This window comes from Protomyctophum bolini (genome assembly GCF_963924005.1).
Source record: "Protomyctophum bolini genome assembly, chromosome: 14".
In the NCBI taxonomy this organism is placed as follows: domain Eukaryota; kingdom Metazoa; phylum Chordata; class Actinopteri; order Myctophiformes; family Myctophidae; genus Protomyctophum; species Protomyctophum bolini.
In genome coordinates this window covers 33,648,731-33,720,819 of record NC_137875.1, presented here as the reverse complement: position 1 = coordinate 33,720,819, position 72,089 = coordinate 33,648,731, and the positions used below count along the sequence as shown (strand labels likewise).

At 40.9% G+C, this 72,089-nt stretch overlaps 1 protein-coding gene across 1 annotated transcript; it reads right to left on the bottom strand.

Moving 5' to 3' along the window:
* Positions 1–29,711: 29,711 nt before the first annotated feature.
* Positions 29,712–53,362, bottom strand: LOC308328719 (receptor-type tyrosine-protein phosphatase epsilon-like). Its single transcript, XM_080782816.1, has 20 exons — positions 53,223–53,362; positions 43,814–43,885; positions 43,556–43,652; positions 42,870–42,943; positions 42,321–42,457; positions 41,634–41,724; positions 41,447–41,523; positions 40,795–40,831; positions 40,603–40,700; positions 39,465–39,584; positions 38,742–38,905; positions 37,427–37,562; positions 36,525–36,674; positions 35,728–35,821; positions 35,187–35,263; positions 34,949–35,083; positions 34,725–34,853; positions 33,953–34,104; positions 32,157–32,292; positions 29,712–32,056 (listed from the first exon to the last, which is right to left on the bottom strand). Exons 2-20 carry the CDS (start codon positions 43,878–43,880, stop codon positions 31,982–31,984), a joined length of 2,046 nt encoding a protein of 681 aa, XP_080638942.1. The 5' UTR covers positions 43,881–43,885; positions 53,223–53,362; the 3' UTR covers positions 29,712–31,981.
* Positions 53,363–72,089: the final 18,727 nt, after the last annotated feature.

Sequence of the window (72,089 nt, the reverse complement as noted above, 5' to 3'; positions counted from 1 at the left end):
GAAAAACCAAACCAAAACAAGATCATTAGTGTGTGTTTTCTCTTTCAGAATACGTCTCTATACCTGGCTCAACCTGAGCTACCCTGTTGAGCCCAGGAGCTTGTAGATGAGAGGAGAGAGACCCGCGAAGGGGCCGATCGGGAGGGTATGGTGTAGTGGGGGGGTGTGTGTGTGGGTGTCACTGGCTGGGGGCGGGCTATAGCGGGGTGGGCATAACGCGACGACGGGAGGATATGATTCATGGCAGGGCGGGTTCATCACGAGAGACGGCCGCTGACCTACAGTCTGAGGGCCGTTGGACCGGAACCAAGGCCTTGTTCCGACAGAGCGAGCGTAGCGTGAGGTGTGACGGATGGCGCCGGTCTGTTTGAGAGCCCCTGAGCAGGTGTGTGTCTCTCGCTCACATCTGCAGGCGAGCACAGTGAACCGAGACCAAATGGCAGACGCACGGGGCCCATCGGGTACCTGTGCACCGAGACACTCTAATGATTATGGATGCGGGCCTATTAACGGTCACATCTGTAAGAGAGAACAACAACCAGTGCGCTGGGAGTGAGTCAGCACTTTTAACTTCCCCTCTGGAACGCGACAGACACGGCGGTGTCAGTGTTGGGAGAGAAAGAACTTGTGTCAAAAAATGCTTGCTCGCCGTCTCTCCCCCCCCAGTTCAGGCGAGCAGGTGGACCTCGCCGTCACCCAGAATCGGCTCTGATGGGGTGCATCGTTCCGTCTCGTGAAAAAGGCTTCAGAACTTTTACTTGGTGGGACCGGGGGAAACAACCATGTATTTGAGGTGGATTGAGGAAGGGCTATAGAAACAGGCAGACGTTTTCTTTTGCTGGTATATACAGCTCAGCGCAAAATTATCTAATGAATTCATCAACTTAAAAACATCATTAAATATTAATTCTAAGAGTATAGGTAATAAATTAAATATTGCTCATTGACTCGTTGACTATTTAAATATGCATAATGTGATTTGCATAGTTTTATCCTGATAGGAAATAATAATGGCTAGTTGTCTTGTAGCGTCATGACGGATGAAGCTTGCATCTTTGTGTTCCCTCATCATCATCCTCTCCTGCTTGCGTCTCATTAAAGTTTTAGTGGAGGCTGTTTTAATTGTCAATCCTCTGACAGGTTGATAAAAGCAAACTTGACAATTAAGTCCATTGGCTCAGCTATGCATATTAATTAGGTCTTATTTGGGTTTCTATTGTTATTGGAAGGGGCACTCATACTGTAGCAAAATGTCAGCCATTAGCTCCTCTCTTCTCAGAACTTAATGTAATTAAGCCTGCTATTGTATGACTACCAGACGAGGCTCTAGAGAGAGGAACTTTCAGTATTCACGGCGTAAATGAGTAATGTCATCCCTGTGACAATGCAACAACGCTATTCCTCCAAAATCAGCAATTCAAATCCATATTATCTACAACAACTGCTGCCTAAACTTGTTTGGTTAATGGACAAATGAGCCTTGCCTTTGTGTGTCAACTTGTGTATGAATAGGCTACATGCATGTGTGCTGTAAATGTTCATGTGGGGCGATGGATGGATACTTGGATCCATCCATCTTACTTAGATAGAGAGATTACAACTATAGGCATGCGCGATATAATCGGTAGCATAATCGGAATGGGCCATGTCGGCCATATTAAATGCCATATCGGTATCGGAATAGTCTCAAAATAATACAGATTATTTTATCGGTTTTCACCAGCAAAATTAAAATTAAATTTAAAATGTAGAAATGCATCAATGAGTTCAATATGAATCTAAAGTTTCTAGTACCTCTAGTCTAGAACAAAAGCCAATTAAAATATGATATTTTTTGATTGATTTCATACTTTATTATCAGGCTTTGGGCTGTACTTTAACTTTTAACCTGAACTGACAGAATGTAGCTATACATAGTAGTACTTATCTAATCTCAAACTGTGTGTTTAGCATGCTAACCTATAGCCTCTATAGCCGGGGATCATGCATTAATGTGAACATCTATTTTTGGCAAAGAGTTTTGGTGTAGAAGGTAAAACCCTATTAAAAGGTTTAATCTGCAACACAATTTTCTACAATACGTAGTGAGGGTCCCTCTGTTTCATCCCCTAGGGGGTTCTCAGAGTAACTACAGCTGGTCCACCAGATCTTTGTGTGATGGAGAACATTAGCTGAAAACAACAGATCTACAAGCTTACAATGCTTCGCGTTGCGCCATTGTACCATGGAAACCAGACAAGTCTGCCATATAGGAAATAAAAATGCCCCTGGGGAGATTGGGTGACCAATCAGAGCCCACTATTAAAAGTGAGACTTGTTTTTGCTGTGTCATTGGATCAGCATTAGGCATGTAACGATTCACTCAACTCACGTTTCGTATCACGATATGAGGTTCACAATACGATTTTTCACGATATTAAAAAATATATATATTTATAGAAAGCTTACTGTTTTTTTAATTTTATATAATTTATCTTCCCCCCTGAGATTTTTTATTTAACTACATTGCATTGCATTGCAGAAACATAATTGCCTTCCTGAGGCTGGTCGTTGATGAGCATCAACGACCATCATCACCTGGGCACAGTCACAGACACACACAGCTCCCCTCTACAGTGCTCTACTACTGAAAGTGACTATCATTTCTCTCCAAAAGCACTTGAATATGATGGAATATGACTAAAGCTTTTATTTCAATGAATCGATTCATATCGTCGGGATTATTATCGATATATATCGATATACGATATATCGTTACATCCCTGATTGACCGAAGGTTCCCACCAAAAATACACAATATGTATACGTGGATGAGGTAACCAATTTGAGTTTCAAACTTACATATAGGACACTTAAAACATTTAGAACCCGTTGTAGTGGATATCTGGAGCGGGATTTATATAGACATATTACAATTTAGGCATTTAGCAGACGCTCTTAATCCAGAGCGATTTACATTAGGCAAGAACAAAAAGGCATGGGAATACATCACATATATAAAATACATTTATCATGAAACATGCGTAAACTAAGAACGTGACTAGAACATATCTACATAATGACACTATACATACAAACTATACATATTTACTACTATGCTATACATATGTACTATGAAGTGCTATGACTATATACAATGCAATTATTGTGCTGTCTACATGACATGCTATAAGTAGGCCATTCATGGCCAACTTGTGTGCGAAGTGCAAGTTGGCAGCTCGTCAGAGTGCATTACTGTGTCTGTGTCCCTTTTATGCCCATACATGGAGTTCTTTGTCAGGCATGCCCAAATATGGGGTCAATGCAGATGTCAGAACAATCATTGTGATGTCAGAACAGGCCAGCTCCATATATGGAGATATACGGCCGGGCAGAGACTACGGTTGGGATTCGTTAGGATTTTAACGGTTCCGGATCCTTGCCGGATCCCTCTTCACGGTTCCGGTTCCTAACGGTACCCTTAACGGATCCAAATATATTTTTTTCCCCTTTCTTCTGACCTAGATTATGCTTATATTATAACTAACATAACCAAGTAGGCTCGGATATAGAGCACCAAAGTAACATTGCTCAGATGATAAGAGCGCCCCTCACTTCAAATGGGTGTGATTTATTTTTGGACCACAATTCTTTATATATATATAAGGCGATTTTAAGATGATCCAATGTTATTCTCCATAGAGAAATTACTTCCGCAAACCAGGGGATGAGCGAGTGACTTCAGGACTTCGGCACTCTATAACAGCATTAGGCATGTAACGATTAACTCAACTCACAATTCGTATCACGATATGAGGTTCACAATACGATTTTTCACGATATTAAAAAATATATAATATTGCAATTTGTACTCTATATAATTAAATATACAGTACACATTGCAATATATTGTTGTGGTGACAAATGTTGTCTTTAATGTTCAGATTAATTCAATATGAAGGATCCCTTACCCTAATGGAAACAAGCCATAGTGCTTTCTTGGATTATAAAATCCTCTTAGCAGACCTTGCATTGAACTGTAGGCTACGTTCCTGTGCTTTTATCTGCAAACTGTTTATAAAGTAATCAATCTATGGAGGTATATGCACCTAAACGCTGGGCTCTCGTCTCAACAGTCACACGACTACAACTTTTAAGTTGTAAATAAAGTGCAGACAAATTGATTTGGCTCTATAGTTAACGTGATTCATAAAATACAGTTGTACAATACGCCTAATGAAAAGCTCTGTAGACGTTAGTAGTTTTTATTTTCTATTACGTTACTAGCCTGGGGAAAGTGAACCAGCCTTGCATCAGATCGTCCCCCGCCCGCTGTGGTGGAGCTGCGGGGAGAGCTGGCACGGCTTTCCGCATGGCTCACAAACGCGATGTGCCTAGATTATTCTCGTGAGTTGTGGACTCGTGTAGGCATATTGATTTTGAGATGTTTCCTCAATGTGGACGTGGTGCAACTGGTACAAGTTGCAACAACCTTTGCAGGGAACTATAGCATCGCATTTATTGCACTTTGCATGCTCAGCCTCAGAGTCATTTCCCTCTCTGTTAACCACACTTCGACATACTGTCCCCCTCGCTCTGCGGCGGTGACCGGTCGCTGAATGCACAGAACAGTGGGCGTATCCTCCCCGACGTCACCCCAGGCTCTGCTTGCATGCATTGATGCATGCACTGACACAGCGGAGCTAAATGACGACTGATGAGAACCGTTTGGGAAACCGTTAATAAAAAAACGATGGAACCGGCTCCGGATCCGCAATGTCGGAACCGGGTCTGAAATGGACCCGGTTCCGAATCCCAACCCTAGCAGAGACTTTTGTGCTGGTTCTGGACAACCGGCTATGCGACAGACTCGACACCGGGCACTGCACACCCTGTGGTGGTGTGAATTTAAAGTCGGTGGGGCGAACGGTTCCCGTTCCCGAGTTACCTGGATTACACACGTACGTACTGTACAAACAGACTAGATAGATATGAACACACCCCCAAAATTGCTGACACTCACAGTGTCACACTAACAGTATGTTCATAAGTTCCTATTTGAAGTGTCCCCTGCTTTAGTCCGTTGTTCCCTCCATTCCATAAATATGTGGTGGCTTGTGATTCAACGCTGAAGAACTATCCATATCAATGTGACTGAATATAGGGATGGAGCTCGTTAATTTTTATTGATAACGAGCATATCGATTAGGCTTCTCGAGCCGGGTTCTTATCAAGCCCACTATCGAGCATTTTCTATTATTTTGTGGAAAGACGGGAGACGACAACTTCTGAACAGAACCAGTATATTTTACTAGGGCCTTCAAATGCACTACTTTTCTAACAGACTGGTTAATATGTGTATACTGTCACTTTAAAAGCGTATTTTTGTTTACCTGGTTGGCAGGTATCGATACACTTTTAGACTGACATGTTTGCGCTGACACAAACAACATGTCATTTATTTCCTGATCGCAACTTGTCTTGATTGTTTAAACGTGACGTAATGGGCATGCAGCTATGCTCGATAACAGGCTTGATAAGCCCAAAGCTTATTGATACAGGGTACTCAATAAGCTTATCGGATTTTATCGGGTATCTGTTATCGAGCTCCATCCCTACTGAGGAGTTTCCAGCAGGCTGGTGAATAGTAGACCAACACCTGAGTTAAAGGGAAGAATATTTCAACGTTTTCAGAAGTAACTGTAGTCTTTGATGTACAGTATTGTAGAATAGTTGTTTGTGTAATCAGCATGTCACTTATCTGTTATTTTTTAACATGTTTGAAAAATATTGTCAGTGTTGAATGTTTTCAACACTTAACATTTGAATCCCATCATTTTTTCAGTGACGTCTATATGTAATTAAGCCTGCTATTGTATGACCACCAGACGAGCCTCCAGAGAGCATAGATGAGTAATGTCATCCCTGTGACACTGCAACAACGCTATTCCTCCAAAATCAGCAATTCAAATCTATATTATCTACAACAACAACTGCTGCCTAAACTTGTTTGGTTAATGGACAAATGAGCCTTGCATTTGTGTCAACTTGTGTATGTGCATTTTCATGTGGGGCGATGGATGGATGGATAGATTGATAGATAGATGGATAGATAGATTCATTTTTGAGGGGCGCCTCCTATGTCTAGGTCAGCGTCGCGTCTCCATCACCGTCAGGGAATGTTCCCTTTTTAATCAATGAAGGGTGGCTCCACTGCCCGTGTTGCGTTGCATTGCGTGACTGCATTACAATCGCCCCGGTTAATTTTTTGACGCACGCGACGGAGACACAACGCGCCCAGTAGAGCCCCGGCGTAAGCCTTTGTTTACTAAGAGTTAGTACCCAAAAACCCAATGCATGTCTATGGAGTCTTGATACTGCATGCATGCTGACATTAAGCTGTTAAAGCAACGGCTTGTGTGGAATTACCCTGGAAATGTACTGAGTGACTCTCATTAGGCCTGGTACAGCTTTGTTGTCTGTAGCCGTTATACTGCCATGTTGAGCATTAGACCGCCGGCCTGTCTGTCTGGATGAAGACGTGTGGGCCTACTGCGGCGATCATTACATTTGGCAAATGTTCACTGTGGAGTTTTCTTTGCATACTGTAGCTGTGGCATTCCTTCAGGGCAGGTTACTGTGAGTGGTGTGAGATATTTATAAGTGTGACACTGATCTGAAACTTCAGACAATTATTGGACAGAAGACACTTTTGCCGTGTTTGTTGCACATAGAAAGAAGGGTTGAGAGATGAGAAAGTAAGAGAGGCGGTCTACGGTGGTGTTTCTCAAAGTGGGGTCTGGGAACCCATTGGGGGTGGGGGGGATTCCAGGGGGTCCCCAGCTAAAAATTGTTAATATACAGTAGCATAAAAATCTGAATCTTGCATTCCATATACTGTACATCAGCTGTCTAAAAAAAACAACTGAATAACTAGAACTAACTAGAACTGCACTCTGTCGAGTGCCTACTTGCTTGTTGCACACTAGTAGGCCTACTAGTGCGCAAGCAGAGCGTGCAAGTACTGTCGGCCGCTACAAACTGTCAAATCTCAGCTTCTCTGCGAAGGACCGTTGAATTAAATGTTGAATTATTAGGTTTAGCTATTTGCTATACCTACCTACTTTATGCATGTAAAAAAGTTGTATTATGAAGTATGGTACCAGATTCTATCTATAAAAGAAATACAGTTTTATCAAAGAAAAATAAATCATCGATATCTGATGAAAAAAAGGTATATAAACTAAAAGAAAATATGTTATCACGTATACAATATAATTATTTTATAAAAAAAAATTACTTCATCTTGGACTATAGTGATATTAATACTAAATGCGCCACTTTTGATGCGTATGCACCGTCCCAGCATATTCGATACGTATGCACCGTCCCAGCAAATTACGTAATGACTACTTGTGCCTGATACGGCAGTGGTGCCAGATTACAGACTAACATCTTTGTATTGTTGGTGTTTGGTACAAAGCAGGTAAAAGAGTAACGTTTGAGGCTATAGACTAACATCTTTGTATTGTTGGTGTTTGGTACAAAGCAGGTAAAAGAGTAACGTTTGAGGCTATAGACTAACATCTTTGTATTGTTGGTGTTTGGTACAAAGCAGGTAAAAGAGTAACGTTTGAGGCTATAGACTAACATCTTTGTATTGTTGGTGTTTGGTACAAAGCAGGTAAAAGAGTAACGTTTGAGGCTATAGACTAACATCTTTGTATTGTTGGTGTTTGGTACAAAGCAGGTAAAAGAGTAACGTTTGAGGCTATAGACTAACATCTTTGTATTGTTGGTGTTTGGTACAAAGCAGGTAAAAGAGTAACGTTTGAGGCTATAGACTAACATCTTTGTATTGTTGGTGTTTGGTACAAAGCAGGTAAAAGAGTAACGTTTGAGGCTATAGACTAACATCTTTGTATTGTTGGTGTTTGGTACAAAGCAGGTAAAAGAGTAACGTTTGAGGCTATAGACTAACATCTTTGTATTGTTGGTGTTTGGTACAAAGCAGGTAAAAGAGTAACGTTTGAGGCTATAGACTAACATCTTTGTATTGTTGGTGTTTGGTACAAAGCAGGTAAAAGAGTAACGTTTGAGGCTATAGACTAACATCTTTGTATTGTTGGTGTTTGGTACAAAGCAGGTAAAAGAGTAACGTTTGAGGCTATAGACTAACATCTTTGTATTGTTGGTGTTTGGTACAAAGCAGGTAAAAGAGTAACGTTTGAGGCTATAGACTAACATCTTTGTATTGTTGGTGTTTGGTACAAAGCAGGTAAAAGAGTAACGTTTGAGGCTATAGACTAACATCTTTGTATTGTTGGTGTTTGGTACAAAGCAGGTAAAAGAGTAACGTTTGAGGATATAGACTAACATCTTTGTATTGTTGGTGTTTGGTACAAAGCAGGTAAAAGAGTAACGTTTGAGGCTATAGACTAACATCTTTGTATTGTTGGTGTTTGGTACAAAGCAGGTAAAAGAGTAACGTTTGAGGCTATAGACTAACATCTTTGTATTGTTGGTGTTTGGTACAAAGCAGGTAAAAGAGTAACGTTTGAGGCTATAGACTAACATCTTTGTATTGTTGGTGTTTGGTGCAAAGCAGGTAAAAGAGTAACGTTTGAGGCTATAGACTAACATCTTTGTATTGTTGGTGTTTGGTGCAAAGCAGGTAAAAGAGTAACGTTTGAGGCTATAGACTAACATCTTTGTATTGTTGGTGTTTGGTGCAAAGCAGGTAAAAGAGTAGCGTTTGAGGCTATAGACTAACATCTTTGTATTGTTGGTGTTTGGTGCAAAGCAGGTAAAAGAGTAACGTTTGAGGCTATAGACTAACATCTTTGTATTGTTGGTGTTTGGTACAAAGCAGGTAAAAGAGTAACGTTTGAGGCTATAGACTAACATCTTTGTATTGTTGGTGTTTGGTACAAAGCAGGTAAAAGAGTAACGTTTGAGGCTATAGACTAACATCTTTGTATTGTTGGTGTTTGGTACAAAGCAGGTAAAAGAGTAACGTTTGAGGCTATAGACTAACATCTTTGTATTGTTGGTGTTTGGTACAAAGCAGGTAAAAGAGTAACGTTTGAGGATATAGACTAACATCTTTGTATTGTTGGTGTTTGGTACAAAGCAGGTAAAAGAGTAACGTTTGAGGCTATAGACTAACATCTTTGTATTGTTGGTGTTTGGTACAAAGCAGGTAAAAGAGTAACGTTTGAGGCTATAGACTAACATCTTTGTATTGTTGGTGTTTGGTACAAAGCAGGTAAAAGAGTAACGTTTGAGGCTATAGACTAACATCTTTGTATTGTTGGTGTTTGGTACAAAGCAGGTAAAAGAGTAACGTTTGAGGCTATAGACTAACATCTTTGTATTGTTGGTGTTTGGTACAAAGCAGGTAAAAGAGTAACGTTTGAGGCTATAGACTAACATCTTTGTATTGTTGGTGTTTGGTACAAAGCAGGTAAAAGAGTAACGTTTGAGGCTATAGACTAACATCTTTGTATTGTTGGTGTTTGGTACAAAGCAGGTAAAAGAGTAACGTTTGAGGCTATAGACTAACATCTTTGTATTGTTGGTGTTTGGTACAAAGCAGGTAAAAGAGTAACGTTTGAGGCTATAGACTAACATCTTTGTATTGTTGGTGTTTGGTACAAAGCAGGTAAAAGAGTAACGTTTGAGGCTATAGACTAACATCTTTGTATTGTTGGTGTTTGGTACAAAGCAGATAAAAGAGTAACGTTTGAGGCTATAGACTAACATCTTTGTATTGTTGGTGTTTGGTACAAAGCAGGTAAAAGAGTAACGTTTGAGGCTATAGACTAACATCTTTGTATTGTTGGTGTTTGGTACAAAGCAGGTAAAAGAGTAGCGTTTGAGGCTATAGACTAACATCTTTGTATTGTTGGTGTTTGGTGCAAAGCAGGTAAAAGAGTAGCGTTTGAGGCTATAGACTAACATCTTTGTATTGTTGGTGTTTGGTGCAAAGCAGGTAAAAGAGTAGCGTTTGAGGCTATAGACTAACCATCTTTGTATTGTTGGTGTTTGTGCAAAGCAGTTAAAAGAGTAACGTTTGAGGCTATAGACTAACATCTTTGTATTGTTGGTGTTTGGTACAAAGCAGGTAAAAGAGTAACGTTTGAGGCTATAGACTAACATCTTTGTATTGTTGGTGTTTGGTACAAAGCAGGTAAAAGAGTAACGTTTGAGGCTATAGACTAACATCTTTGTATTGTTGGTGTTTGGTACAAAGCAGGTAAAAGAGTAACGTTTGAGGCTATAGACTAACATCTTTGTATTGTTGGTGTTTGGTACAAAGCAGGTAAAAGAGTAACGTTTGAGGCTATAGACTAACATCTTTGTATTGTTGGTGTTTGGTACAAAGCAGGTAAAAGAGTTAACGTTTGAGGCTATAGACTAACATCTTTGTATTGTTGGTGTTTGGTACAAAGCAGGTAAAAGAGTAACGTTTGGAGGCTATAGACTAACATCTTTGTATTGTTGGTGTTTGGTACAAAGCAGGTAAAAGAGTATCGTTTGAGGCTATAGACTAACATCTTTGTATTGTTGGTGTTTGGTACAAAGCAGGTAAAAGAGTAACGTTTGAGGCTATAGACTAACATCTTTGTATTGTTGGTGTTTGGTACAAAGCAGGTAAAAGAGTAACGTTTGAGGCTATAGACTAACATCTTTGTATTGTTGGTGTTTGGTACAAAGCAGGTAAAAGAGTAACGTTTGAGGCTATAGGACTAACATCTTTGTAATTGTTGGTGTTTGGTACAAAGCAGGTAAAAGAGTAACGTTTGAGGCTATAGACTAACATCTTTGTATTGTTGGTGTTTGGTACAAAGCAGGTAAAAGAGTAACGTTTGAGGATATAGACTAACATCTTTGTATTGTTGGTGTTTGGTACAAAGCAGGTAAAAGAGTAACGTTTGAGGCTATAGACTAACATCTTTGTATTGTTGGTGTTTGGTACAAAGCAGGTAAAAGAGTAACGTTTGAGGCTATAGACTAACATCTTTGTATTGTTGGTGTTTGGTACAAAGCAGGTAAAAGAGTAACGTTTGAGGCTATAGACTAACATCTTTGTATTGTTGGTGTTTGGTACAAAGCAGGTAAAAGAGTAACGTTTGAGGCTATAGACTAACATCTTTGTATTGTTGGTGTTTGGTACAAAGCAGGTAAAGAGTAACGTTTGAGGCTATAGACTAACATCTTTGTATTGTTGGTGTTTGGTACAAAGCAGGTAAAAGAGTAACGTTTGAGGCTATAGACTAACATCTTTGTATTGTTGGTGTTTGGTACAAAGCAGGTAAAAGAGTAACGTTTGAGGCTATAGACTAACATCTTTGTATTGTTGGTGTTTGGTACAAAGCAGGTAAAAGAGTAACGTTTGAGGCTATAGACTAACATCTTTGTATTGTTGGTGTTTGGTACAAAGCAGGTAAAAGAGTAACGTTTGAGGCTATAGACTAACATCTTTGTATTGTTGGTGTTTGGTACAAAGCAGATAAAAGAGTAACGTTTTGAGGCTATAGACTAACATCTTTGTATTGTTGGTGTTTGTACAAAGCAGGTAAAAAGAGTAACGTTTGAGGCTATAGACTAACATCTTTGTATTGTTGGTGTTTGGTACAAAGCAGGTAAAAGAGTAGCGTTTGAGGCTATAGACTAACATCTTTGTATTGTTGGTGTTTGGTGCAAAGCAGGTAAAAGAGTAGCGTTTGAGGCTATAGACTAACATCTTTGTATTGTTGGTGTTTGGTGCAAAGCAGGTAAAAGAGTAGCGTTTGAGGCTATAGACTAACATCTTTGTATTGTTGGTGTTTGGTGCAAAGCAGGTAAAAGAGTAACGTTTGAGGCTATAGACTAACATCTTTGTATTGTTGGTGTTTGGTACAAAGCAGGTAAAAGAGTAACGTTTGAGGCTATAGACTAACATCTTTGTATTGTTGGTGTTTGGTACAAAGCAGGTAAAAGAGTAACGTTTGAGGCTATAGACTAACATCTTTGTATTGTTGGTGTTTGGTACAAAGCAGGTAAAAGAGTAACGTTTGAGGCTATAGACTAACATCTTTGTATTGTTGGTGTTTGGTACAAAGCAGGTAAAAGAGTAACGTTGAGGCTATAGACTAACATCTTTGTATTGTTGTGTTTGGTACAAAGCAGGTAAAAGAGTAACGTTTGAGGCTATAGACTAACATCTTTGTATTGTTGGTGTTTGTGTACAAAGCAGGTAAAGAGTAACGTTTGAGGCTATAGACTAACATCTTTGTATTGTTGGTGTTTGGTACAAAGCAGGTAAAAGGAGTAACGTTTGAGGCTATAGACGTAACATCTTTGTATTGTTGGTGTTTGGTACAAAGCAGGTAAAAGAGTAACGTTTGAGGCTATAGACTAACATCTTTGTATTGTTGGTGTTTGTACAAAGCAGGTAAAAGAGTAACGTTGAGGCTATAGACTAACATCTTTGTATTGTTGGTGTTTGGTACAAAGCAGGGTAAAAGAGTAACGTTTGAGGCTATAGACTAACATCTTGTATTGTTGGTGTTTGGTACAAAGCAGGTAAAAGAGTAACGTTTGAGGCTATAGACTAACATCTTTGTATTGTGGTGTTTGGTACAAAGCAGGTAAAAGAGTAACGTTTGAGGCTATAGACTAACATCTTTGTATTGTTGGTGTTTGGTACAAAGCAGGTAAAAGAGTAACGTTTGAGGATATAGACTAACATCTTTGTATTGTTGGTGTTTGGTACAAAGCAGGTAAAAGAGTAACGTTTGAGGCTATAGACTAACATCTTTGTATTGTTGGTGTTTGGTACAAAGCAGGTAAAAGAGTAACGTTTGAGGCTATAGACTAACATCTTTGTATTGTTGGTGTTTGGTACAAAGCAGGTAAAAGAGTAACGTTTGAGGCTATAGACTAACATCTTTGTATTGTTGGTGTTTGGTACAAAGCAGGTAAAAGAGTAACGTTTGAGGCTATAGACTAACATCTTTGTATTGTTGGTGTTTGGTACAAAGCAGGTAAAAGAGTAACGTTTGAGGCTATAGACTAACATCTTTGTATTGTTGGTGTTTGGTACAAAGCAGGTAAAAGAGTAACGTTTGAGGCTATAGACTAACATCTTTGTATTGTTGGTGTTTGGTACAAAGCAGGTAAAAGAGTAACGTTTGAGGCTATAGACTAACATCTTTGTATTGTTGGTGTTTGGTACAAAGCAGGTAAAAGAGTAACGTTTGAGGCTATAGACTAACATCTTTGTATTGTTGGTGTTTGGTACAAAGCAGGTAAAAGAGTAACGTTTGAGGCTATAGACTAACATCTTTGTATTGTTGGTGTTTGGTACAAAGCAGATAAAAGAGTAACGTTTGAGGCTATAGACTAACATCTTTGTATTGTTGGTGTTTGGTACAAAGCAGGTAAAAGAGTAACGTTTGAGGCTATAGACTAACATCTTTGTATTGTTGGTGTTTGGTACAAAGCAGGTAAAAGAGTAGCGTTTGAGGCTATAGACTAACATCTTTGTATTGTTGGTGTTTGGTGCAAAGCAGGTAAAAGAGTAGCGTTTGAGGCTATAGACTAACATCTTTGTATTGTTGGTGTTTGGTGCAAAGCAGGTAAAAGAGTAGCGTTTGAGGCTATAGACTAACATCTTTGTATTGTTGGTGTTTGGTGCAAAGCAGGTAAAAGAGTAACGTTTGAGGCTATAGACTAACATCTTTGTATTGTTGGTGTTTGGTACAAAGCAGGTAAAAGAGTAACGTTTGAGGCTATAGACTAACATCTTTGTATTGTTGGTGTTTGGTACAAAGCAGGTAAAAGAGTAACGTTTGAGGCTATAGACTAACATCTTTGTATTGTTGGTGTTTGGTACAAAGCAGGTAAAAGAGTAACGTTTGAGGCTATAGACTAACATCTTTGTATTGTTGGTGTTTGGTACAAAGCAGGTAAAAGAGTAACGTTTGAGGCTATAGACTAACATCTTTGTATTGTTGGTGTTTGGTACAAAGCAGGTAAAAGAGTAACGTTTGAGGCTATAGACTAACATCTTTGTATTGTTGGTGTTTGGTACAAAGCAGGTAAAAGAGTAACGTTTGAGGCTATAGACTAACATCTTTGTATTGTTGGTGTTTGGTACAAAGCAGGTAAAAGAGTAACGTTTGAGGCTATAGACTAACATCTTTGTATTGTTGGTGTTTGGTACAAAGCAGGTAAAAGAGTAACGTTTGAGGCTATAGACTAACATCTTTGTATTGTTGGTGTTTGGTACAAAGCAGGTAAAAGAGTAACGTTTGAGGCTATAGACTAACATCTTTGTATTGTTGGTGTTTGGTACAAAGCAGGTAAAAGAGTAACGTTTGAGGCTATAGACTAACATCTTTGTATTGTTGGTGTTTGGTACAAAGCAGGTAAAAGAGTAACGTTTGAGGCTATAGACTAACATCTTTGTATTGTTGGTGTTTGGTACAAAGCAGGTAAAAGAGTAACGTTTGAGGCTATAGACTAACATCTTTGTATTGTTGGTGTTTGGTACAAAGCAGGTAAAAGAGTAACGTTTGAGGCTATAGACTAACATCTTTGTATTGTTGGTGTTTGGTACAAAGCAGGTAAAAGAGTAACGTTTGAGGCTATAGACTAACATCTTTGTATTGTTGGTGTTTGGTACAAAGCAGGTAAAAGAGTAACGTTTGAGGCTATAGACTAACATCTTTGTATTGTTGGTGTTTGGTACAAAGCAGGTAAAAGAGTAACGTTTGAGGCTATAGACTAACATCTTTGTATTGTTGGTGTTTGGTACAAAGCAGGTAAAAGAGTAACGTTTGAGGCTATAGACTAACATCTTTGTATTGTTGGTGTTTGGTACAAAGCAGGTAAAAGAGTAACGTTTGAGGCTATAGACTAACATCTTTGTATTGTTGGTGTTTGGTACAAAGCAGGTAAAAGAGTAACGTTTGAGGCTATAGACTAACATCTTTGTATTGTTGGTGTTTGGTGCAAAGCAGGTAAAAGAGTAACGTTTGAGGCTATAGACTAACATCTTTGTATTGTTGGTGTTTGGTGCAAAGCAGGTAAAAGAGTAGCGTTTGAGGCTATAGACTAACATCTTTGTATTGTTGGTGTTTGGTGCAAAGCAGGTAAAAGAGTAACGTTTGAGGCTATAGACTAACATCTTTGTATTGTTGGTGTTTGGTACAAAGCAGGTAAAAGAGTAACGTTTGAGGCTATAGACTAACATCTTTGTATTGTTGGTGTTTGGTACAAAGCAGGTAAAAGAGTAACGTTTGAGGCTATAGACTAACATCTTTGTATTGTTGGTGTTTGGTACAAAGCAGGTAAAAGAGTAACGTTTGAGGCTATAGACTAACATCTTTGTATTGTTGGTGTTTGGTACAAAGCAGGTAAAAGAGTAACGTTTGAGGCTATAGACTAACATCTTTGTATTGTTGGTGTTTGGTACAAAGCAGGTAAAAGAGTAACGTTTGAGGCTATAGACTAACATCTTTGTATTGTTGGTGTTTGGTACAAAGCAGGTAAAAGAGTAACGTTTGAGGCTATAGACTAACATCTTTGTATTGTTGGTGTTTGGTGCAAAGCAGGTAAAAGAGTAGCGTTTGAGGCTATAGACTAACATCTTTGTATTGTTGGTGTTTGGTGCAAAGCAGGTAAAAGAGTAACGTTTGAGGCTATAGACTAACATCTTTGTATTGTTGGTGTTTGGTGCAAAGCAGGTAAAAGAGTAACGTTTGAGGCTATAGACTAACATCTTTGTATTGTTGGTGTTTGGTACAAAGCAGGTAAAAGAGTAACGTTTGAGGCTATAGACTAACATCTTTGTATTGTTGGTGTTTGGTGCAAAGCAGGTAAAAGAGTAACGTTTGAGGCTATAGACTAACATCTTTGTATTGTTGGTGTTTGGTGCAAAGCAGGTAAAAGAGTAACGTTTGAGGCTATAGACTAACATCTTTGTATTGTTGGTGTTTGGTACAAAGCAGGTAAAAGAGTAACGTTTGAGGCTATAGACTAACATCTTTGTATTGTTGGTGTTTGGTACAAAGCAGGTAAAAGAGTAACGTTTGAGGCTATAGACTAACATCTTTGTATTGTTGGTGTTTGGTACAAAGCAGGTAAAAGAGTAACGTTTGAGGCTATAGACTAACATCTTTGTATTGTTGGTGTTTGGTACAAAGCAGGTAAAAGAGTAACGTTTGAGGCTATAGACTAACATCTTTGTATTGTTGGTGTTTGGTACAAAGCAGGTAAAAGAGTAACGTTTGAGGCTATAGACTAACATCTTTGTATTGTTGGTGTTTGGTACAAAGCAGGTAAAAGAGTAACGTTTGAGGCTATAGACTAACATCTTTGTATTGTTGGTGTTTGGTACAAAGCAGGTAAAAGAGTAACGTTTGAGGCTATAGACTAACATCTTTGTATTGTTGGTGTTTGGTACAAAGCAGGTAAAAGAGTAACGTTTGAGGCTATAGACTAACATCTTTGTATTGTTGGTGTTTGGTACAAAGCAGGTAAAAGAGTAACGTTTGAGGCTATAGACTAACATCTTTGTATTGTTGGTGTTTGGTACAAAGCAGGTAAAAGAGTAACGTTTGAGGCTATAGACTAACATCTTTGTATTGTTGGTGTTTGGTACAAAGCAGGTAAAAGAGTAACGTTTGAGGCTATAGACTAACATCTTTGTATTGTTGGTGTTTGGTACAAAGCAGGTAAAAGAGTAACGTTTGAGGCTATAGACTAACATCTTTGTATTGTTGGTGTTTGGTGCAAAGCAGGTAAAAGAGTAACGTTTGAGGCTATAGACTAACATCTTTGTATTGTTGGTGTTTGGTGCAAAGCAGGTAAAAGAGTAGCGTTTGAGGCTATAGACTAACATCTTTGTATTGTTGGTGTTTGGTGCAAAGCAGGTAAAAGAGTAACGTTTGAGGCTATAGACTAACATCTTTGTATTGTTGGTGTTTGGTACAAAGCAGGTAAAAGAGTAACGTTTGAGGCTATAGACTAACATCTTTGTATTGTTGGTGTTTGGTACAAAGCAGGTAAAAGAGTAACGTTTGAGGCTATAGACTAACATCTTTGTATTGTTGGTGTTTGGTACAAAGCAGGTAAAAGAGTAACGTTTGAGGCTATAGACTAACATCTTTGTATTGTTGGTGTTTGGTACAAAGCAGGTAAAAGAGTAACGTTTGAGGCTATAGACTAACATCTTTGTATTGTTGGTGTTTGGTACAAAGCAGGTAAAAGAGTAACGTTTGAGGCTATAGACTAACATCTTTGTATTGTTGGTGTTTGGTACAAAGCAGGTAAAAGAGTAACGTTTGAGGCTATAGACTAACATCTTTGTATTGTTGGTGTTTGGTACAAAGCAGGTAAAAGAGTAACGTTTGAGGCTATAGACTAACATCTTTGTATTGTTGGTGTTTGGTACAAAGCAGGTAAAAGAGTAACGTTTGAGGCTATAGACTAACATCTTTGTATTGTTGGTGTTTGGTACAAAGCAGGTAAAAGAGTAACGTTTGAGGCTATAGACTAACATCTTTGTATTGTTGGTGTTTGGTACAAAGCAGGTAAAAGAGTAACGTTTGAGGCTATAGACTAACATCTTTGTATTGTTGGTGTTTGGTACAAAGCAGGTAAAAGAGTAACGTTTGAGGCTATAGACTAACATCTTTGTATTGTTGGTGTTTGGTACAAAGCAGGTAAAAGAGTAACGTTTGAGGCTATAGACTAACATCTTTGTATTGTTGGTGTGTATACATAGGAGCATTACCTTTAATCCTCCCGACACTAAAACATATCGTCATTACGTCACCATCGAAAACCAATTACACTCTGGCATTGGGTCCTTTAATCCACATCTTTATTACGTCATCATTGAGAGCTATACCAGTTATGCCCTGACGTCATTTGCTGGGACGGTGCATACGCACGGTGCATACTGGGACGGTGCATATCGTCCTGGGCGAAACTAGTACTTGCGCGCTCTGCTTGCGCAAGTCATTAAGAAACAACACAAATCTTGTATGGGGGGGGGGGGGGGGGGGTCCCGTGGCACAAATCTATTCATGCAGGGGTGCACAGTATACAGTAGATACATTCATTTAGGGGTCCTCGTCATGAAGAAGTTTGAGAACCACTGGTTTGTGGGGAGAGGATGACGAGGGTGGGGCACGAGGCTGAGCATTAGGAGGCAGAGGAAGGAGGGAACGAAGGAGGTGCGGGGGGGACGGGTACGGGGGGGGGGGGGTGGTGTTCCAGCAGATTATCCAGTCTACAGTACCGCGCTCAACTCTGCAGGCCCACACACTCACATCAAAGCCGGTACCCCCTGTCAGCCCGAGGCTCAGTCGGCCCCTGTCCACCCCCCATGTCACTCCATACATCCTCCTGTTCATGCTGAATAATTGACAGATCTGTTTTACATGCTCAGCATTTGCCAGGACATGGTAGTGTGACTCCAAACAGGGCATGACTCCGAGAGGTGCTCCGTGTTGGGTTGACTTCATTAGAATGTGGCCTAGCTAATGCTCTGCGTGCACCCTGAGGGTCCGTGGAGATATCGCCTGTTACAAAAGACAAGGCAGCCGGGGAAAGTGAAGGTGTATTTATTTTTTCACTGTGGTTTTTATTAACATTTGAATGCCCTACAGTATATATATATATACGTAGATAGAGAAGTAGCTCTTTCCACCTACAAGTTGCTTGAATTTCCATATACAGAACCTTTCTGTTTTGTAGCATAGAGGACATACAAATTCCCTTCTATAGGTTGCATTGGAAATGTTTCCGTTCCACCGTAGAAGACACCATGTACTATCTGGTGTGTACTTATCTGCAAAATCTGCTGAACTTCTTGGCCGTCACTCAACACCGCAGCAGAATGGCCGTGCGTAGCGAAGGACAATGACCGCCATGGGTGCATGAAGGGGGCTGGCGGGTTTGTGCCAGGGCGATCTCTGAAGTCAAATAAGCCATTATCAGTCTGTCAGGCCAGGTCTCATTTGAAGTCTCTTAATAACAATTAGGCAGTTTGACGAAGGCCCTCGGAATGCCCCGGTAATATACATTTTTACAGCTACTGCAGAGAACTTGGATAAAGAACTTAACCACTTACACCCTATATTAGTTGACCAGAGTGTACTCTTAGTGCTCTTACTACTACTACGATCAGCAATATGTTGTTCGACAGTTTGTTTTACAGAATATTCATCCGTTGTGATATGGCCAGAATAGGGATGCAAGGGAACAAATGGTTAAATTGCCTTCCTCTATACCAGTTCAAGTGCACATCTTTTCTTTTCTTTTAAGTACAAGGAAAGAAATGTCTGCATGGTGGAAGACTTTAAGACGGTGTGCGTGGTTATGAAACCGTGACCAATCTTTTGCCTTTGCTACATGTTGGTATGGTTGGTTTGTGTGGATGTTCTAGGGTTCGAGGGTTTTAAGACCCAACTACTACAGCGTAACTAGCATATAGTCCTCCTAGTGAGGTTACAGGAAAGGCCTGACTGTTCAATTTGATACTTTACCTTGACCCCAGAAGTGTGTCGCTAGCACCCTGAGGGCTTGGGCTGGCCAAACCTTTCTCTGTGCCCCGTGGGAATGATAATCTCAACGTGGGCGTTTACCACGGGCACCAGACACAACACCATTAGCCACAGATCCGCTGCTGCTCATTAGGACCCCCGATCGATATAGGCGGCCACAGAAATCGCCAGTGCTGCGGAACCAGCTATCACTCTTCAGAGTTATTATCGTAAACAGCACTGGCCGAGATTTAGGGCAGTGCCCCTGTTTCCTTTTGTCTGTTAGAAATAAGAGGGTTGGGAGGGCTAGCAGCGATTGACCAAAGTCACCCTTCTAAGGTGACATTTATATCGTTTCATTTCATGTCCTACAACTTTGCACGGTCTGGAGTTGTGGTTGTCCTGCAATAAAATTAGAAGCTGTCACGATGCATTCTGCCCTGCTCTTTTCACTGCAGGGGTTTGACATGATCAAAGCAGCAAAGTTCACTCAACTCTGGGAAGATATTTTACTTGTGTTGATGTCTCCCGATATTAAAAAAGAGTTGTCATAATACTTAATATAATAAATGACAACATAACATTGGGGGAAATGCAAAAACATCATGGTGCCAAAATAGATCAGAATCTCAAAGCAAAGATGAAAGACCTGCTATTTGTTTCGGGAAAACAAGCCGTTTTATATCAGTTAAAGAAGATATTTAAATTATTTCTCAATTCCTCCTCTTTGAATGGTGCGTTCTGGAGGCATTAAGTCACAGGAAATTGTAGATAAAAAGGGAAAAAAAGAGCATAGTCTGTGGTTTTCTGGCGAGAGAGGAGGATAATATTGAGGCAAAATTGTGAAAATAAGAAAAAGGGGAGGTGTATTGATTTTTTGGAGCCAGGGAAAGAAAAGAGAGGGAATAAAGAAGTGCTCTTTGGCCGATGTGTCCAAATGATGTCTCCGGGGACGTTCTTAATGGTAGGGGGAGGGGTAGAGGGGGGTTAAGGGGGTGAGGTGGGGGTGACGGGGGCAGGTGCCTACCCTGACTAAGGCATGGAACTGCCCTTAGGCTAGGGCTAATGGTATTGGCTGAGCTTACTTTAAGCAGCTCTTTCCTAATGGCCAACTATGAGTGTGCCACAGGATAGACAGGTATTGATTGGTTCAAATGCTCTTGAGTTGACAAGAACTGAAAGTCCCTCAAGCATATACAATCTTGCAGCAAATTATGTCACACGGAAAGGTGATTAAAAACAGAAGCTCGGGGCAGACGCACTCATTAAAAGTGTATATGATATTTCTCTCGCCTGTCCTTGTCTCTTTCTGTCTTATCTCTGTTTATTTCACCAACGTGCAGTATCTTTATCTCTCAGTAATTTGTCATTTTTTTAAAGAAAGAAACCTCCGTTCAAAATTGAACATCCTTTGCATCAGTCAGAGTTGAATACTTAATACTTAATAATCTATTTGAATAGAGTTAAGTCGCCTGTTATTTTCTTAACACAGATACAGGTGTGTTGTTTCCTTGAAAAGAGGCGCTGCATACAGGTATGGCGTACAAAGAACAATGCCATATTATTTGCTTTGTTGTCATGCCCCCCTTCCTCAATACACACATACACAAAAAATGCTGCGTACAAGATTTTCTCTTATTCACAAGGGGCGCTTTCTAGACTGCTTGAGGCATCTGCTTTGATTGCATAATTCCCAGGAGATGAACAACACAAAACAAAAATACTGACTGAATTCAGACCTATAATATACCGAACAAATAACGTACCAGCTCCACTCTTCAAAACCATAGTTCTCTAAAGAAAAGGAATTGGGGAGTAAATTCGAAGTTGAAAGCTTTAGCTCGTCCACAAAGTGTGGGGGAGGGGTTGAGACTGAAAGATGAAACAAACTTTATCTCTGGCTGAAAATGTCTAGCATTACCAAAACAAATAGTCCATAGCAGGATGACCTAATCACACTTTAACCTATAAGTGAGACATCAAATGTACCATAAACCATTTCTAAGACCTACAGTATATACTGTAGACATTTCAGGAATGACTGGTGAGGAAATAGTGTATTATGCAGAGCTGATACACAACAGGTCCCTCATGTCCTCTAGTGTTTTGCCCAGCGTAGCATGGCAGTTTCAGGCAAAGCAAACAGAGTTGAACAAATGAAAGTTAAATGAAAACGACGAGTCCTTTTTCCTCTGGATAACAAAAGAAGGAAAAAAAAAGAAAGATTTTCTGCATCCAAACGATATGGTTGCAACCCAAAGCTCACAGATTTCTTCTCTTTCGATTAAATGCTCTTTCTGTGGCTGTTTGTGCTATACAGTGGAGTGCGCTACATCGCTACTTTCTTCTCTACAGGGGCCCCTGGGCTCCCCAAGCAATAGGAGTAAATTAGAGTGCACCTGTTCCAGCTCCAAGATAAGCCATCTCCAGAGGATTTCCTCTGAGTAAAATGAAGTGAGTGAAGAATAAACAGAATATCACAGCATTACTCCGCCAAGGTGAAGTTGCTGCTGCTCTGGGGACACGGTTCGTTTTGCACAACACCCAACAAAATATCCTCTATAAACCTCTGGATGTAAGACTGTAGGAATGGTCTCTGCTCACAGCGGAGAGAATAGCTGCTTTCCACCTCTGTGTTGCGTGCGCACGGCGGCGAGTTGTGCCTTCGCAACTGTATCTGTTTCTAACCTTGAGTTGAAATGCTTTAGCAGCCTTCTGTTATTTGTGGTTTGGGCATTGTGGTTTTGTTTCCAGCGTGTTTTGACTCTGTGTCAACACATCTGCGGTAGTCGAACATCAAAACCACAAACCTCCCTTTTTTCCATTCTTGTGCTGCAGCCAAATATTTCTGAAAGTGCCTAATTAAGTCAACTAAGAAAATTGTCAGTATATCGTCTCTCCTTTATTCTCATCGGCCCGTAGCCACATGAGTTACCCCTAGCATGTTTCATAGAAGAAATAAAAGATATAACCCCAGTGTGATGCCCAAAGACCACTGACCGGAGATGTCTAGTATGCAAAAATCACTCTGTTGGTTTACACATAAAAGGCATGGATAATTAGAGGAAAAATGTAATTCATCATACGCTTGATAATCAGTTTGATTTGGTCTCCTATCTGCACCAGAGCATTCATATAAACCCCCCTACTATTAGCACCCCACTCGCCCTCTCACCAGTAGTCTGTTTTACCCTCTCTTTGTTCCCCGACAACACATTATCATTATTGTAGCTAATTGCACGGTTCGCCTTGAAGTTGTGCTGGATACTCGTGATCTCGGGGTTGAAACGTGGATCTGAGTCCAGTCTCCTCCGCAGCTTGGCTGGCACCGCTAATTGCCATTATGACAGGATAAGGCACGCGCCATGCGGCTGCCAGCCGGACAGGGCTGAACCAAGCACTGGGGGTGGTGGGGAGTACTGTGCCGGGTGGTGAGGGGATACCACCACAGGGGTGGTGGTGCGATGTGGGAGGGTGGCAAAAAAACTTAGGTGGAATGGGGTTGGGTTGCACAGAGGGGACCAAATTGGGGAGGCAAGGAATGTGGTTGGGGGAGGGGTGGGGAGGTGGTAGAACCAGTGTTAGATGTAGGTCAGGAAGAGAGGAGCACCCCCAAAGATTACAGTCGGTTAGCGTGACCCCTCTCTGACAGGATCTGAGCCCCCTGCTCCCATCAGAGCTGGACCCCGGCATTGTGGGATGCCGGGGTGGTTAGGAAGGCTAATCAAGCCCTGGCACAAAGTTTCAGCACCTCCAGCAGTCCAGAGACACTGTCCGGCCACAGGGCCAAAGGCTGGCTCTTAGTTAACGAAGACTGAATGCAAGCTTCTAAAATTACTGTTATTGAAAACAGCTCTCGGGATAATAGCGGGTATCTGGCATACAGACCTATTAGTCTTGGGCGACATCACACTACAATAATTGTCACTTAGCAAATGGCTTCACTGTGAAGGCAGCGTCACAATATTATCATTTAGAATGATAATGTTGTGAAGCCTTCACAACATTATCATTCTGAATGATATAATATTGTGATATTGCCAGAGCCTAACAGACATAATAATTACACACATATTGAGGGGCTACAACAATAGCTTCTACTCTTTTCACTCAAAAATGTAAGCACAAAAGCATACATTCCCAACACTGACACCAACAAAAAAGACGTGTAGCCTATTTTGTCTTTGATGGCGGAAAGATGGAAACTATTATTAACAAAGAGAAAAATCTTGAATTCATCATTTGTGTTTTTGTAAACTTTTACTTGTGGAAATGAACGAATATAGTTTTGCAAAACAGAAGCCTATAATTGTGAATGTAGAATTCACAATAGTGAAATTAATCTCTTTTCAATTAATTATTTGTAACAATAATATTTGTCATTATACTCATATACTGTCAATACTTTGAACATCGCCCAAGCTTAGGAACTATTGCCTTTTACTATTGAATTTGCAAGCCACTCTAATCGCCATGTTTATATATCTTAAAGAAGTGTAATGCGAACGATGAGTTAATCTAAGATCTAAATGTAAACTCTGAAAATGTAAGGTTTGAGAGAACAGCAATAGTTCCTTAATTCAGATGGGAATGTTAGTTTTGCACCGCAGTATCAACTTACAACTTCAAAATGAGTCACAGCTCCCCACTGGGCCCTGAGAGAAGGAAATGGAATCATGCACATAACTGGTGACAAAGCCGCCATCACCTCACAGAAGATCTTATTCCATCTGTGAGAACCTTCGATCTACCCTAGAAAAATAACAAATATCCTCCATAGCTGGTGTTCATTTTGTTCAAAAAAGGGGGTTTCAAGACCAAACACAGGAAATGGTGTCATTAATGATATATATTATGAACCAGGGCTTCATAGAGCAGTCTCTGTACCAGACACTGCATACTGAAGATGGGTAGGGGTTGATCTCTTTGCTAACAAAGGATCTCTAAAATATGAAGTGAAAAGCTACCCAAGATGAAGCCGGTATAACGAAACACACGAAGGAAGAGCCCATTTCCACAACACAAACAGATTTCCTGGCCTTTAGCAGTCTCTTACTGGGATACTTTGAGACATATCCATCAAAACACAGCTGTATTCATTCATATTTCATACCTCCTCCCTCTCCCAGTGCTTTAACACTGTTCTTTGATCAAAGCAGAGGAGTCGGATCACAACAGGAAGGTTCCCTGCCAGCCATAGAGAAAGCAAGGCCGACTGTCTGACTACTGTACAGCTGCCGTATGCCTCGCTGTAACATCCAGTTTGGGGGGGGAAATAATATTCATCTCTACTAATGCAAAACTTAGAACATTAGACTTAATGTGTTGCTTTTGAATGTTCCACCTATATGAACTAGTTTAGTGTGTGGATAGTTATACGTATATTTCACGCCTTGCTTCCTTCCGAGCCATGCATGTAGCCTGTACAGTACGCTGCCTTGGAGAATACAAATTTGTACAAAAAGCTGTTGATGTAAACACAAATTCCACTGATACATAGGCATGCAGTGGAAATTAACGGTTTCCACCAACTAAGAGATGATTGATTGCGGTCTTTGTTTGATTTAGAGGGATACAGTCATTGCAACTTTGGTGGTGGAATTGTTGGGAGACCAACAGTGGGGCGCAGATTCCAGTCAGGTAGCTCAAGAGTGTCACCATGTGGACATGCAAGGACATGGCAAGGGCTGTAACCTTTACTGGGATGAATAATTTGACACATACATTTTTGCCTCAGAATTAAACTGGACAAGTTATGTGTGTGTGTGTGTGTGTGTGTGTGTGTGTGTGTGTGTGTGTGTGTGTGTGTGTGTGTGTGTGTGTGTGTGTGCGTGCGTGCGTGCGTGTATATATACATATATATATACACACACACACACACACACACACAGGTATAGGATCTCTATTTTACTTTTTTTGCGTGGTTTCCTCCTAAATGATTTATATTCTCCCTACCAAAGTTTATGTACCGACTGTTTCAAAGTAGCCTACTGTTTTATAGACACCTTCAACGCATCTCCTATCTCCCTCTTCAACTCACCTCCACTGTATCATTTCCAGGAGATAGTAGATTCCAAATCCCCCCACCCCCTATTCAGTAGTGCTCTGGAAAAAAAAGCAGTTTGAAGACCTCCCTGACATTTAGACCGTCTCTGAAGATGACTTTGCCTTCCACCATAGCCTGCGGGAACATAGTAAGACCCACACTAAACTTCAATTGATATTCAGGCCCAGATTCCTCGAGGGAAAATTATCATTCTGTTCATAATAAGAGCCACAACAAGCACCTGGAAAATGACTTCATTATGCACTCTGCTTCAATAAAACTTTCCTATGACCCATCGGAAACGCACACAGTCGAATCGTGAAATGAAAACTATATTATGCATATGATAGAATACTCATTCGATGGTTAGCTCTGCTAGGATGCACATCTGCTAGGATGTGTTTGATTGGCAGGTGTGTTAATGCAACACTGTAGCCTTGGATGAGGGTGTGCTCTGAGACTCCTCCTGAAGCCATTATCCAAATATGTTGTTTTTGAAACAAATGAATGGCAGAAAAATCAAAGTATCAAAAACGTATTGGCCTTCATAATGGAATTCCCTCAGAGCAAGGACATGTAACAATGGCCCATTCTCCCTTCCTGTCCTTTCCCTCTCTATATGCCAATGGACGTGACCTCCAAAAAGCTTTAACAATGGGCCGACCAACAACACAAGCCCCTGGCTCCCTGCCACCACAGCCACGACGCGCAATAAGGTGGCTTTCATCTCTGTTGTTATATTTAAGGATGACATGCTAGCCTATCGGCCTCTACCATTGTCTACGCCGTGATTATTTTCTACCGTTGTTTAGCCCCAGTTGTGGCTCTTTGATGAAAAGGTCGCTGCTCAATTGGAAAACAGTCATTAAAATGCGGTGGGTACTATTCACCAGTGTGCATGGGGGAACAAACTCAACTGAGCTGGTTAATCAAAAGTTAATTATATAATTTTCATGCAGATGAGGGCAACATTCAAATGAATCCCAGCTCTGCAATCATTACAAAAAATAAATAAAGAAATAATTCTAAAATGCTATAAAATGTTCAGGGACTGGGAGGCTGTAAACAATATGAAGTTTAATTTGAGGTAAACAAAGTGAATATCCACCAGGGGGTCTGGGAAGGAGAAAGTGAGGTTAAATCAAATTTGGAAACACAGATACCAGCAGGTTTTGTTGTCTTGATATACGTGCAATTAGGCGGGTCCTTGATGAGGACACAGGGACAGAGAAAGTTGTGTCTCACACCAGCGGATAGGAATTATTTAAAGGGGATTTATATCTTTTAGGGCAGGCAAAGTGGTAGATCTCTGTGAAATGGGCAGCTGTATAAAAATGAAATAAAATCCACATTTTAAAGAGACCATGCAAGCCACCAATTTTGCCAAATTATTGAACAATTGCGAAAGAGATAGGCTACTGCACGAATAACTTAATTTAAGTGACACCGAATGTGCACTGTGCAGGCACTATAGTATAGTGCCTGTCTCTATAGTGACTATACTGACCTACACAACATTCAACTTAATAACTTTGTGAAATAAGGCAAAGTAAGACGCAGTACTTTTCCAACAATTCTCCAAGTCTTTCCTCATCAAAGGAAATGATTGTCTCATGCAAATTACAACCATGAATATTAAACTGACGATGTGAAGTATCACAAATGAAGAACCATTGTTCTGGAAGTGCAATGGAATGTGGTTTAATTTCTCTCTCTAATTCTATGTGCTTTTATAATGTTCACCTTTTCCCAGTTGTGCCAGCGGGTTTGGGTTCATTGGTGTGCATTACAACCACGCTCTAACAATACAGGGCCTCCCCCGTGTCAGCACAGTTCATGAATCCTAGCCCCTTATGCACCAGGCGATTAGTATGGTTCTCAGTCTGTGGGGCTTTGCCAGAAAATGAGTTCTCTTTAAAACATATGCCCCCTGCTGATTCTCTTCCTACCCTGATATGAAATTCCAATTTTTATAATGAACACCAATTTCCTGTACGGGCAAGGAGAAGAAAAAAAAAGTTTTACACATTTACGTCCCTTTCCTTAGATGTCCATGCTTATTCAAAAAAAAAGAAAGAAAAAAAATATATAGGAGGAATCAGTTCTGGACCTCATAAGACTAGTAAAATATTCAAACAAGTGCTGATTTATGACTGCATAGAGGCTACAGGTACAAATTGCATCTTGTGCCGTTTCTCCAAGACGAATGCACACATGACTGTCCTGAGTGTAAATCAAAATTACCTAAGCTGTAACAAATTCAATTAAGTCATTGGTTTCTAATAAATTGGCTTAATCACCAGCTGTTGTCATGCTGAAATTGTTGTATCACAAGTTTGTCATGCTTGTCGGTCGTGGCTTCCTTACAAAGGTAATTTACCTTGTGTAAGTGCCCGAGGGCTTTAATGGTTAAAGAGCATCATTTACTGTTCTTGCTGAAAAAAATAAAATTAACAAATTTAAGAAATGGAGCTCTACAAAAAAGTTAAGGAATTAAACAAAAGCGTTTGATAGGTTTTTCCAAACTCCAAAACGTTATTACAATTTTACATGGATTTAGGATTTAGTTATAGGCTAATTCATTTCTAAATGTAGGCCTAATGCTATCTGGAAGTCAGTATCCATCCTGCACTGGGATGATCTATCACTGGTGATGTTGATGCACAGGATGGCGAGGATACTGTAAAGACTGGGCATTTTTGGTCTTCATTTATGTGGCATCCTTTTCTTTATTTTGAAATAAAATTAATGTCAGTTTAACAATTTGTCCTGTTATTGTTGGAGTATCTAATTCAACAGCATATTATGTTCATTCTCACTTATAAAACTTATAGTAAAGAAGTCTGAGCAAAAATCAAAACATTACTTTAGATTATGAAAATATCCAGTTAAGAAATCAGCACACAGATGTTGGAACAGTTTACTACTATTACTGATGCTTTGGCACAAGCACTCTGTAGCTGTAGTGTACATTAATATTGCACAATTGAAGGAGACATTGGCAATAAATTATGTATATCGGCACTTACAACATTGTATGGGCTCATCCTCTCTAGGGTATGGACACTCGTCTCTTCAGGAAGAGACACCACACCTCCTGTATCCATCATCTAGGAATAGCACAATAAAATAACCGAGTATTAAGAAAGCTTATTGAATCCAGGCGTAATTAAAAAAAGAAAAAAGTTTATTGGAATTACATTAAAAAAGCATGATCCAAGCTCAGTTTATGGTTTAAGTACAGTAAGGTTGAAGTTTTACCTCAAATCTCAGGAAGCCAAAACATTGGATAATAGCTATACAGAGTGACTCGATTGGTTTGGTGAACGGTGACGCCGACTTACCCTGATGCTGGCCTCCACTTCTCCCACACTCCTCTTCCCTCCTGGTAGCCGGCCAGAGTGATGGTAGGACCAGTGCTGGGGAACGGTGACCTGCACCACCAACGCCAACAACAACACCTGCACCAACGCTCTGCTAGTGGCTTCCATTGGAGCTGCAGAGGAAGCCAAAACCATTAAGCCTGCTTCGTACCTCGTCGTGCGGCGGTGTCGCCCGTCGGAAATAGCAGGTGTTTCTCTGCTCTACGAGCATGCACAACTTGTAGATCTGCTGATTTTTGGTGAGGGACGCCGTCGCATGACAAAGTATGATTAATTAAGCATATAGAATAGTTACCATTATTATTAGTTACCAAACCCCATGACTTTAGCCGTCCAACGCGTACCCTACTCATAATGATCAATACATTTTACTCTGAATTAATTGAAATGAAATAAAAAGAGAATGGGAACACAAAACAAATGACTTAAATTTGAGACAGACTCACCGCTGTATTTGCCTCGTGAGCATGTGGTGCATTAGCCAGGGGGCGATTTTATAGGTTTTTGCAAAAGGCACACAGACTGAATATAATCCCCTCTCGCCAGGTGTGACACATTTAAGCCTGACTAATGGGACCCAAAGAGGGACCCAAAACGTTGCTAATGGAACTGGTTAAGATATGCCATCACCACGACAGTTCAAACCCGCACACGTTTACCATTAGTCATAATTGCTTTGTTTGTGTTTAATAGATAAAAATGACAGTGTGACGATAACATGGGTAATTTCTCTCAATCTATAATTTATTGCAACCAGCATTTAGCAAACACATTGTAGCTAAACCCCCATACATATTCAATAAGAGGAAACAACACTTAAACATGATGCTTGTGTATTACACTGTACTGTAGGTACATGAGGTGCTAGGCCTGGGTTATAGGGTGGACTGTCTGAATACTTTTAATGCACATTTACAGTAGGTTAACTGTAAAGACCAGTGGTTTATTCCAAAGTACAGTAGTAGTACAGCAGATCGGTTTAGTCATGGCTAAATACCACACTTAAGAATTGTATGTACGTCCATGGCCCAAAATGAGTATGCCATTAATTAACTCATGTCAATAAATTATGATAAGGAAAAATACAAAGAAAAACTATCTTTACACAATCCTGTGTTCCAAATGATCTAACAAGCAGAACAAAGCAAACAAAACAAACAAACAAAGGTCAATGCAAAAATATATTCTAATTACTGTGTAGAAATGTTGTAATATCCTACTAGAAATATGCAACAAAATGCATCGTCCAAACCTGTTGGAACATCCTTGCATGCATCTTTCAACATTCTAAGTTTGTTCATATCAAAGCATTTCCACTGTATTCTCTATTCCTGAGGAGTTTGGGTAAACGAGGTTCAACTGTGTACCAACTGGTACTCGTTTGGGTAAACGAGGTTCAACTGTGTACCAACTCTTCCTTGACACCTATAAATGCTAAGTCTTAATCAGTCTAATATACTTCAATACAGAACATCACCTCACTTCTTAGCTTCATAGGTTGCACACCTACTGTAACTATCTGTGCGGCCGTTACTTAACGTTATGTAGTATGCTGAAAAATAACCTATACAGGTATTAAAATGAAGATCCATTTTAATACCAACACTCAAAAACATCATTTGACTTTTGAACAGCGTGTAAATCATTACTTGCTTGATGTGGACCATGTGAGCGATATTATTACAACACTGCAGTAATACATCTGGGAGCAGTTTGGAGTGCGTGGACTCTTTTCTCATCAGACTTCACCATAAAATAATCATCTGGCTTATGCATATTAAATGTGTCACTTGGTGACAAGTTTTCTCCAACGATTAGAATTGTCTCTCTAATCAAAATGGCACGTTTCATGCAAATATGCACATGTAAATTACTGCACAACTGTGTATAAAAATGTCTCTTTAAAGCATGATGTAACGTTAGACTGTTGAGACGAGATTTCACTGTGGGTTAATTTAATTTTATGGAGTTAGACTAATTTACCAAGTGTTATTGCCACAGGCAAGAAATAAAGTTAGCGAGGTTAAATAACACTGCAGTACTGTTAAGTGCTTGTTATTTAACGGAGTTACTGGTGAGGTAATTTGCACTTGCTGATGCAATGCAACGTGTCGGAACGTACATTTCGTGTATTTGTTTTAATTAACTTTGGATCATAATTACTTATCATACATATATCATATATTCTACACATGATATACTGTATGTTTTAAGCATAAACATGAATTATTCTTGTTTACATACTTGTCAGACTTTCCAGAGGTGAGTGGACAGTATACTGCATACAAGACCACTGGCAACAAAAGGCAGTGTGGTCAATATAACATAATAAACAATCATAAATAGAAACAAACGTATTCTACAAACACATAAATAGTTATAATCCATTATAGGCAAATAGTAATCAATACATACTATATACAGAATGTACATATTATGTAAAGTCTAGAATAAATGTATTCTATTTAAAGTTTTCAAACATATTCTTTTTTTCCTAAACAAACACCTGCATTCACCTTCAGCCTGCTGGACCTATATGCAGTACAATCCAGAGTGATAGTTTTACTCAGTTTAGAGTGTAAAAATTGACTCACTGCAGTGCAATGGACCTAGAAGGGGCACATAAAAAATAAATAATAAAGAACCAGTAAGGGATTTTCTTTTTCACTCTCCAAGTTGAATAACATTCCAGGTTTTTGCTGTCTATGCAAGCAAACAAAAAAACTGCTTTGTATTTATCCAAGAACTTGACAACCTTATTCAATACACGTAGCTACAATATAGCTAGATATATTATATCTACTTTATCTCACACTTCTAGACAACATTCACACAAACATTCTTGAAGGAAACAGACTCTTGAAGCAATTAATTAGCCTATATTACAATATGTCACAATGAGTTTTTAGAACTGTAATTGAGTGCAAAGGGTGTAAAAAGAGCTTGCTGTAGAAAATAACATTCTGACAAAATTGCATAAGTTAATTTGACAGAAGTATGTGGTATAATATCTGACAGGCATCCCGTCCTCATTTAAAATTGGCGTAGTCCGAGAAAATGTCGACAAAGTCCTGAACCACTCTATAGCAGAAGTCGTATTGTTCCTGGACAGAAAAGCAAAGAAGAGGTATTTCAGTGAACATGTGAACGCAGCAAAAAAAGAACAGTTGAATCATGTCACAGTATCTGTTCTGGACAACCTACCACAGTCTGAACCATGTGTGGTCTCTGCATGCGTAAACTTTTGACTGTCTGAAATACATCCAGGAGGCCTTCAGCTTTCACCCTCTCCAGAATGGTACTGAGGGCGATGAAGGTACCAGTCCGGCCCGCTCCGGCGCTGAAATGCAAAACCAAGGACAAAGCTATCAACGCCTAGATCTTGCCAAAATAACCGCACAACGAAAGGCCTTAAGAAAATGTTGGGCTTTGCAGCAGGACTGCAGCTGACTTTAACAGGGGATTTATGTTTTTAATACAGAAACGCAGGCCTTTGCAAGCTGAAGACAAGCATTGGAAATGACAGAGGGCTAATTTATACAAGTAAGAGCAAAAATTAAAGCAAATATGAATCTGCTTTCTTTTTCAACAATAGGGCTACAATGAAACTCCTGTAATTATCTCGGCAGAACATCCTTCTCCCATTTAACTGAAAAAGTTAGCTGGAGAAAAGGTGACCTTTCTGTAATAGTGCTAATAATCATCCTTACTTAAACGGAGGTTAATCCAAACGCCAACACTAATCAGTTTGGAGGCTCTCAGTGTTTGACTGAGTCAATGTTTACAATGATGGTGTGATGGAGAAAGAGAGAGAGGGGATAGAGAGAGGGAGAGCGAGAAAATGTTCAAGAGAGACATGGGGAGAGAGAGGGGGGGGGGAGAGATACGTGGGGGGATTGCAGCGGGTTAGCCCCGTTCCCAATGGGCGGAGGGAAAGCTTTAAAAAGCCCCCTCTTAGACAAGTGGTGATGAAGGAATAGAGGAGAGTGATGACACCATTTCCTGTCGTTAGCTCATCTCATCAGATTAATCATAGTGGGAGTCGGAGGAGATTTCACTTTGAGAGGTTTTAATTGACTGTGAATCGGCGGATTGGATCAATCCCACAGGGCTGCGCTGCTTTAGAATCACTTCACCTGCAGCAAGGTTCTGATCAAAGCGTCTCCAGCTAAGTCTTTATAAGGGATCACATAAGTGGCTGAGGCATGGAGCGCCGCCGCGTCCACCGAGGCAGAATGCAGAATTCATTGAAACAGACATTTTCGGGGGAAGGGGGAACATTTATTAGTGAATTTAAATTCTTTCTGGCATCATTTTGTGTTCCGTTCCATTCCAGTAGTGATCAGTTTGGTGGAAAAACTGGGGTGGAAGTGGCAGGATGAGCTTAATGTTGAGTCTTACACTTACTTAAATGGCCAATTTGACAGAACTTAGATTTTGTCCTAGATAAGTCTATCAGGACAGGTGTCCCCCAAACCGTTCCATGCCAAGGACCCCCAAATAGCCATAGCCTTTGGGTGCAACCGCCCTATTAGTTACATGTCTTTATAAAAACTAAATAAAAACTAAAATAGCTCAAATAGCCGATCTACAAGCTGCAACATGCATGTAGTGAGCTTGCAGATGTTGTTTTTGTTTTAACTGTCACAATAAACATATGCATTTAACTGAATTTGAATTGAAATGGCATTAAAATATATATTTTTTTGCTGTCCGGAAGAAACCACCTAAACAACATTTTTGAGGTTTTATATTTTTAGTTTTTGTCATAATTCAATGCTATTTAACACCCTTAATGTCTGTGCATTGGTAAAAAAAAAGATTGAACCAATGGAAAGTATTAAAAAGTGCTTCGACAAAACATTTGAGAGTTAGGTGGTTTCTTCTCCTTTCCAATTGGCTCCCTCTGGCGGCCCCCGCTTTTAAAACCTGCGCATATATACCACTACAACGCTAATCTACGGGTATTGCAGCGGCATTGTTAAACTCGGGCGTCTCACCTGCAGTGCACAATTATGGGATGGTTCCCAGACTGCTGCTGCTGCCTCTGCACGGCGGCGATAATGTCAATCATTCCTCTGCCCTCCGCCGGTATGCCGATCTCAGGCCATCCGTGGAAGTGGAAGTGTTGGACGTGGCGTGACTGCTTCTCCTGGAGAGATGGAGTCGGGAGTGTGTGTGTGGAGTGTGTGTGTGTGTGTGTGTGCGTGTGTGTGTGTGTGTGTGTTATTATTACATTAACACATATCGCCTAATCATAATTATTTGAGATAATCACAGTTTTATTTTCATTTCCACATGGAAAAATGTAACATTTTCAAGCATTTTCAAAAATAGTGGAAATTCAAACTGTCCAAGTGTCCACTATAATTATTTTAATATTATATATTCAATATAAAATATGGCTTATTTTGGCAATTGTGCAGTATTTATTTGATCCTTGGTATCGGTCATTGTACTTTATATAAACCTATGCAATTTGTGTTTACAAAGCCTAAAAGCCAAACAGAAATGTAAACTTTATGTTCCAATGTTCAAGGGAAAACACAATTAAATCGTTAATCGCAAAATGCCATGATCGCAACAGCCCTAGTGAAGCGCTTTTATTTTCATGCACCTGAAACTAGGCGCTCGGATGTCTTCCAAGTGCGCTACGATGAGGTATTTGTACAGCTGAGCTGGCCCTATAGGCCGTGAAGACAACACAGTGACGTTTATGTTTTATGTATACTTCAAATATATATTCTATTGTATGTTTTGAGTGTTACGCACTGGTCCGTAGGTGAGCACCATGTCTTTCAGAGTGAAGCCGGTGTCACATAGGGCATCGCCTGTCAGCTCCAGAGTATAATCTCCAAATGTTATACTGCCCTCTGCTGGCCAATATTGGAAACACTTGTCCTGTTGGAAAAGGTTACATGGAAATCATGTTATCATCGTTATATTTGACTGAAAATAACACACATGCACGCACACATGCACGCACGGCACCGTACCTGCTCCCGCTCCTTGAGTTCGGTGAGCATAACAACTGAGTGACACCTCCACTCCCATACCATCCTCCAGAAGTCCTCCACTGTGTGAGGCAGGGGACCCTGGGTGGCGATGAAATAGTCCTTCTGCCTGTAGCCCTGCAGGGAAGACCACGACACCCCGTTTACACTGTTTTAATTCACAGTGCACTTGGCACATGGCAGCCGTATTGTATACATGATGCCAAGGAGAGACACTCACATCAATGAAGGAAGCGTTTATGTAGTCGGTGAACTCCTGTCCCCTTTTCACGGAGAGTATCACTCTGTTGAAGTCATCTGTGAAAAGCAACAACACAACTTCACAATTAGGCTACAAGAATGTCAAGCAGTTAAGAACAACATTTCCTGTTATTTTAATGACAAATGTGACACTAATTAATTTAGCAATTTAGCACTTATGCATGGTACTTTTTTGGAATAACAGTGCTTTTTGTTCTCACTACTTTATTTCGTGATCTCATTCATCATTGACGTGTGTAGTAAAAAAACATCAATATATTTCTGGCATCAACAAGGTAATGGTGCTTTGATGGTATTGGCATGTGATGCAATGAAGATACATTTATGTTCCATCGCGCAAGGGAGTCGCTTGCCAAAAATAATAGATCTACAACCTAACAACATGTAGCGTTGTTACCTTGTAGTTTGAGGAATTTATTACTGATACTGCTGAGTATAAGTATACATTCTTCAGAAATTAGGTGTAGAGTTGAGTGTATCGGTTACGGAGTACTATTTACATGGAATGATCTGAAGCACGCGGTTCTTCCTCATGTTGGCCGGAAGGTTCCCCATCCTCATGTTCTCCTTCATGATGCGCACATTGGTCAGTTTCTGATGGAGGGCAAAATAAGATTAACATCACCATTTCACCACCATCCAAAAGTAGCTGATGATGAAGTGACGGTTTGCTTACACACCCGGTACGGTACAGTACGGTACGGTACGGTACAGTACTGTATACAGTACGATGCAGCAAGCAATTTGAAACTAAAAATGAAACACTTACACAGTAACAATATTGCAAAAAAATAATACAAGTAGATATACTTGAAAATAACATCCATATACGGTTTTCACTGATGAACTGCAGGGAACTGTGAAGTACCTTGGTAAAAAAATGAAATTCACATTTTATTTCCATTCAGCAGACAGTTAGCAGTCAGGTCTGCTGAAATCAAATGAAATGTGATTTCCACGACCAGGGCGGTTTACCTGGTCGCTACCTGTGATGGGAAATGTGTGGGGAAGTCAAGAAATGTTCCCTGATCAACTGTGAATTTGTTGACTGTCACACGAGGGTATGCTTGAGTTTCTGGGTGATTAAGAGCAGTGGCTCCCAAAATCTGCACCCTCTCACAAGTCTCTCATGAAAATGTCCCAATGTGGGATGAGATCCCATACCGACTAGGACGTAAACCCCTCTGTATAAAAGGCTTGATATACTTTGTTGTGTACGGTGTCACTCCTCACCTCAAATAGCTGATCTACAAGGTATAGATGGGCTATTTTCAGACCTTGGAGTGGACATTCTTACCCTGAACTCTTCCTCCAGGCCCAGCCTGTCATGGGGACCTCTGGTGTTGTGCAGCCTCTGCAGGTGTCCCTCCAAAGAGCACACGTCTAACTCTGTGTCTCCGTACAGGAAGTACTCCAGCAGAGCTTGATAGATGAAGGAGTATTGCATCTGGAAAGGGCGAGGGAAATAACCCACTCAATAACATGAGATTAGCGGCCCGACTGATATATAAGTCAGATATTGGCCTATATATAGTACGATATACTATGCACATCCGTCAATAAGAAAAGTTTACACAACATAATCCACAAAAGGATTATAGATAATTATCACATTCTCAGTTAAGTTTACAGTTTTAGTGCACTGTTAAACTCTTTCAGCGCCACCTGGTGGTCACCAGTTTAGGCTTTGAGTGCCAATTCTCCCATTATAAAAGAAATAATTTGTAATTCTATTATGCATGTAATGTGCATGTCATCACCTGTACACCAGATTAGAGGAATTTTCAAAATATGGATGAAAAAAAGGGAAGACGTCTTGTCGTCCGTGGCATCCGGTACTTAATTGGCAATCAGACGTCTAGACGTTTATGGCTACCAAACAGTACTGTAGTTAAGCTGTAAAATATCTTTCCTCTTCAACAACCACATTTGGTGTTGTATACAGTATATTGGCAGCTATTGTGAACGACGAAGGTAAAGAAACACGAGACGTATTCACAACACGTACTCGGAGAAGAACATCTGAGCAACTGAGTCACAAAGTATATTCTCTGGCCTGGACTGTCTGTGATGCACCCTCTGTTGTTGTTTACACCACCACAACACAACGACCAGCGCAGTGAGTTGAGCTGTCAGCAGCAGGTATGTACGCTGCGGGTCTGACGGAGGGGGTGGGGGCGGGGGTCAAGGTTTACTTACATCTGTCTGGACGAGCTGACAGCGCTGCTCCCGTATTCGGCTCACCAGGCCAAAGACGTCCACCCGCTGCTCCGCGTGCATCATGTCGATCATGCCGTCGATGACAATGAAGGTCCCGGTCCTCCCCACGCCTGCGCTGTATAGGCATTTATGGAGATAGATTTTTAGCTAGTTTAGTTTATAGTCATAATGATGAAATGTTCAGCGGCGTAGCACAACCTGAAACCATATTCATCTTTCTAATGTAGACTTGATGGTATTAATAACACGGTCGTCATTCGATCAGAACAGAGACCCTGTGTGTCAAAACGCGTCGGTCAGTTGTTGCCTTGCTCAATAAATACATTTCTTTTAGAGTGCCTCAGTACCTTTTCCCTCTCCCCAAGCAGAACTTTTAGTTTTTTGCGTCCATCCATTAGATCAGTGTTTGCATTCCTGTTTTTTCAGTGTTGAAAAACATCATATCTCCACACATCTCAAGAGAGATGTCACATCTGTGGTCGGGCTCTAAGCATGTGTTAAATTGCTGCATGCCTGCAGTACAGAAAACACAGATTTACAAGGGTCATTTGAACAGACGGCAGTTCAGGGAGCCATGAGATGGGATTCCACAGTGGGGTGTTGAGGGGTGCCTGTGTTCAATGGGCCCCATTCAACAACAGTGGCCCCGTCCCCTCAACACCTGTTGCAGCAGTTGGCTACAATGGCCTGCAGATCTCTTTGGTGAAGCTGTACACCGGTTGACCACACACACAAATCGCACACTTCAGGCAAAGCTGTCGATGTTTTTGATTCAGATGGAACTAGTTTAGAATTAAACAGATACAATTACCTTAAATGACTTTACACGACTGGAGTGCTTTTTTTGTTTGATGTCACATTAATTTAAACTTTGTGTCATCATGAGTATACTTCTGCACGGAACGCAAATAGCATGACATAAAGAAACATACTGTAAGTTTTAACATTTTCATAATTCTTTTTGAAAAGAGGTCGATTTTTCAACCTGTATGAATGAGAGGCATCACCAAATCTCTGATTGTTTATTCGTCACACGAGGACAAAGTACAAAACCCCAAAACAAAACAAAGACACAGGCAGGCAACTTACTGTACCTGGCCGCACTGCACAGATCTCCATATCCTCTGCATTTTAGAGATTTTAAACACTGGACTTTATTCTTTAAAATGTTTTAAATATATCCAGTGTTTAATAGCTCTAAAACTGACATTTAATGTCAATTTGGAAATGACCTCTCCGTTAACGTAACAAAAGCATTTGTCTCGTTATCACACCATGCCCCCCCATTCATTACCTGCAGTGCACCACGACGGGTCCGGCATACGTCGGGTTGACCGTCTTAACCTTCTTGAGGAATTTCAGCATGCCGATGGGAGAGAACGGCACCCCAAAGTCTGGCCAGCTGGTGAAGTGGAGCTGGGTGACCAGCCGGGGAGCTCTGGGACCGTCACTACCCTGCTGTGGGAACACACGGCACACTCAGTCCATGCCCGCTTCGATTGTACACATAACAACACACTGGGCGATAATTAGTCCAGGGCAGAACCTTCCGTCAACTGGTTGACCAGCTGGTGCACCGTGGTAGTTAGGCGGAAAAGGCAACGGTAGCTTTGAGAGTAAATTAATCAAAGCCAGCCACGTGGAGTATTATTCATCTCTGGTACTTTTCTTTGTTTGAGAACTGTGGCGTGAGGGTGTGTTGCCTTTCCTGGGGTAACGTACTTTTCACAGCAGGTGAACATTTTCATTCAAATGTTTGAATAACAAACGTGTTCTTATAGTCAGTGGTTTGTCAAGAAAACAAATATATAATTTCATTGCTTATGCTTAAAAATACAGTTTGGAAATCTGTTCCAAATGGTAAAAGCAACATTTGGCAACATTTACTGTCGCTCAGTAACACTGAGCGACTGAAAATTACACAAAATGTGTGCAGTCCAGTCATACGGGTTTCTTTAAATATCATTAAAGGCCCAGTTATGTAAACCAACACTTTTTTTTTTTAAATAATACTTACATATTGTATACAGAATTTTCTAATGGTGTAGTCCACCAATACTGTGAAGTCCTCCATTGCCACTCTGACGTTCCCATACATCCAACAGCCTTTGTCAGGCCAATACTGATAACATTTCTCCTGAGGGAATAAAAGAAAACTATGAGCTGGCTCCTGTAACTGTATATCTATCTATGGGTTCGTTGTTTAGTTTGAAATATTTGGGCTTTGGTGACTCCCTTACACATTACGAAGACTTGATATAATTAAAAGTTATGAAAAATGCTTAATTGAAAAACGTACAGTATTCTGCTGTGACGCTGACTGCAATACATCTAAGCTGTGCATCTTTGTCTGTGCTGACGACACGTGCATTTTAACAATCATAATAGTGGATTAAAACATGGATTTGCATTGCTTTTATCTGTCATATACATTTCACAACCAGAAAAAAAGAAAAGAAAATCTGGACAACTGTGCAGTGCTCTGTCAATAACATCATCACAGTGATGTTTCAACCCATTAATGGGATTCTCAAACTAATTATCATGCTGTCTCCCAGGATCTTATCAACAATTATTCTGTTATTGATCCTTGACGCTCCTGTTCAGCAGTATCAAACCCACTGTTTGGCTCTTTATTGATCATCCCTTTGAGGCTCAATTTTAATGGGATGCTAAGTAATCTGCTCTGTGACACTTTGTATGGATTCAGAGCTGGGGAAGGGGTCAAATAAATTATGCCTGTGACTTTGGATTGTGTTGAAGACTAGAAGGGCTCTGGCAAGTCCATATCAGAGCATCATATAGGTTGTGTCAGATCACAGACTAATGTTATATGTCACACCATTCAGACAACATGGTGTGGCATATAGTACTAAAGTCGATAGAATGTGGAATCGATGGAGGGAAATGACTACCACCATAGATTTGAAAGTATACTGTAGATAGGTCATATAATGTGCCCTACCGTACTTCCTATACTTTGCTGCTATATGGATACCATAACCAGTGCCTCATCATATGGAACAAATGTCTCACGGTCACGGAGGCCCCCATAGATTGATCATTTCCTCGTCCATTTGACCAGTTTGACATGGAAGCACAGTGTTGCTATAAATGTTTGTTCCATACATTTATTTCTCTGACTATACCCCTACCTCTTTCCTCTCTTTCAAATTAGTCAGCATGACTATGGTGGCAGTCCTCTGTTCCCAAACCATCCGCCAAAAGTCGGCCACTGTCTCAGGCTTTGGGCCTGAAAAACACCATCATATTATTAGTTCAAAATACTGTAGAAATTGTGAAATTTGCAAAATTTCTCACTGATATAAACTGATATGAGCATTTACCTTGTGCAGCAATGAATCTGTTCTTCTCTTTATAACCCTGTGTGAAAGAGAAACCATGAGAGTCATGGCAAATCTGTAAGAGGTAAGCCTGAAAATGCTAAATTCCATGGCATTCAAGGTGGTTGATTCCTCCACGGTGCCTCCGGCTTGGCCGGGCGCTACAACAAACACAATGAATTTCTGGCAGGGGAGGGTGTTCTCTGTCGCTGCATTAGCAGCTCCTACAGGTTGGCTCAGTAGGGAGCAGCTGAACTGCCTGGTAAAACTCCTCACAGTCAGATGTGGTTGTCTTCTAGACCCTCCCCAGACTACACACAATAGGGATTGGTAGTGATAGAGACTGCTGTATACAGTACATTGGGGGAACTGACATAACAACAACGTAAACAACAAAAGTAGGCTCCTCAAAGCGCAGAAAACGTGAAATGCTTCAATAGTTGTTATAGTGCCGAAATAATTGGTGCGAAGGTTCTTGCAGGTTTGTGCAAAGGAGCGTATGCAAATTGGTCCAACGGTACAGGAGATTCGCTGTTCAGCAGACAGACAGACACACACAGACACATGGATGGAAGCACGGAAGTGCAAGGGTGGAAACATTGGCGGAGATTAAAAAGAGTACTTAGTTGTAATGGGCCTGGCAGCAATTACTCACATCAATGTATGATGCATTTATGTAGTCTGAACATAAATATCCATCGATATGATTTAGCACTACTCTTGAATGGTCATCTGTTGCAGAAAGGAGAAAAAGATCAAATGTCAATGAATAAAGTCTCTTCTCCTTTGGATTCATGAAGCTCAAACAGTCTAAGGAAGCATAAACATAAGTCCTCCCTCACATGGCAGAATGTTGGGGTATCTGTTTTTCTCCCTGTTGTGTTCCCTGCTTGCCTCCTCGAACGACCCGTGGTGGTAGTAGCACGGCAGCGACTACAAAGACAGTCCAGTCACCATATGGGTTAACACAAAAAAAAATCCATTTGTTAAATACTCATACATAACACAAAGTAGCATTTCATGACTCACTTATTTTTTCATTTTGCAAGGTGTTGTCGACACGCTGGATAGTGATATTAGTCACGGCTACACTGCAGACATAACAAACGCGTTCTTGGGAATTACTCAGCCCACACAGAATAATGCATGCATCATCTGTTATAGCTGTACATGAACCCTATAGCGTCCCTATTCTGGACATGACATAATAGGCAAACATTTGTCAAAAACTGGCAAAAATATATATCTACAAGCCCTCAAGCTCGCGTCACAAGGCTTTGTGAGATTATAGATCGGCAATTTTCCTTCAAAAGTATATAGGGATTATGTGAAATACTAATACATACCACAACGTAACAATTCATGACTCTCTTAGCAATTTGCCGTCGAAACACGGGACAGTGACATTAGTCACAGCGACACAGCAGACATACAAACGCACCCTTGCTCTTACACATGTAGCCCACACAGAATAATCCATGCGTCATCAGTTAGCTCAGGTGTGCGAGGATGTGTGTAAGTACACCTACGTTGAACTCCTCTCTGAAGAGCTTGCCATCGTCGGCAGATCGTATCCGGTACTCGTCCTCCAGGGAGTCCAGAGGGATGGGGAAGTACCTCTTAGATGGAGAGGGAGATCTGGGCAGGAGGACCACTGTCTGCTCGCCTGCGCGGGATGAAAAATACGGTGGACAGAATGTTAATGTTTCCCCATAGGGGACGGTTCCAGGCTCTCCCCGCACCTGGAAAAACAAGCCTAATGGTCATTAAGATTTCCTACTTTTGGGGGCACCTGCCAGAAACCATTCCTCAAGTCGTAAACATACCGCCGCCGTTGCTGCATGAAAATATCATAACTCCAAATTTGGTCTTTCCCAGTTTCCCCCTTTCCTTTTTTACTTGGAGCGAAAGTTTATATAGTTCCTTATGTGCTAGGAAAGTTTCATGACCTCTGGGCCCATTTGAGTTTGAGTCCAAGTTTTAAAAATAGACAGAAAAGGAGGAAAGAATATTGTACTAGATACTAGATACATTGTTTTTTGTTGTCGTTTTGTTTTTAGATGACAGTAATATAGCACCTTGTTCGTCCAAGAAGCCATTCGGAATCTTCTTGTCCACTGAAGTTACCAGAGCCTTCCTGTGGTTTTTGAACCTGAAGACAGAATGAGAACAGAGAGGATGAAGGCTGCTGCTTACATGAAGTCCCACTCTTACCAAGAAGTATTGTTCACCACATAAAGGAGGCAAAACCCAAACAAATTCCAAACAGCATACAATCAAGATGGAAGAGAGATATAACCCCATTCTTCAAAACATACTGTACCTCTCCACATATAGGAGAACAGTAGACAGTCATCAAACAAATACCAACCATCCGAAAGAGCCAAAGCTGTTCCTCCTCATGAGGGGTCCTGGGTATAGTGTGACTCAGTGAATGAGTTTCTCTCTCTAACCTAGTGCTGTCTTACTTGAGGTGCAGCTGTTTTATCCACAAAGCCCCCTGTTCACTTTATGTTCAGAGCAGCCCCCCAGCTCCAGACCCACCCTTAAATACATGCTCAGAGAGAGAGAGAGGGAGAGAGAGAGAGAGAGAGAGAGAGAGAGAGAGAGAGAGAGAGAGAGAGAGAGAGAGAGAGGGGGACGGATGGACGGACGGACGGACGGACGGATGAGAACACCACTGGCACAGAAGAGACACAGAAAAAATGCAGATACACTTGAATACAGAGTATTGTCTTGTGTACGCATGTGTGGTTCTGCTTACCTCAAACAGTAGATGGTGAGGAGAACAATGATGATGAGAAGCAGGGATATGACCAACGTCGAAGGCAACACATGGGCACCCTGCTGGGTGGGGTTTTCTGGACACAAACAACACATGTCGTTTACATCAGCGGCTCCCAAACATTAACATTAGCTTTTTTTTTTATTATTCAGAACATTTGTCATTTAGTGAATTCTGTTTCCGAATTTGACATCTAATTGTTTCTTCATATTGTTCATGGTAAATTGCAGCAGTTACCTGCGGTTTGGTTGTCATGAGAAGAGCTGTTCAATGCTATAGTGGTTCCAATGAGAAACAACACCATTGTCCCTGCAGATAAAAGTGAAAAACCTGTGTCAATAATTGTACCATCATAATTTGCTGTCACTCCAACAGAAGCAAGACTATATGCAGCACACTGTCTTCATATGCAAATATGCAACGTTTTTATTTTTAATAGGAAACACAATGTTTCGGTCTGTAGACCTTCATCAGGTTATATTTATTCATACAACCTCTGTGGGACAAAACGTATTTCCCATTTTAAAAAGCCCTCTGTCCCCACCGACGCACCTGTCGTTCTTTAGATATGGAGTTGTGCTCCTTTTTGACCCAACAGAAATGGTTATAGTAAAAAGATCCTGTAATATAATACAACATCCACTAGGGGGCACCAGTAAGCAGCAATGACAACTCAAGCTTCATGTGGCTCCTCTGCTGCGTGAAACAATTTTATATTGTTCCTTCTGTTCTACACATTGCCAGATGGATGCTTTTAATTAACCATTGCTTTTATGAAATATCTGAGACCAATAGGTTTTTATGGAAGGTGCTTCTGAACATATTGGTGGTTTGACCACTTCAAATGCTCTAATCTTAAAATAATATAGCCTGTCTAAAAGCTTGTAGTTCAGCTGTTTTTGCTGTGCAACATGCTCACATAGAAGACATGCTTGCTTCCATGGAATCCAAATGACTGAAATCAGTTGTGGCGACTGAGAACTTTAATCCATGCATGCAGATTCAGCATCTCATTGTCCAGCCTGCATGTCCTTGGCCGTGTGATTGAGCGAACGGGAACGGCCAAATCATACTTGTTATAAACTAGGCAACATCAAAGCCCCTTCAATGTGATCCAACCCTTAAAAAATAGAACTACAGTAGCCTACCTCATATGTAGCACACACCACATCCCCTGTGGGTTTGACACTGGAGATGAGCTAAACATAACATTTTGTGAGATCTACTGTAAGAACACGTCTCATTTTGCAGTCTATGATGTATGTATGCAGCTATTACAGCATACAGAGCATTGTGGATGTTATATGATATCCACCACTACAGTATACTGTATGTAGAGGGTGGTGCAATAGGGAGCATCTTGATTCTCCTTGAGAAACTTGATGTTGTCCATAAAACAGGGACAGGTCTAACCTATAGGATAGGTCCCGCATGATTTATGATTTCCTGTTTCTGGCTATATAGAAGTATTTATCTGTACGTCTCTAAATGTTATGATGAATTGAACATGGTGGAGCCTATTGTGTAATGCAATGCTTTATGGCGTCGTCCACAGTTAACAGTTTTGTATTGAGTTGTGCTTGAAATGTAGGGGAGAGCCGCCACGGTTGTAAACGCAACATGCACGTTATCTCTTGATTGGTCAACTCCATCATGACTTCATCATGTCAGTATACAGTATTTAACAGCAACGTACTCTACGTGCCCAGGAAGTTTCAAGTGTTTTCCTTCACCCTACTGGGAATTATTGACAGAAAACTGGCTTTTCTCAAAATGCGTAAATAAGCATCTGTGGTCTTCAAATCTTTTCTTTGATGTTGATGAGCTAAAATCAACATGGATGTCTGCATGCTTATGTTCTTCATTAGTTTGCATCGTTTTTAGACACTATGCATGTTAAAGTTCTGGTCTGTAAGCAACGCCAAAGAAGGACTTGCAAAGTGGTTGAATTGTAACACACGCCATATCATAACATTATATGGAATATTTACACATTTGACATATTGGCCAATATTATGTTCAGTCAGCTGTCTTTCAATTACAGAGTGTATATAGCAGATATGTGTAGGTCCTTTGCCTGAAATTATTGCATGTGTAGATAAAAGGATCTCTGAGTAAAAGAGTGAAACTTGCAAAATGTTACAACCATGGCGGCTCTCCCCTACTGTAATTCTCCAATCTGTTAATAAATTATTCAATCAATCAAAACATTTTAATAGTTAGTTTTAGCATGATACTACTAGTGATGCAATTAGCGATTATTTAATTATTCTATTGGCTACTTTTTCTATTAATCAAATAATAGAGAAGCACATTATTATTAACAATTTCATTTCTTAATCTTTTATATATCATCAAAACAAGAACAACAACAAAATGTAAATAGATTGTTTTATAATCGACTAAATCAATTAGTCTGATTAACTACAGACCTAGTGGACTTCACTGTCCTTTTAAAAAAAAAATCTACTGGATTTAAAGAAATGTACAAAAACAGACACATGTGTGTGCAATTGAACATTATCTGTAGATATCACTACTCAAGCCGAGAAATAATGACTAATAATCAGGGACACAAAATAAATAATAAAGACGCTGTCTCCTCCTCCAAAGCTAAAGTTAATTATGATGAGCAACTGAAAACGTGTAGTTTCTCCAGAAATCCCTTAAATATATAGTATGGATGCTAGTAAATGATGTTAATAATCAGATTATGTTGTGATATGTTTATATTTCATACAAGCTGCACTTCTATAACTTTCAATACCGATATATATATAGTTAGTTTGACATTATTGTACTGTCGAGGATATTCTTATGGAGAGAGGTGGCTTTATTTCTCTCTCTTGCTCAAACATACTCTGTCTCCATCTATTTATGAATCCGTTTCTCTCTCTCACTCATCGTCTTCGCAGTCAGCTGTCATTATTTTTCTCAATCACATCTTCCCCACACTCTTCCGCTGTGCTTTATTGCCACAAGCTATTAGCGGCTTAATTGTCACAGAGCTCTGTGTGATTCTCTCCAGAAGGATGTGTCAACTTTACCATGACACCAAAAGTAAATTGATTCTGTCACGTTGTCCCCACGTCCCATTATCTCCTAATGTGACAACCAATTTCTCTGAACCAACACATATCCCCTCGTTTCCCCTTCATTCCCCCCCCAGTTAGAGTGTAGGAAATCAGAGTGTAAATTGGGCAAACAGGGCAGATCTGCCTAAGTGCATTTGATGGAATAAATGAGAGTAGTGAGACTGGAGTGTCCTAATTTATCTTCTCTTCTAAGTCCCCTTGTCTTGTACCAGAGCCCACTACTAGTACTGTAGATTGGACGGAATAATTCATGTGGTCAATTTATCTCCTCTAGAAATGGGTCATGTGGAGACTTGAGAGACATTCTTTCCCACACAACCCTGCAGGGTTTCACATAATCATATCTCTCTAAAGTCTTTCCAGGAACGAGTTCTGTAACCCTAAACCCAACCACCTTCCCACCCCCACTAACCCAGATGTTTAAAGGACCATGCCGGTGGTCTGCCATGTTTAGCCCACTGGCTATGACTCATGGTATACTTGACATTGCTGCCGACCACTTACCAAAGCATTCCGCCGTTTGTTGATTTTGGAATAATTACCAGATTTCCCTATTTTTGGCTCTGTAGGAGGCAGAGCTGTCTAGATGAGGGTCTGTATACAGTACCTCTATGCATGTTTCTCACTTAATTTTAGAATGGAAGCCAATGGGGACCAAATCAGGCTGAAACCTTGCCCAAATCTGGAGTCATACATTATAGATATAATAGAATGCTCACATGAGGTTTGAGACCCACATGGGAGCCAAGCCTATAATTGTGACTAGTTTGTGCATTAGGAGCTGTGGACTGGACAATGGACATGGCACACTACACTATCCTATTTATTTTCACAAGTTCACATTAATGAACTAGTTTACCCATAATTCAAATTCCGTCATCTACTCACTGTCATGCCATGAAAACATAGATGTGGTTTCTTTGTCCACAAAACACACAAGGAGTTTGCCAGCAAAAACTTTCTAACAGCTTTCTCCAAACAAGCCAACGGTGTCAAGTCCCTTGAGTTCTTCTCTAGTCCTCAGTACAACCGTTTGTTTTCAGAAGACTTGGATTATGCTACACAATCTCTATGGAGTAATTATTTGCCAATGTATTGCTCTATTTGGACTTGTCACTGTTGGCTTTAGCTGCTGGCTTCAGCTACCTAATGACTGTGAGTATGTAATGACAGAATTTAAACATTTGGGCTAACTATTCCTTTAACCTCTGACACAACGCACACACGCACGCACACACAAACCGTTTTGTCAATTCCCAATTTCTTTTCTCACCTTGCATGTATATGCATGCCTGCACATCATTTCCACAGCTAAAGGGCACATGCCACATATGTGCCCACACTGTGCCGAGAAGGAAGCCAACTATCTCCCCAGTGTTAACAAGCTGACAGCGTCGACACCTGTTCCCCCACAATACCCCACTGGGCAGATCACATTCAATCACACCGAGCCATCCTACAGCTCCATGGCTGCACTGCATGCTGTGAGTATGGGTCACTGGAGAGGTTAGAGCGTGTCTGTCATCTCCAGGCATGCTTTACATAGCCAACAAGAATGGAGCTGATAACATATGAATATTTCTACTGTCCACTTGACTGAATAACTCAAGTAGGCTTTGATTATTTAAATGAATACTGTGATGTCTGAATAGACGTTGTCGTCAGCTTTTTATTCAAATGATTAATTCCAGTCAGTGAGACCATGCCCTTTCTGATGGTATCAGTCATACATTAACAATAATGCCTTTGGGGGTTGCCGATGATGACCACGTGGTTAAGGCACGTTCCACATACTGTATAGTCTTTGATGCCTGACAGCATGTCCCGGGTTTGATCCCCGAGCCTGGCTGCGGGGTTTGCTGCATGTCACTCGCTGACTCTCTCCGGGTTTCCTTTCTCTCTCACTACTGTCCTATCGAATAATTACCTTTGCAGCACCCGCATGTCATGAAAGCGTAGAGTGACTTCAATTATGTTATATCACTGGCATAGGGCATGCAAGTGCAGTGGAAAATTATACGCATGCTCCAAGCTCCAACTAGGCTAGTCGAAGCTCAAAGGCAATGTTAATATTTGACAAAGTAGTAAAGTACTAGAACCAATCAGCATTCCTTTTTCTCAGAAAAGAAGCAATTTGAAGAACTGAACCTGACTGCATAAAATCCATGGTTGGGTGATAAAAGAAAAGTACAGTACAATATACTGTAGATATAGCATAAATACCATGTTAAGCCCCATGGTAATTGAATTCAGTGATGAATGAAGCTCTCAAGTCCCCAAAGCTCATAGCATCCTAAAAATGAGCTGTCCCGCTTCGGTTCAATATCTCCTTCCCCCATAGGGTCTCACATAGAGAAAACCTAAACCAGTGATAGAGACAGAGAAAAGTGCTATCAGAAATAATACCGGCCCTCATGGAAATTGAAGCCTTATTTCCTTTCGGCAGAGCTGTAGTCTGTGTCCATTCATCTCTATCATTAATTCAAGCCAACTGTGCAGCAGAAGGTACGGTTATGTTATTATCTATTTCCAACTGGGAAAAGTCAAAGGGTCTGCTGGGAGCAGGCTGAGAGGGTTTTCCCTGTGCCTGTGGTCAGGTGAGAGTCTTTTCATTTTGACATCATTCTATCCGGAGTCCGGACACAGTCAAAATATTGATAATCGGTGGTCTGTATAGGTCAGGACTCGGGACACTCGACAATCGCGACCAGACACAAAAATCTAGCAATCAATGATGATTTTCTTTTTTTTTAAATCATTTATTTCATTGTCTCCTCCAGGCCGAAGGCGTGGAGGAGAGTATGTTTTGTAGAGGTGTGCATTGGCACTGCCCTCACAATTAAATTCGATTCCGAATTGATTCGACGATGCATTGCAAATTTGCAATGCATCACACTTTTCTATATTACTGCACAACACAACAATGGCAAATTCTTTTATCAGTTAATACAAGCAGTCAGATATACTGAACAACATTTAGAATTACATTATAATATTATGTACAGTATTATATACATATATAATTATATTTAGGCTTCGATTATCGATTAGGTCACATCGCTGCATTGCATTGATGCACGGCCGAAACACGATGGATTGCTGAATCGATTATATATATTTGACAGCAATAATGTTTTGCACTCCGTCTGTGTGTGTGTGTCCGTCTATCTGTGTGCACACACACACACACACGCCCTGGATGCCAATTCCGAACACCCTGTTATAGCGCCACAATGAGGTATATTTTTTTCTTTTTTTTGTCCTGCGTCTCGCGTCCGTCACCAGTCACCACCTATATAGTTGCCAATCCATCATGCCTTGTGACATCACGTGACATCATGGAGACCTTTAACGCCTCACGCCTCATGACATCACGCCTCGTGAGACATCACGCTATGCATCACAACACTGACCTCATCTACAGTAACCCTGGATAATCATACATGGAGAAGACTGGATCATCTTAATTCTTGGAGCCGGCCAGCAACTCTTGTTGATCTGGCCTCATCAAACTCTGTACACTCAAGACACGCTCCATGTATGGCCAGTTTAGAATTCATTCCAATATGTTGATCTGACCCCCCATGCCAAATGCCAGCGCTCGCCCAGCATTCTGCCATCCAGGCGGTGATGGCGGTCTTACCCATGTAAGAGTGAATGTGGTTAACATAATTGCATTGTAGGTCACGGATGTTCGCATTTACTTCCTTAATGAACCCTAATGTCAGGGACAATTTTCACCAAGACATTGAAATGCATTAAAATACATCAATAACAGAACTTTGACTCTGCTTTCCTTTTGAAGACGTGCAGAGGAATGTACACTAGCCTGGGTCTTTCAATTCTATTGATTTACCTACAGTTCCATCTCTCTGCCAAATGGCAATCATTACTGCTCTTCCAAAAACAAATGTGCCTCATGTAAATAATGACTATAGTCAGACCATTAGCAAAGCGGATCCAAGTGAACCAGACATTATTGATCAACACAGGTGTTCCTCAAGGATGTGTGAGTTCTCCCATATTGTATTTACACAAATTATACAAAAGATATCGGACAATGAGTCATCCCAGGACTTTTTACTGTCAAGTTTTATGATGACACAGCCATTTTAGGACTTTGTACAATGGTATGATGATGACCAATGACCATCATCTCATTGTAAACACTAGAGTCCAAATTACACTGCCGCCACAGTGCAGAGGCACATTGTATGCGACACATCCTGTTGGAGCTCATCCTAGCACCAACAAAAAGCATCGCACATGCAGCGCGTTCAACAGGAAGATCACAGTCTTTAGTTAGTCTCTCGAGACAGACTGTTGACTAACGTCAAAGGAAAAGAGGGGGCTGTTTTTCCTTTGTTTTGCCAACGGGTACCTTTTAGTAAATGAGTTGAGCTCTTTATACCTGCTGGAAACATTTATAATCTTCCATTAAATTGTGTATTACAAATAATCTTAGTAAAGTATTTTCTATGTAGCCTACATGGTGTGAATACACATACATTATGTGACTGATGAATAACAAGTGTAGATACTTTATAGTTAAATATTGATAATGATTAATACACAGATAAGCCCTAAGATGAGCCAGACGAAACCCAGAGTAGCAAGTTCAACAGTCATGTCTCAAAGCAGACTTCACACCTCTCACAGCCACCCACATTATATCTGAGAAATGCTGAGAATCTGCTGATGCGCGTAATGCCATACTCTTTTGACTTGAGCACACCAGTTCCATTGTTTCTTGCTGAAATCAAACAAAATGACCTAGCGTAGCCTTTGTCTTGAATGAGGGCAGGGTGGAGAGCAACTGTGGCTCAGCAAAAAGTGATACTGTAGTAGTGATGTTGTAGGCAATGATGGTTGGCTCCTGCATGTGTGCATGTGACTGATAGATGCAGAACATTCAATGTGGAATATGTACTGTACAATATACACGCACGCACGCACGCCACAATAATTGTATGTATTTTTATGTGGCAGCCTTTATGTCCATGACAAATGTCCCTACGGACGAATAAGGTTATCCTGAACCTTTTTAATAAATGAAGGTGCCATAGAGATGTTAGATTGCCTATCTCAGCCAAGTCTTGCTCTTTGCAAGTTGATTTTCAAGTATACCGCGAGTCGTAGCCAATGGGCTAAATCAGCATGACCCTTCAATGACGCATGATAAATACATATAGGCCTTTCTGTCTGACAAGACCCTGCTCTGCAGCTCACTGTGATAGAATGGGCATGCATTTAAAAGATTGCATGATTTCTAAATGATTCACCACTGCGCTACCAGTGACATTGTCCACAATAAACGTACAGATGAAAAATGACTTCACTGAGAACACTGAGAAACTGGACTGGTTCTGTTTGAATGGCGTCTGAACCTCACCTGAAACCATTCAGAAATACTGTACATACTTTTATGGCATTTCCTTTTGTTGTTAGCCTACTGTACTTTTGGAACCGGTGTCAAGATTTTTATGTGAAAATTATACCTGGCTATCAAATGGATAGTCGCATCCTTTCTATAGTCTCCGTTTCAGTGCAAATCAATATGGCCTCAAAGGCGCATTCCACTTTGGGCATGGCGCAGGATGGATGACATCTTGTAGACAAAAAGGGCTGTTTGTTTACAAGGAGAGAGAGAGAACAAAGAAAGGGGTAGTAGAAAGAAACAGTCACCACGTCAGCTGTCGACCTCTGAGGAAGAGGGTCGAACCGTATAGTGTATGTCAGTAATGTGAGGGAGAGAGTGAAAGATTAAAGAACACATGAGAGTACTGTACTGTACTGTACTGTACGGTACTGTTCTTCGTAGTACTGTACTTGACAAGGTGTTGCACACATTGTGTGTGTGTTAGGCTCCACAACAGTGAACAAAAGGTGGTGAACAAAAGGTGCTTCCGTGCTCAGACATACATACTGTACATACATACAGACAGACACATTGCTGCGTGTAGGAGTGATTAGCACAACTCAAAAAGGATGAGGCCTCTTATTATATAGTATGCAGTGTCACTGAGCAGTATGGGTGGGAGGGTTAAGGGATTTCTTTCTCTTTTTTGTCTTGTTTATTTATTTTTCTTTCATTTTGTTTCATTAAAAAAAAGTATTTCATATCATAATGTTTGTAATAATTTATAATCTGTTCAATACTTTTGGTTACATTGTTACTCTCAAATAGAGCTCCCTGTGTTTCTCTCTGTATGCAGGCTGGACTATACAGTATGCATACATGCTACTAACATTAAGCCTCTTATAGTAGAGATATAAAGAACTACTGGATCTTAACAATCTCACTCTACTAACCCCGTTCACGTCTCTCTAATCACTGAATCTGGCACATGGCTCAGGTCAAAAGAATCAATCTGGAGAGATTATTTTGGAATCCAATTACTCCTCATCTCAGAGGGGAGATGGTGGAACATACAAGATCATTTCCCATTAATGGATTTCATTTCAATTGATCCCTGGGATTGATTCGGTCGAGATGAAATCAAACTGGGCCCTGGTCAGGAGCGGGGTGGAGTTGTTAATAAAAGACTTACCCGTTCCAAACAAAACCAAGCAGATCCGATATCAGTTGACCCGTCAGTCCATAGCAGCCTATGAGTCCCAGTTTCTTTACTGGTTGGGCTTCCTGGGGTTCTCCACGCTCCACCCAGCCCACTATTCACATCCTCTCTAAGGCATTGAAACAGCAATGGATGTAGAGAAGCTTTTATTCTTCTCCTTCAACAGGAAACAACGTGGATCTGGTGACTGAAGATCTGTGGTCTTCAAAGTGAGATGCCACCTGGAAAATTAAGTGAAAGAAAAATGGGTTAGAAAGAATACATAACAACCAAAGTTTAATAAACCAGCCCCAAGCGACCGCAGGGCTGAGACACTCTATACCAATAATATACCAACAATAATGTCACTTCAGTATGTCAGCACTACAGCGGACAGACGGTGAAATCTCTACCGAAATCCAGATGTCACCCGCTCATCCCCTGGTCCAGGGTCGTAAAAGTTTCATTTTAAATTGTCTCATATAAGCATAAGCAAAAAAATAAACTGTCTCAGCGATATTGTCAGGGAGGTGTCTCTGTGTCATCACAACAGTCAGTCAGTGATATTTGATAGTGTCTGTTTATAGCGAAATGTTTAATAATTCGACGGCAGTAACATTAGCGTTTTCTCTCAGTCAGTTGATTCTTTATATCCATATGAGCCAAACCACCGCGATAATTTGTTTATTTTTGGAACACAGTTCTTATTTGACGCGATATGAAAAAGTTGAGCTCCTGTCACTTTTGGGGATGCCTCCGTACAGATAAACTTCTCGTAATGTTCGCCAGCTCAGTGGCCTTGTGGTTAGAGTGCCTCCCTGCTTGACACTCAAGCAGGGAAAGGGTTGGATTGGGGGTCAAATCTACTAATCAAATGAATTCCCGAGCGCGGCACGGCTGCAGCTCACCGCTCCTTGGCTGCGGCTCACCGCTCCAAGAGATGGGTCAAATGCGGAGAACAAATTTCACTGCGGTAACGTGTGTGACAAATCGTATGACTTTGACTTTGATGTACAGAAACAAGGTCGTTTCTGAGGACATTTCTCAATGCACTTTCGCACAAAAAAACAGAAATGCAACAGTACTAAACTAAAACATGAAAACTTACAAGCCAAGGCTCTTCAAAGCACACGTGAGTAACCATGAGAGTAACAGGCAAGCATTACAGGTAGCAGCGTGACAGAAGCAGCGTTACAGGAAAGCGTGACTGCTTCTGCGTTCAGAGCGTGTGACGGAAGCTTTACAGGCTTGAGCATGACAGGCTTCCTGCACGTTTTCATAGTAACTGCGAGCTGATGTCGCAATAAAATAAAAAAACAGCCCAAGGGATGTGATAAGGCAGATTTTTCGGTAACAGGTACGCTTGCCCCTTTTCCATCTAGCCCCACTACTCTACCTAGCTGTAAATATCACAAACATAATTCATGTTTGTGATTATTTAAAAGGTATTATCATTAATTTATCATTGTTAAGTTCACTCTGTATATCCACGGGCATAATAGCATGATGATGCCATTACAAAACCTGGGCTACATGGAATAAATGTGATGAATAAAACGAACTGCTAGAAGGTCCTAAATTAACTTAATTAATGTTGTTGTTCTTTCTACATTTTACAGAGTATAGAGATCGACTACTATGCAATCAAATAAATCTGTATACAAGATAATTTCAGATTTCAGAGAGGGAGGGAAATACTAAATTAACTGTTAACTACATTTTAAAAGATCGCGGGGGCGAGTTGGTAAAGGGGCGAGCAGTCTCGTATTCGATTTTTCCCTGACTCACTGTTTGTGACCAACTACAGAGACCAATCTCTAGAAAAGAGCACAACAGATACTAGATGGAGTGGGAGTCGTCTGCATCTGTGAAGAATATGGGACTTTGCACTGCTCATGCAGGAGAGAGAGTGTTCTGTGAGCCTGTGGTGAACCAAATTAAGTAAGCTATTTATTTACCTGGCTAAAAAAAAGCATCTTACCAACAGACAATGTTTCCCTAGCAGTGTTTGACATGCACAGCTTGGACACATGTCCTGCGCGTGCACACACGCACACACACACACACACACACACACACACACACACACACACACACCTTGTCTTCAAAAGAACGTCTGATGATCAAATCAACATCATCAAAGCGAATAATGTTCGAGAACAAATCAAAATGTAACCAGTGCGTTCCCATGAATCTGGATACACTTGCACACACGGCATATGGATGAATTAGAGCCCCCTCGTCTCAACTCAGTCTAGACAAAGCCTTTACTGTGGAGTTATACTGTTGCCCTGCTTGTGTCTGAGAAAGAAAGCATGCCTCTTAGCGCCCACTCACTCCCCCCCACTCTCCCAGGGTGCCTCTGCCCACAGGTGTGAGACACAAAGCCATATTGTTAGCACTTGGCCACTGTAACACAACAAGAGCAGAAAACAGAGGGGAGGGGAGGTGAGTCAGTCACTGGGCCCCAGCTGGACAAGCCCACTTGGTCAGACTTGTGGCAAAGAAAATTGGTCACTGATAATCAACAACCTCAGGAGAGCTGCACTTTCTCCTTTACTCCATACTGCATTTTTGAATATATAACAGCCATTATAAAACATTGTACAGTGTACCTGTAACCAAATGCTATACAGTAATCAACTCTAGTGCCCCTTTGCAGATTTAGTGCCATAACCTAACCTTAACAATCTAAGCTGAACATTTCATTTTGTTTTTGACTTTTACTCCTTTTACCTGTGACTCTCCTGTCTTTCAACCTTGTTATTGTTGATCATAAGGATTAAATAATAGGTTTATCTTATTATCTTATCTTAGAGCTGTTAATCAATAATGGGGTATGCTTGAATAAGTAAGCTATTTGCCAATTTGTGGGAATGAAGCAGCAGAATATAATTAATGCGTGTCATTATAGAACATAAATATGCCCTCCAGATGAAGATCCAGAGTATGTTACAAACAAATTCTATTTTAATTAGTCTATGCAGTACACACAGTCACACACACACAAAGTCTCTCTAGTCAAACATATTCAAATATATGACTAATGTCAAGTCTACAAACAGTATCTGCATTTAAAGCCAAACCGCAGGAAGTGACATACTGTACAGCTGAATAACACTTATGAATAAGTAGAACTACAATATTTATTCTCATGGTATGCAGTCAAACATGATTCTACTAATGTAACAAACAAATGAGGATTGCAGATGAGGCAGCAACTTGTGTGAAGCCGTATAAAATGTTGATTATTCTCGGATCTCCCTTATTACAAGTTTTACCTTTACGTGTCAAACCTGTACTCTCTATCACTACTGTTAATTAAACTCAAGAGTGTGTACACATGGAACCAAATGGACCCCCAAATGGATCCATTTTGTACGCTCTCTGATTTGACTGTGTATAATGCTTAACCCATTCTGACCTGAGATCAGATTCATACGAGGTTTCCCACTGGACACACACTGGTCTGATTAACCCATTCTGACCTGAGATCAGATTCTAGAAAAATGTCAGTCGACAGTCGATTTTTCAAAAATAGCAGACCTACAAGCTCGTAGCGCGCCACTCGGTGGCGCGCTATGAGCTTGTAGATCTGCTATTTTTCAATAGCTAAAGCACAACATGATGCCGACACCAAAATGGGTGCCCGGTCAGAATGGGTAAAATAGATCAAGTTAAAGCCATGGATGCCATGCAAACACTAACTCCATCCCATAATCTAAATCTGCCAGTCAAGGATGAATCTATCTGGACAGAAATCGCCACGCAAGCGTTGTCCTCTTGGTCTGCGGAGGGAGGCATTTCATTATTGCATTTCATTTTTCAACTTCCCGGTGGAAATCGACAACATCTGATACGGATGCTGTTATTTAATGAGATGGAAGCTGTTACGAGGTTAAATGAAGTTCAGTCAGCATGCGGCAGAAAGCTGACATTCGTAATAAATGTTCCATTATTAATGATGATAATTATGGAACATAATATACACAAACTAGGCTATATTTATTTTTCAGTTGCATAATAATATTCTCTATGAAAGGGATGTGCTTAAGGATAATACAGCTGAAAGGAGACAAACTGGGAGAAGTTGCTCATATTTCACCTCTGGGAAACTATCATGGTTTAAATTGTCTTTTTCTGCTTTGGGCCCGAGATGATTGAATCCAAATGAAAAGGTTTAATGCAGACAGTTTGCAGGCACATACTGCACTTCCTACTGTGCCTCTCCACTAACCATTGACTAAAAAGGAAGACATGTGCCAGCCATTAAAGTTTCATTGGAGTATAGTCATTTTCCAGCACCCTGTGGCTAAATAATTAATTTATACCCAAATATGCCACGCTGAGGAAACTACTGTACTCTGCCTGCACAGAATGCACACTAGTTAAAGGCTCTTTTCATTATGCTGTAAAGAATATAATGACACTATTTGGGATTTTAAGTCTGTGGAAGTCATTCAAAATGCATGAATCCTGAATTTGAATTAATTAAATATTCAAACGAATTGTCTCATCTTTAGAGATCATATCATAATCATATGGTGCAGTAATGCAGGTTCAGTGGGTCCAGTAAATTGAATCTGCAGTGAATACAGTAATACAGTATGTTACAGTAGCTATTGATGCTGGTCTTTATGAAGTGGAAGCGACGATGGAGCTGGGCTCGTCTGAGGACGACCTAGAGAGAACGTTTTTACTTTTGAGTTGCGTTTTGTTTCACGGTACAGTACAGTAGGTTTTTAAATAGGACAAATGTATGATCCTTATTATAATGATTATTGAGAGTAAATCGCGATAAAAAGATTGTTCATGTCATCTGCACCCCTGCCCTCATTGTCCTAGTTGTTCTTCACTGTCCTCTCTATGCCAATTAAGCTCAAATCAAGTTCAGCCTATTGTCATGATACAATGATTTTGGCAGCCTTCCAGCAATGTTTGATGCAGCAGCACAGGACATATTAAAAACAAAACGGATATAAATAAATAATGGTCACTGATGCTACAGTACAGCACTGTGTTGCCTCTTATAATCAGGAATCATTGCACCAAAAGGAATAATGCACTTAACACAGGAGTGATATCAAGGTGGTAAAGTGCTGAGTGTTGCATGGGTGGGGGTGTTGAGTAGTGAGTCTACTGCCGGGGAAAGAGATTGTTGCAGATGTCGTCAATGCCTGGTAGTTAAATGTGTCCTGATGATTTGTCGGGCAGTTTTAACTATACCCGTTGTAGTGTTGTGATAATAAATAAATAAATAAATAAATAAATGATTCAATAGAACTGATCTTTTTATATTTTTTATTGAAAGAAACGTAAAGAGCAGTTCTGGAAGGACTGTAGCACGCCACATTGCTGAAATACAGAAATACAAGCTAAATGGTCTGCACATTTCTTTGGCACCTTAAACCAGAGCGCAGAGTCATTGCATGCGTTACATTCACCTAGTCACACGTACACTGTGTCACACGTACGATGGAAGTACAAGGACACTGCAACACGGAAACAAGAGGCCTGGGATCGAACCGGGAACCTTCAGTTTCTCAGACGGTCATACCTTCTGGGCCACTGCCGCAAATGTTCTCCAGATCGGCTAAAAAGCATCGACAGCGCAATATAGGATGTGGGTGGATGAGGAGAGTTTAAACCTCAACTTTACTCTAGTGATCTCCACCCTTGAGTTTGAGGGCACTGGAAAATGACACTTCTGGGCCACAGTTTAGGCGGGACCGAGGACCAGAAAGCATAATCATTGCAATTACAACTCCACCACTCCTCCGGCTCCTACTGCAGCATAACACAGGCTACGAAAAGAAAATGATCAGAGAGATCATGTTCCCTTTGCCAGGATTCTGTTAACAATGTAAACATTTTTTGCATAATTTTAAAACAGGTTATAAAATCAGACTGCTATAGTACACTCAGGCTTCCATTAAGAACGTCATATGGTATGACTAAACCCATGCGCTAATACAGAATTTGGCCTCGCTCTGCACCCTTTCGTATTATGGAAGCCGTGCTGAACGCACACACCTTATGGCATACCACGTTCCTGCATATTTTAGCATTGGGCGAGTGTCCATAAGTATGTTAATTATATTCGCTTTGCGCAATTTGCTATTAAGCCCCTTGACCTAAAAATGCTCGCAATGCGCATACCGATTACACCTGGGTCTGACCACCTCTTAAATGCAAAGAGCAATGTTTGATTTGACACACCCTGTGTGCTTCTCAGTGGTGTTGCCATGTCTGTTTATTATAAGCGACTTTGGGCTTCTTTTTATGTAAAGATATTATTGATGATATGATAATATTGGTAGTTGTGGTTGCTTTTCTTGTTTCTAAAGTGCTTATTTGTGCTTTTCTGATAATGTTGTTTAAACCAGTGCTCCTCACACAGTGACATTGCCATGTCAAGGACCACCAGATGAATGCATTTGCCCAACTAAGGACGCTAATCCAAAAATATTTTGGGCCAGTGACCCCCATGACAGATTTGTGTTTTTAGAATAAAGATTTTTACAGCTGTTTTCCAATGCTTAGAACAGAAACAAATGAAGTGATGTCTCCCTCCCTTGTATACAGTTACTTAACAAGTTACTTAACAAAATAGAGACATAGGCCTACAAGCTATGCACATCATGGCTGTGACAGCTTGTAGATCTGTTCTTTTGAGGCACAAAGGTGACAGCATGCATGCAGTGCAATAGGAATAATTAACCCAAATTTGAGAAAGTCATGTCATGTATCTATGGTGCCTGCCTGCAGAAATGTAATGCATGCTATTAAAGCAAAGCTGAATTTGCGCATAACGTATGTGGGATCAGCTGACTGTTAAAGTGTGCTCTTACCGTGCTCATAATTGCAAAATGACATTGGCCACGCCTCCATCTCTTAAAATCTGTCATATTATATATGTCATACCATATGACGTTCATAATGGGGGTCTCAGTTAGTTAGTTATATACTGTACAACATCATCTTCCATGTGTTACAGTCTAGAGCAAGTGATCCTCCTTATGTCTCATGAGAAAACGGTTTCTCTGCAACATTTTAACCCTAGTGTCCCTAGGCTAATAATCTATATTAAAATAGGGTAATGACTCAGACATAACCATATATAGAGAGGCCGTGCAGTGGCCAGTCACTATGACTCAGACATAACCCTGTCACATACTGTACCCATACAGTACACTGGTATGGGCATATACTGATGGCGTAACATCATGGTGATGGGCCCCAGTTGTACCGTCAATATTTACCCCACTGGACATCATGGTCTCTGGGCATAAAAGGGACAAGGAATGACAGATACAGAGATCTCCATATATGGCTATATCAGTCCGATTGGCGGTGCGATGTCGGTGTGAGGGCCCTGTAGCGGCCTGAACTCTAGTGAAAGCATGTTGATTTTTGTCGCAAATCTTTGGTCTGAACTACCAACTAGGGCTGCAACAGTTAATCAACACTTTATTAAAATAAATCCCTATTGTCATCATTATAGGCAAAAGGTTTCTACCCAACTATTTAATTGTGAAGATAGCCAGCCAGAAGTATAAAATAATTGATTGATTTGTTGATATATATTCTGTATTATGCTTCTCGATTATTCAATAAATTGAAAGAGTAATCGATAGAATAATAGCTAAGGAGATAATTGATAGTTGCAGCCCTATTACCAACCCCACAGTGAGTTGCTTGTTGTAGCTGGGTTCCCTCACCATCTCACCACCATGAGCTCAAACGGCCCTTTGTGCCACAGAGTGCAGTCGCGCTCATTAAAATGTCCAGTCACTTCCTTCTCTTACCATCATAGACTCAGTGACAATGACAACTGACAACATCTTCTGTGTACTTCCTCTCCTCATAGCAAATAATGCCCACAAGATAAGCAAGATAATATGGTTGCACAATTCATTGAAAATAATTCATATCATTTCCTGTATACATGGTAGACAGTATGTGGAAATGTCCATATTGCCTGCATTGCATGGTCCAGATAAGAACATACTGCTGATGATCGGTTGATAACATTCGAAGCGGGTGACAATTGTTGCAAAACTTTGCGAGATATTCAAACTATAATTATTTTAACCGCTGTTGCTCATTGTCCTCATGTCCACATCATTCGACCATGTCGATGAGAACACCATTGACAATATGAATAATAATGAATAATCGGGATTAAGATATTTTCGGGATTATCATTTTAGCCATAATCACGCAGCCTTTTATCATATGTATAATAACTGCGCTGTTGCGTGAAATGTGAGCCCCATTCAGCCAACCATTAAAGGAGCAGCAGGCTCCTCAAATGTCTTTCCCACGCATTTCATCATCAAGATTAAAAGGAATCTTTGTAGTTGGCAGGCCAGTCCCCTCACACCACTCTCACTGCAGAGACACAGCACTGGAGCAGGCTTATCAGTTTATCCTGTGGTGACAAATGGCTTGTATAACTTGACACAGTGTTCAACACTTCTGTTTGCCATGATTGCTACCAAAACAAAACACAACGTGCTGCCGCTCGCCTCACTCCCTTTTCATCTCTAGGTAAAAATTAGCAAAAGTTTAGGGGCATTGGACATCATATTTCCTTGGCATGTGCACATTTAAAGTCCCCCCTCTATTTTTGAGGGGCTCTAGCCCCTCCTATGTCCAGCTTTGATCGTTTGTGTAAACACAAACATTGTGTTAACACAAACATTGAATGCCCAGCTTTAAGTGTTTGTGTGAACACAAACATTGTGTAACACAAACATTGAAGACAATAGCAAGGACGCAAATTGTGATTGGCCGGAATGAGATGATGTATGATGATATGAGTGCCCTCACTTCACATGGGTGTGATTTATTTCTATACTGTACACGTATTCCCTTTTTTCTAACTGTGTATTTGATGATTATTGTTTTGCATAGATTGTATATTTGTATGTCTTTAAATGTTTTTGATGAATTGAAAATGGAGGACCCTGATGTAAACAAGTTTTTTTTCTGGTTTTATCCTCTTAGCAGCTTTTGTATGGACCTGTACCTAACTTGTACCCATTCTGCAATCTGTTAATAACCTTTTCAATCAATCAATACAATCTACGTAAATGTACACACCCCCCAAAAACACAGAATGTCCCTAAATGTCAAGGGTAAAACATGGAAGGCCTCACATTAATGACAGGCAGCAGCTGGCAGGTAGTAACATGAAAGCAATTTACAATAGAGTTATAATTTTTAACTGTGAATGTGATTATCCAGAAACTCGTAAAATTTCTCTCAAATTTATGAGCCCAGACCATCCACATTGACAAAAAATAACAACATTTTGCACTGTGAGGGCTATAAATGTGCAAATGATAACCATGACGACAGTTAAGATAATCAAATGCGCAATGATCAAGAACTAGGAACACAAGACGCTTGTTGTTACTTGTTGGTATTTTACTCTATTAAGCCATTTTGTTCTACGAACTACGTCATTCAAAAGGTTAACTCCTTTTCAAGACCACTGCAAAGATTTAAATGAAAGCTCTCTTGTCGAAAGCCAGAATAATTATGATGGAGAAGACATCAAGATTAGCAAAACACTATGATGTAAACCTCTTAAGCCCTATATACCATACTTTGTTATGCGACAAATAGGGGAAATAGTCAATCTACAAGGCAAGCGCACAACCTGTCGTGACGCCAGTAGATCTACTATTTTCGCTATTTTTGAACATGTCCCCCTATAATGACGTGCTCAAAATAAGGATGCCAGGGTTAATGTGGTTAACGCCGGCTGCACTGTCTCTGGCTGTGAGGAAATTAGATAATACTATAGATAACACAATCAGTAGAAATGATAAACAGGTCTTCTCGGTAAGCAAGGGGGGGGAGTGGTGATAGGTAAAGCAAGGTGAGGTCGTGAGGAGGGGACAGGAGAGGAATGAAGACGAGGGGATGGGAAACAAGGGGATGAGGGTATAGAGGAGATAGTTGGTGTTCACAGCCATGCCATCACACAACACAAGCAAACCACACAGAGAGAAAGTATAGTATGTACTGACCTACAGTACAGCTGACCAGCTGACCCCAGCATATGGCACTGATCCTGGAAATGGACTACTCTACATTTGCATTCCCTCATCTAGTTTCTATTCCCCATTCTCTCATCGTCGCCAATCTCATCTGTGTGTCATGTTTGGTACCCAAACAAAAACAACGTATTGGTGCGGTGCCTCACTCCCTTTTCATTGTTTTTCACAAGTTTTTTTTTAATTAAAAAATGGAAAGCAATTGTAAACATTTTATAACAAACAAACAAACAAACAAAGCTCGCAACTTGGCGCAAAGCGACACGTTGTGCGCTTGTAGATCTGCTATTTTCACTAATTTGGATCCCAAGCGAACTTAAAGTTTGGGAACCACTGATCTCTACATGGCCTTTTGAAATATTAAGACAGGCGAAACGGTCATGGGGAAAATGCCGTGCATATATGTAGTGCAATAAGCTTACATCTACAGTATGTGCTGTTCACATAAAGTACTGTATCTGCTGGGATTTGATTATGTGCGGTGCAATGCTTACTGTATGATTGCGTTAAACCAGCAGCAAAATATGATCTGCCATATGAACCGTATATCTGTTTAAGTGCATGCATGTTCGTGTTGAGGCAAAAACCAGGTCATTGCTTGCTATATTATAGTATTCATATCATGACTGGGGTGTTTTGCAATTGTAAAATGAACATCATGCCTTCTGGGTCATTTAATCAGGAGTTGAACTGAATGATGGGTTGCTATGAATGAGGTTATGGTGAATAGTAGTTCGTTTTTAAAGTTGCAAAACGTATCAGTCTAAACGGCAAAGTCAGGCTGCCTATACCTACCCTGACTGCACATCTCTGCAGAGTCTTCACTGACTGTATAGAGAATCTCTTCATCATCCAACAGCACAACAGTCCACCGAAACATGATTGAATTCCTTCCAACCTGTGTTTCTCTGCTCACAGAAGTAGACACCTGCACATCTGCACTGCAGGCTGGAGGTGGAGGACAAAACTGTCTAAAGTAATTATGGATAGGCTAGCTATATATAGCCAAACTGGGCTCATTCTGGCCTTATAGGCTATATTATTGACATGCTGCTATTCTGTATAATCACTATTCCCACATGATCATCTAGAAACACACTGCCACGTTACCTTTATGCCAACTGACAGCTGCCATATGTTGGCCTACCATGCTGAACGCTCGCCCTCTGTTCTGACCCATAGCCTTAAGCACACCTTTAAGGTACAGGACACACGTGCTGCCTAGAAGAGGAGGAGGCTACTGGGCCTCAATAGTAGCCTGGACGTGGCTCCTCTTCTCACGTTTTATGTCTAGACTGATGAAAGCCATCCGCAACCAATTAGGCTTCTCTCTATTATCGACATTTTTGCAGCTAAAACAGCTGGTAGATCTACTACAATAACTGTCTATATTCACAAATAAAATAAACAACAACAACAACATAATTCATGCTCGGTGAAGCTGAAGCATCTACTGTATAGAGTCGCAAGGGGTGTGGATTTGCTCCACTAACCCACATACATTACTGTAGTGTAGCCCCCTGTAGCCGGCACGGCAGCTGTGTAGGGCAGGCTATACGTCCCATCCCCGCAACCTACATTTTATCATTCCGAAGTCCGAATCCAAGGATGCTAAAAGTAGGCTACTATAACGAAATGGTTTCTGTTCGCCTGCGTACAGTGGAATGCAAGGTGTTTTGAAAACGATGTTGCTTCATGTAGCCTATAAGCGGAGCGCACTGTACTGCAATCCAGACTCAGAGCCAACGCAGCGCGCATCGTAAGGTTTAGAAATATGGTTAAAATTGTCACAAAATGCAAAATGGCATGGTACTGTAGTTCACATATGAACGCTGTTTTAAAACGTTTATAAGCATGTTGCCGCGGTAAGCGATCAAGACCTACCGTTGTTGCGGCTGATGTTGATCACCGTCAGCACAAATTCCGATGCCAGCTTCTTGCTCGTGAGTTAGGCTATTTTATTAATGTGAGGGGAGAAATAATCATATTCTAAATCTGTTGACGTATATGGTGATGAATAGATCATGTTCCCTGCTGCTGCCGCAAAGCTCCAAAGGATGCGATTTCCCTCTCTTGGCCGGTGGACCTTTAGACAGCCTCCCTTCTGCGTTACAGAGAGACCCTCCCCCGGGGTTTAAATCACCATGTATCAGGTGGGCGCTACAGTATCTCTCACATTCCGACATCAAACCGGATTGGTCAAGGGCCAAATGCTACTGTGAGATTCTGCTTGTCATGTTTTTATTTTATTTTTCTCGTGTATTTCACTTCCCATCAGTGACACTGTTTAAGAATGACATTTAGTGTATGACCATTCCCTTGATAGGCCTGCAATAAACATTTCAAATAGCCTAATGTTGTTTTCTGATAGGGGAGGAAAATAAATCAATGCTGTGTGTGCTTTTCTTGGTATTACCGAATGGTATTTACTATTTGCCAAACCAAATGTCAGTTTTGAAAGGCACCCAGAAAAGATAGAAATATTAACCTTTAAAAGGGAAAGCCAATAGTATAGTGTGCGCCTCAACGCTCCCTGATACATGATTAAAACATATCAGGCAACAGAAAATTGTCATGCAGTCAATTGCCAGTATAGAGCCATCTGCTGGCAAACACTTTGTCAGTCAAGACAAAATCAGCTCCCATAGGTGGCAGTGGCAGGGATGCATATCTGAAGATTAAAGTAAGTAGACCTATAGCTGATTGAATTATTATGAAGCCATACTGTAAGTAAAATGCATGGATCCGAAAGACCAACATGTAAAGGTGCTGCAATTATACATGATTATTTATTTTTTTTATAGCCTAATCTAGTGTAACATAACAGCATCTCTCTTGCCTGGATGACATTAAAGCCTGGATGGCCCTAAGCTTTCTAAGCTTCAATGAGAAGAAAACTGAGGTGGTAGTGTTTGCCCCAAATGGTTCTGGTAACCCCCCTCCTCTTGATCTAGGCCCCCTGGCTCAGTTTGTGAAGCCAACAGTCTCCAACCTAGGCTTTAAAATGGACAACGATTTTAAGCTAGATCGCCAAATTAGCTCAGTGGTGAAATCTAGCTTTTTTCATTTGCGACAACTGGCAAAGGTAAAACCCTTTTTAACCACTCAGCACCTTGAGACAGTAATCCATGCCTTTATTACATCTCGGCTGGATTACTGTAACGCCCTCTACCTTGGAGCCAGTCAGTCCTCCCTTGCTCGGCTCCAGCTAATTCAGAACGCGGCTGCCCGACTTCTTACTGGCACGCGTAAGAGAGAGCATATAACGCCCATCCTCGCCTCTCTCCACTGGCTGCCAGTGAATCTTAGAATTAAGTTCAAGGTTCTGCTTTTTACTTTTAAAGCTCTAAGTGGTCTCGCCCCTCCATACCTCTCCGAGCTCCTCCACCCCTACTCTCCTGCCCGCTCCCTCAGGTCAGCTGACCTGATGCTGCTAGAGGTCCCGAGGGCGAAGCGGAAGCTTAGAGGGGACAGAGCCTTTTCAGTCGCTGCCCCCAAGCTCTGGAACGACCTTCCCCTGCAACTTAGGCAGGCCCCCTCTCTGGCCATTTTTAAAACCTTGCTTAAAACGCACTTTTATTCTTTGGCTTTTAACACAGCATGAGACCTCTGTTTCCTGAACGAGCCTCCCCCACCCTCCTTCCCTTGTTTTGTGTTTTGTTTTGTGGGTTGTCTTTGTTTTCTGTGCTTTTAGTCTATGCGTCTACTTACTGTTTTACCTATGTACTGTACAGCACTTTGTGGCAGCTATGGTTGTTTTAAATGTGCTTTATAAATAAAGTTGAGTTGAGTTGAGTTGAGTTGAGCCTATGGCTAACGCATTTATCAGTTTCCGTGTGTGCAATCTAATCATCAGGGCCTATATTATCTGTAGTATATGGCTATCAGTTGATTTCAGATTTTATTTTACTGAATGTCGCCCCCACTGGTCGCCTTGGAAAATGGCACCATAGTTTCCTTTAATTAGGCCACAGTTGTGCAGCTGTGGTGACTGTACGAAGATGCCAAAGAAACAGATTTTAACCGCTCTCTCGTTCGTACACAGCCACGGGTGTGCTGTGGATTTTTTAACTAGTAGGCTAGGGCTGTATTTTAATGACGTCACGTGCACGCGCATGCACGTGCACACTGACACAGCTACTCAGCCAGTTTATCGCAGATGAAAGACAGAAATAAATAAAAGGTGCCATGGAATTATTTGTTAATTTGAACTTTGAACCTGCGCTTGTTTGTTTTGAAACATTTATTTAGTATTTTAGTCTGTCTGGTCTGGTCTGGAGCCAGCTGTTCTTGTTTTGTTTTTTGAAACTTTGACACGCTAATTAGCCTAGCTACATACCTACTTACAACTATCCTGCCACAATCAACGGTGTTATTCATCAAGTCATCAATCAACAAACGCAGTGAGTAAAACAAGACAGCCCAACTTGCCCAAGTCAATTAAGTCTCAGACTAAAGTCTGGCGTATAAAATGCACATTTTGGCCCACACACACACACACACACACACACACACACACACACACACACACACGTCACACACACACACACACACACACACACACACACACACACACTACTAATAATAAAAACAATAATAATTGTTGCTCTCAATGTCCCAATTTGTCTTAATAATGTGTTTGATCAGGATAGATTGTAGTACATACTGTGGGTGACTTTACTGTGGGTGAAAATATTAGGGACAAACAAACCATGTGCAACCCAGATTCAACACAAACAAGGGACTAAATTAATGTATCTCCTATGCCACCAAAATGTGGATCGCCCTGCCAACAGTCATTAAGACATGCAAATCCCTTGACTCCTTCAAAACCGCTCTCAAAGGGCACCTATGGACGGCTGCAATTGGAAACTGGCCCCGTAAAACCTGAATCCCCCACCCACCCCTTTTACCCCTCACTGTATTGTATGTTTATTTCCCTTAATTACCTCCTCTATGATTATTTCCTGTTTTTGGCTATATAGAAGTGTATTGTTTATTGTTTATACTTCAATCAATCAATGTAGCTATAGCCTTTGTCCTTTAGCATGTAAGAAATGAAGTTTTGGGGGCACGGTGGCACAGTCGGTAGTGTTATTGCCTTATAGATCCTGGGTTCGATTCCCGCTGTGTGTGCTGGGGGCGTGTTCTCTCCTCCGCGTCATCAGTGCCCATACCTGAAAGGGCAAAAGGGCCTTTCTGTGTGGAGTTTGCATATTCCCCCCGTGTCCCCCAGGGTAGGTAGTGGGTACCCTCAAAAAGAACATACAGTAATCCTGGTCTCTAAACTGCCTCCCCCTGGCCAGCTGGGGCGCCTGATGGAGGGGAAAGGAACTGGTTGGAATAACGTGTTCCCTCCATGAGCTAGGTCCAACCTAACCTGACGCTGCCAGATCCAAGAAGCTTGCTACACAAATTTGTTTCACAGCTTATTGGGATCTGGGATCTCGGAAGCAAATTCGATGACGGGGCTGTTCCTTTTTTTCAAGATACTTGGTAGATGATTGGATGGGACCGTCTGTCTATCACCGTGTGGGCGTGCAAACACAACCAATCATATTGACGTGTCTATATAGCTTCACATCCGGTTTCGCACATATCCCGCCCTTAGCTCACGCTGATTGGTTCGAACCACGGAGCGGTTCGGTGTTAGCTCAACTCCCTGAGAGATCCCAGATGGTTGCTGTGTTGGGGAACATGGTTACCCAATACCGCCCCCATCTCATTCTGGCAGAGTCAGGTTAGGTCCAACCAGGGAAACTCCCCTCTGTCAGGCGTTGTTACGCACCTTTGTCTAGGGTGAAGGCAAATAACATAATGCGAGAGGAGACAGGATGAAAAGAACTTCAATTTAATGGTCGTCGTTCTTTTTAGTCCACAACAGAGACATTTTGTACATTTTCTTGTTCACAATTTACACCTTTGGCTTCGGAGTGCAGGTCCTATGCTAACAAAACGAATCTATCTAAAAAACAAAGGTTTACCCCTAACTAAGGCCCTAACAAATTATTTACACAAAGTAATAATTCTAATTCCCTAACTACCCTAACTAACCAAAATTACAATAAACAAACAAAAGAAAATATCCCTGGCACTCCTACATGGTGTTGGTAGGGACCGGGCGTCTTATTTAAAGGTGATATAGGCAGGTTTTCAGCCAAAAATCAAAATATTTATCTATCTATATTTGTGGCCTTATTCCCTCTATCTTCCCCTATATTTTGATGCTGAGCTGCTGCCCTGTAGACATACACTCTCCCTTTGTCTCCCTCTATGTGTTTGTATCTGTTTATATCCACTGTTGTTTTTGTCTCGGGACGGAATAAAGTGTGTTGGGAGGAGGGTCTGTGTGGGGGGTGACGCGGAGTCTTAGCCAATCACAGCGCGAGTGTGTGACTGTGTGTTCGACCCAGCAGTATTATAATGAAAACGCAATGCGATTTCATTGCAAGTATAATATTATCCCCATATCTTAGTTTCACCATTGTTCATGTGAAATAGTATGTTTATGATGTAATATGTAAGCCTGTTGAAATTATGAGAATCGCTATGTATAGCGCATGGTTGGGTGGTCCGGCCGGCTTGAAGCTTGCATTCAACCCGTGCTCGCCAACGGTGACAAGCCGTCGCTGATCATAGCGATTTTTCTTCATTGCAATGAATAACCGTGGACAAAGTAGTTCACATGAACGATGCTGTAGTGGCTGGGGCATTTGAGGGGCAATATGTTTTATATGCACGATTACAAATGAAAGATAATTGAATTGAGAGCCAGTGAGTCTGCTCCACTACTTCCTACTTCCTCATTTGCGGGACTCGTCGTGTCAGTCTTGTGATATTGTGATTACGCTACAGTTACCCTTAAAAAAACATGTCAACTCAATGTCATTGTTGTAACTATGATATCGATAGAAATTCATATTTTTTTAATGTCATATTTAGCCATACGAGCGCAATATCCATAGCGTCCCTCCCAGCAGCAACAACAACCCCATAGCCCGAAGTGACCTGGCTCAGCCAATAGAATGACGGGGGGAGGGGGGTGGAGCTAGATTTTAATTTGTTTGGAAACACTCGATCAATTCTGTGTACAAACACTGGAAACTTGTCTACAATACCTTTAACAATAATTAAATACTTATGTTTACAGATTCAAAAACGAAAATAAAGAATACAGTTGGCAAATAGGCAAATGAACTTACGGCATTATGAACAAGAACAAACGATACTAAGGATAATAATAAGGCAGGCACGAGAGAGGACAAGAGGGATCGAGTCTCTGCTGCAGAATGCTGTCGTCCCCTCCTGAAGGCCAAGTTCAACTGAGCTTTTATACAGAGACAGGAAGAGTGGCCAGCCAACAGGAAGCTGGTGTTGCCAGGGAGAACCAATAAGGAACGGAGGGGCAGGTCCAATCAGGGACCTGTCACTCAGAGCCATGTCTGTCAATTCACTTGAGTACTGCAGTAGGAGAGATACAGTTGGTTACCTGCCATACACATAATAACAAGTAACAACTTATAATTATTATGCTCATTAAATAGCCACCATAAATAATAATTATACTCAAACAAATAACAAATAATCAAAAGGACCGTGGTCCGTAACAGGCGTAAAGGAGCAACTTGGACACTCATGCATGAAGGAAGCATGAGTTCAAGTCCGTTGCTCTCCCCAGGTTGGCACAGGGGGGGAAAATGGCTTACAAAATCGTGGGATAAAATGTTTTATGAATTCAAATAAAAAAATAAAGTTTTGGTTTGGGGCTGAGGAATTTCCTGCTGCATGTCCATAGATTGATTTAGAATATCCTGATCAGAATCATATATGCCAGGGGCGTGTGTTTTTGTTGATCATATTCAACTTGTTGGTAATATTTCAGGCTCTAATATTCCAGGTTTGCATAGCCTAATTGGGTGCAAAACATGCACCCATAGACATTCCCTTTAAAAAAAACTATTGTATTATTATTATTTTTTTACTTTTACATTTTTATCCCATGATTTTGTAACCCATTTTTCACCCAGTGCCAATTGCCTATAAACTGTAATCCTGGGCACTACTCTCCCTCTGCCATTGTGGGGAGAGCCCCGAACTGAGCTCATGCTTCTTTCAATGCACAAGGAGTGAGCAGACCACTTCATATTCAGCCTGGCTTTAGCCAGACTGATAACGTGGTTTATTTACTTTTCGGGCAAGTGGGCATGATCTTTGGACAAATAGAACATGACCTGTACTTGCCTGACGGGCAAGTGCCTCTGAGACCTTAGTGTCAACCCCTGCCGTAAGTGGTCGGAAGTGGTAGTGAGCAGGCGCATCCGGAATAACGCTCAACGTAACGGGAAGCAAACGAGGATGTGGAAATGGCGTTCGGCTACCTAAACGCTAAAACGACAAACGCTTCTTTATAGAGCACCGAAGTCTGGCGTAAATATCGGTAGAGGGCGCAAATCCACGGATTCATGTACTTTTTATTTGCATCGTAATCCCCATAGGGGGATTTTAGACCGCCTCGAACGGTGTTTGAAAAATAAACATGTCATCCGGGCCGTTACACTCATATGGATATGAAGAATCAACTGACTGAGAGAAAATGCCATTGTTACTGCTGATGAATTAGTTACATTTTCGCTAGAAGCAGACTGTATCATATATGGGTCACTGACGGTCATAAACCATACAGAGACACCTCCCTGACAATAACGCAGAGACAGCTTGTTTATTTTTAGACCACAATGCTTATATGAGACGATTTTAAGATGAGCCCATGTTATTCTCTCCATAGAGAAAT

What these genes read in the sequence shown, in the direction of transcription:
- LOC308328719 (XM_080782816.1), bottom strand. Translation starts at nt 43,880, where the DNA reads ATGGTGTTGTTTCTCATTGGAACCACTATAGCATTGAACAGCTCTTCT. An exon ending in ATTTGAAAGAGAGGAAAGAG is followed by an intron (nt 39,585 to 40,602) that starts GTAGGGGTATAG and finishes TTATTCCCTCAG; the next exon opens with GAGAAATGTTATCAGTATTG. An exon ending in GTCAGCTCGTCCAGACAGAT is followed by an intron (nt 36,675 to 37,426) that starts GTAAGTAAACCT and finishes CGCCCTTTCCAG; the next exon opens with ATGCAATACTCCTTCATCTA.